At 42.9% G+C, this 71,651-nt stretch overlaps 3 protein-coding genes across 8 annotated transcripts in view; all 3 read left to right on the top strand.

The window, feature by feature from the left end:
- LOC133235978 (tripartite motif-containing protein 26-like) overlaps window positions 1-2,788 on the top strand; it is a 9,735-nt gene extending 6,947 nt beyond the window's left edge. Inside the window, exon 4 of the mRNA XM_061397736.1 lies at window positions 1,840-2,788. Within this exon, the coding sequence (XP_061253720.1) occupies window positions 1,840-2,599 (760 nt within the window). The 3' untranslated portion in view covers window positions 2,600-2,788. The remainder of the gene's footprint in view (window positions 1-1,839) is intronic.
- A 19,760-nt stretch (window positions 2,789-22,548) lies between these two features.
- On the top strand, window positions 22,549-26,432 carry LOC133236935 (BOLA class I histocompatibility antigen, alpha chain BL3-7). Of its 6 annotated transcripts, none has more exons than XM_061399226.1 (8): window positions 22,549-22,742; window positions 23,056-23,325; window positions 23,522-23,797; window positions 24,821-25,096; window positions 25,213-25,317; window positions 25,734-25,766; window positions 25,906-25,953; window positions 26,119-26,432. In XM_061399226.1, the coding sequence occupies exons 1-8, from the start codon at window positions 22,679-22,681 to the stop codon at window positions 26,121-26,123; spliced, it is 1,077 nt and encodes a 358-aa protein (XP_061255210.1). In that variant the 5' UTR covers window positions 22,549-22,678; the 3' UTR covers window positions 26,124-26,432. The 6 variants fall into 6 exon arrangements, with proteins under 6 accessions (XP_061255210.1, XP_061255212.1, XP_061255211.1 ...); XM_061399227.1 differs by having other exon boundaries at window positions 22,633-22,742; window positions 25,734-25,770; window positions 25,910-25,953; XM_061399228.1 differs by lacking the exon at window positions 25,906-25,953 and having other exon boundaries at window positions 22,618-22,742.
- A 32,835-nt stretch (window positions 26,433-59,267) lies between these two features.
- On the top strand, window positions 59,268-70,340 carry LOC133236516 (tripartite motif-containing protein 26-like). The gene is given in 8 exon segments (XM_061398582.1): window positions 59,268-60,190; window positions 62,034-62,129; window positions 62,380-62,610; window positions 64,157-64,179; window positions 66,219-66,256; window positions 66,259-66,333; window positions 67,594-67,626; window positions 68,048-70,340. Coding segments are annotated over 8 exon segments (1,746 nt in total). The 5' UTR covers window positions 59,268-59,632; the 3' UTR covers window positions 68,740-70,340.
- Window positions 70,341-71,651: the final 1,311 nt, after the last annotated feature.

Genomic DNA, 71,651 nt, shown 5'->3' with positions numbered 1-71,651 from the left:
ATTTGCACTCTCATGTTCATGGCAACATTATTCACAATGGACAGGAAGCAGAAGCAACCCATCACTGGATGGAGAAATAGAACGTGGCATATGCAGACAATTGAATACTATCCAGCCTAAAAAGGAAGGAAACTGTGACACATACTCTAACATGGATGAACCTCGAGGACAAATGAAGTGAAATGAGTGAATGAGCTAGTGAAATGAGCTAAGTGAATGAGCTAATGAGCTAAGCTAAGTGAAATGAGCCAGTCACAAAGAGACAAGTACTGTGTGATTCCATGTATATGAGGTCTCTAAGGTAGTCAAATCCATAGGAACAGAAAGTGGATTAGCGGTTACCAGGTTAGAGAGGAGGGGGAAATGAGGAGCTGCTGTTTAACTAGTATAGAGTTTAAGTTTTAAAAAATGCAAAAGTTCTGGAAACTGGTTGCACAACAATTTAGATATACTTAATGTTAGGTAGGTAGAATAGGGAAAAGGAGTCCAAAATGGCGGTGGCTAAAAGACAAGGAAGGTCCAAGGACCAGAGTGAAGACTTCAGGCAGAACAAACAGAACAAACAGCACTCCTGGCTAAGCCCAATTTGCATAGGGCAGGCCCAGGTGGAGGAAAAAAGCATATAAAAGGAGGAGCCAAAGCGCTTTCTCTCAGACTCTCTCTCCGGCGTGCGTGTGCTCTTTTCTCTCTCTCTTTCTCTCTCTCTCTCTCTCACTCTCCTGCTATTTTCTAAATAAAATAGAGCTGTAACACTGATTTGCCTAAGAGCTGTAACACGGTTTGTCCAAGACCCAAGAGCTGTGATGCACCGAGGGCTTTAATGTCCGTTGCTCCAAATCTTTGTTGTGACGAGACAAAGAACCGAGGAACATACACTCGCGTGACATTAACATTAATGAACTATACACTTAAAAGTGGTAAAGACAGTAAATGTTATGTGTTTTAACCACAATTGAAAATAAAATTAAAGAATAGTGAGAGAATGACTCTAAAGAGGTGTCTTTGAGAGTGGAGAGAAATAATGTGGTTTAGGACTAGAAGTTTAGGACTCAGTTTAAAAACAGGTAGTATGCCCAAAGTTACTCTTTAATGAAGCACCAGGTGGATTCAGCATGTGTTGCCATGGATATTCACACGAACCTGTTTAGACTGGACAGCTGTGGGTATCTCCTGAATTAACTCCTTTGTTTCACTTGAACTTTCATGATCCGCTGTTAACTGTTGAAGTTGTATGAGATACCATAAGAGAATTTGACCGAGAAGCTGTGGTGCCAGAGCTGCTTCCTGTCAAGAATTCCTTGGTGGTCCAGTGGGTAGGACTCAGTGCTTTCACTGCCGTCGGCCTGGGTTCAATCCCTGGTCTTCCTGCAAGCCAAGTGGTGTGGCTAAAGAAAAGAAAACAAAAACAAAAAAAAACAAGAAAGAATTGCTCACTGTCCTTTTGTTCTTTTACTCTAGGAAAATTGATGAGGGATCTGGAATATAAGACAAGTGAGTATCTGGAGAGGATAGTGGCTGAAGTTGGCAAATTACCATTTTCCTGTGAAGCTCTTATTACTTATGGGTCAGCCTGTTTGTTTTAAAGAGGAAGGTCTTCATGTGACTAATGTATCCAAATTCTTTATCCTGAGTTCAGAACCATAAACCTTTCTCCAGATTTGCTCAGCTGTAGTGATCCCAGTTCTTATCTTTTTTTCCTCTCCAGTCTCATTGCACTGCCTGAGGCCTTGAATTTTCTGTGTTTACACTTTTTAGATATGGTTGCTAACAGTCTGAACACAAGGTCAAAAGCAGTCTTTGTCCTGGTCCCCTGAAGAGTCTCCCACCATTGTCATGAAGGCCCCAGAACCTATGGGACAAATCTCATTTGCTATCATTTGTGAGGCCACACCTTTGTCTCCTTGTCCCCACAGTGAGGATCATCCTGAATTCCCTGACAGCCAATGGCTACCTCTCAGTGGCTCCAAATGGGAAGAGTATGATGTTCAATGGCTTGTGGCTGAACAAATGCCAGCATGGTCGGCGATTTGATTCAGAGCCTGGGGTGCTGGGCAGTAAGGGCTTCACGTGGGGCAAAGTGTACTGGGAAGTGAAAGTGGACAGGATCTGGTGGGAAGCAGAGGAGGAAGACACAGGGAGATACAGGGCTGGAAGCAGAGGCGTGTTTGGCAGTAGAGATCTTGGATTTACAGGCATCACTGATGGGTATCATTCTCCTGGATATAGAGAGGAGAATGAGGAGTTGGAGGAGGAATGGTCTCAGGAAAATGGAATATGGCCAAAATTCTGCCTGGTGGGGGTGGCAAGAGAATCAGTGGTGAGAAGGGGATTTCTCAGCTTCACCCCTGAGGAAGGGTTCTGGACTCTGCAGCTGTCCTCAGCTGGGGTGTCTATATGCACCAGCCCGGGGCCCTTCCAGATCCTGTCCTACTGCCCCCAGAAGATTGGAGTTGCTCTGGATCATGATGGTGGGAAGGTAATCTTTACCAATGCCAGAACTCAAGAGTTCATCTATGAATTCTCATCTGCCTTCACTGGGAGAATTTTCCCTTTCCTGTGGCTTAACTGCATGAGATCCAGACTTATGCTGAGACCCTGAGAGAAGACCTCCTGGCACAGCCCATGTTTTTTCATTTACCCTTTGTTCCTTTTCATCAGTCCCAGCTCTGCCTCAGCTGGATGGTCCTGCTAGGTTTCTGATTGCACTCAGATGACTGGAGCTTTATGGCAGTCATGAGTCTCTTGTCCTCGCTGCTTTGTCTCTAAAATGGGGGCGGTAATAGTTGATATTTTTCTCGAAGGGGAATGGTTGGAATGTCTTTAATGTACTTATTAAAATGCGTGTTAACTAATTTCTCTCTTCTCTTGCCTTTGATTTAGTTCTTCACCCACCACTGAGACAAATGTATGAGAACGAGTGACTGTGTTACAGAATCTCGGCTCCTGCTACAAATAGTAATTGATGACAACATCCATATTGATTTCTGAAGCACCTTTTCTGTCCCATAATTTCTCTTGCCATCCTTCTAAGCAGTTGTTGTTCTGTTGCTTAGTTGTGTCCAACATTTTGCAACTCCATGGACTGCTGCACGCCGTGCCTCCCTGTCCTTCACCATGTCCCGGAGTTTGCTCAAACTCATATCCATTGAGTCAGTGATGCCATCCAACCATCTCATCCTCTGACACCCCTTTCTCCTTCTGCCCTCAGTCTTTCGCAGCATCAGGGTCTTTTCCAAATCTTCTAAGCAGCTGAGGAAACAGTAAATATTTGGCAGTTCATATCTGTTTAACCTTTGATACACTATGAGATTTGAGATATCTGGCATAAGAATTCGTTTATTTATCTGCCATGTTCTGATAATTTTTGCAATGGGAGGGCGAGAGGGAAAGCCATGTAAGGTTCAGGTGTATATGAGTTTTTGGAACTCACTTGGTTCTGAAGTCATGTCTAATGTCAGCTGTGTTTTGAGATGGTAGAAATAGATATGTAGCTTAATGTTAAATTAGTAATCTTACATATAAGCAACAGAAAACAAATTGGCTAATTGTAGAAAAAGGAAAATTAACTTTTAAAAAAGGGAAATTCATTAAACATCACTGGAGCATGTGAAGTGCAAAGAGGGAGGGATATGTGTGCCTGCCTGCATGCAAATTCTGGAGGCACGTCCACATGACCCCCAGAGAGGTGGGAGCTGCAGTGAGAGGGGGAGGAGGTGGAGGAGTCAGCAGGGCTTGAGAGGATTGTTGAACTGTCAGGATATAAACAGAATACATCATGCATGAGTCCAAGCTATTGGAGAGTGGATATAATCTGGTGGGGAACAGAAGAGGAAGAAGTAAGAACACTTACTTATGGAGCCAGAGGTGTGTTTGGCAGTAGCTATCTTGGTGGATTCATAGACTCAGCTGATGGGTAAAGTTTTCCTGGATACAGAGGTGAGAATGAAGAGTTGAGGAAGGAATGGGCTCAGGAAATTAGTGGATAGAACATGCCCTAGTTCTTCATGTAATTAACCCCTAAATCAAAATCTGCCATAAGCACACCAGAATAGGATGCCTGCCTGTGCCCAGCAACAAAAAGGGAAAGTGTGTTTTTGGCTTCTGTAATAAGACATGGTCTCATCAAGACTCGTGTAGTTCAGCATTCTCAAGACATGGGAGCAGATGCTAGTTACCAAAGAACTTCCCATACTTAAACTCCTGGGTTCAAAATGTGGGGAAATTTGCTCTGATAGCTCAATTGTTTAAAAATGTCTTGCTGGACACGACTGAAGCGACTTAGCAGCAGCAGCAGCAGTATTGCATTGTGTATACATACACATCTTTATCCACTCATCTGCTGATGGACATTTAGGTGGCTTCCAAGATTTGGCTATTGTAAATAGTGCTGCTATGAACAATGAGATACATATATCTTCTCAAATTAGCATTTTCTCCAGATATATGTCCACGAGTAGAATTGCTGGATCATATGGTAACTCTATTTTTACTTTTTTTAAGGAAACTTCATACTGTTCATACTGCATAGTGGCTGCACCAATTTACATTCACACCAACAGTGTAGGAGAGTTCCTTTTCCCCCACATCCTTTCCTGCATTTACTAATTGTATTTCTCTAATAATTAGTAATGTTGAACATTTTCACCTGTGCCTATTGGCCACTTACATTTTTGGAGAAAGGTCTATTTAGGTCTTCTGCCTACATTTTGATTGGATTATTTGTTCTTTAGATATTAAGTTAGGAGAAGACAATGGCAACCCACTCCAGTACTCTTGCCTGGAAAATCCCATGGATGGAGGAGCCTGGTAGGCTGCAGTCCATGGGGTTGCTAAGAGTCGGACATGACTGAGCGACTTCACTTTCACTTTTCACTTTCATGCACTGGAGAAGGAAATGGCAACCCACTCCAGTGTTCTTGCCTGGAGAATCCCAGGGACAGGGGAGCCTGGTGGGCTGCCATCTGTGGGGTCGCACAGAGTCGGACACGACTGAAGTGACTTAGCATAGCATAGCATAGCATAGACAGCAAAAGAGACACAGATGTAAAGAACAGACTTTTGGACTCTGTGGGAGAAGGCGAGAGTGGGATGATTTGAGAGAATAGCATTGAAACATGTATATTATCATATGTGAAATAGATCACCTGTCCAGGTTTGATGCATGAGACAGGGTGCCCAGGGCTGGTGCACTGGGATGACCCTGAGAGATGGGATGGGGAGGGAGGGGGGAGGGAGGGTCTGGATGGGGAACACATGTACACCCATGGCCGATTCATGTCAATGTATGGCAAAAACCACCACAATATTGTAAAGTAATGAGCCTCCAATTAAAAGAAAAAAGAAAAAAAAAAAACAATTTTTTTCTGATTGTAAACTGAATATAAATTCACTATAAAAATGAAGAGATTTTTTTTTAATCCCACAGTCTTTTTGTCAACAAAACATTTTCTCTATTAACATTTTGGCATATTTCTAACCTTTTCTGGTGTAAAAATTTGTATATTTCTTATTTTACAAAACTGAAATTGCATTATATGTAATCTCATAGTGTATACTTTTAACATCATATCTGACCATCTGCCCACATCATTAAATATTTCTGAAGATTAAAAAAAAATGTTTTGCTGAAGGACTTCTCTGGTGGTTCAGTGGGTAAGAATCCTCTTGCATTCAGGTTCAACCCAGGGACACGGGTTCAACCCTGGTTGGGGAAGATTCCAAGTACCTCAGAGCAACTGATCCCATGTGCTATAACTACTGAAGCCTCTAGGCCCAGACCCTGTGCTCTGCAACAAGAGAAACCATGGCAGTGAGAAGGCTGTACGCTGCAGCTAGAAAGGAGCCACCCCCCCCCCCGCCCCCACTCTCTGCAAGTAGAGAAAGCCCATGCGCTGCAGTGAAGACCCAGTGTAATCAAAGATAAAAATTAATAATTAAAAAACAATGACAAAATCTTTCTCACTGAGGAGAGACAGCTTTCCCAGACTACAGCCCAACCAGGTGCAAGCCTCTGATATGCAAAATAACCAATCCAGACCCCAACCCTGCCCAGCCTCCCTAACCCCCCTACCCCCCCCCACCCCCCCATCCCCCGCCCCAGTCCCTGGTCTGGCCTTTGTAGTCTAAGAGGCAATATTCCTCTGCCTTAATAATCCCAGGGCCAGGTACCAGACAACCAAAGACCATTACTATAACCCAAAGCCTACTGATACTTGTTCGTACCAGCCAATCCTAATCTGTTTTCCCTGCCCTACACCTTGACTTTCCCAAGGAGACCTATTAAAGGTCTAGCCTTTATCTTCCTTTCATCTTTGCCAAGTTGACAGATTTTAATTTTTCTTTCCATTTTCCCTTTCACATTCCCATTTTCCCCATTTATTAATAATGAATTTATTTGGTATTTACATTTCTTCTTTTCCAAATTGTTTTCTGCTGCTGCTAAGTCACTTCAGTCGTGTCCAACTCTGTGCGACCCCATAGACGGCAGCCCACCAGGCTCCTCTATCCATGGGATTTTCCAGGCAAGAGTACTGCAGTGGGTGCCATTGCCTTCTCCGCCAAATTGTTTTCTATAGTCTTAATTTTCCAATCTCAATGTAGGAATTTTAAAATATTGAATTTAAGGAAGAAAAATCAGCCTCCTGACCCAGGGAACAGGTGTGACACTCACAGCTAGACCTCAGAGTTACTTGAAGCTGGCCTGGTGCTCAGCAGCTAGGCCATGTTGTTCTTTTTGGAATAAATCATTTATAAAATAGAAACATCAAATAAGGATACACTGAAATCATAATAAAGTGAAACAAAACAAGATAAGACTATACATAATTTCATTTAAGAACAGAGAAACAGGGCACTGTGCAGTTCAGAAAGTACTGAACATCTCCCTATCCTGGGTAACAGGACTGATGGTTGCAAATGCTCCTTTATCCTTGCTCTAGTCTGCCCTCCTTATGGATGTGATTGATTGGAACACCCAATCATGTAATTGACCATGCTTCCTGGCAATACTCAGTTTGGAGTAAACCCCTCTTTTCTCCAACCAAAGCCCAAATCCCACAGTAACACATTCTTTCTTATACCCTCACTCTAAGATGCCCTGTGGTTCCCAACTGTATACATTCTCCCTTGCTGTATCAAGTAGTAAACACAATGAGTTCAACTAGGTGTGTTCCTGGGGGTCTTTAGGTGAAAAATATCGACACATGCTAATATTTTCTCTATCAGATTTTTTCAGTTCAGTTCAGTCGCTCAGTTGTGTCCAACTCTTTGCAACCCCATGAATCTCAGCACGCCAGGCCTCCCTGTCCATCATCAACTCCCGGAGTCCACCCAAACTCATGTCCATCGAGTCGGTGATGCCATCTAGCCATCTCATCCTCTGTCGTCCCCTTCTCCTCCTGCCCCCAATCCTTCCCAGCATCAGGGTCTTTTCCAATGAGTCAGCTCTTTGCATCAGGTGGCCAAAGTATTGGAGTTTCAGCTTCAGCATCAGTCCTTCCAATGAACACCCAGGACTGATCTCCTTTAGGATGGACTGGTTAGATCTCCTTGCAGTCCAAGGGACTCTCAAGAGTCTTCAACACCACAATTCCAAAGCATCAATTCTTTGGTGCTCAGCTTTCTTCACAGTCCAACTCTCAGATCCATACATGACCACTGGAAAAACCATAGCCTTGACTAGACGGACCTTTGTTGGCAAAGTAATGTCTCTGCTTTTTAATATGCTATCTAGGTTGGTCATAACACTCCTTCCAAGGAGTAAGCGTCTTTTAATTTCATGGCTGCAGTCACCATCTGAAGTGATTTTGGAGCCCAGAAAAATAAAGTCTGACACTGTTTCCACTGTTTCCCCATCTATTTGCCATGAAGTGATGGGACCAGATGCCATGATCTTCGTTTTCTGAATGTTGAGCTTTAAGCCAATGTTTTCACTCTCCTCTTTCACTTTTCATCAAGAGGCTTTTTAGTTCCTCTTCACTTTCTGCCATAAGGGTGGTGTCATCTGCATATCTGAGGTTATTAATGTTTCTCCCGAAATCTTGATTCCAGCTTGTGCTTCCTCCAGCCCAGCGTTTCTCATGATGTACTCAGATTTTTTAGGTGTCTTTAAATTTGATTATGGACACGTGTTTGCATGCTTGTGAGTTTGTGGTTGCCATAGAAAAGTTTTATTTCTTCTTTGAGTTTTTTTCTTAAATCTTTGGGTCATGCTTAGAAAATTCTCCTTACAACAATTGTGAAAATTTTATGTATATTTTCATTTAGGTAGAGATTATGAGAATGGGGTCCAAGGGTAAAAGGAAACAAAAAACTGAAACTGGGGGCAAGTATCACTTTACACACACTAGGGGGAGGAATAATAGGTAAAGAATTCAAAGGTGGTGGGAATTCTAAGGTTTTTATCTTCTGTTTGTATTTTTATAATTATGTATGACCAACAGGGTATTTTATAATGGGGTATTCAGTAAATACTTTCTCATGGCTAATGAAGACATAAGTGCTTGCTTATGTTTACCAGGTTAACAGAAATGATATCAAGAGTCTCAATGTAATATAGATAAGAAATAGCTCCAAAGATGAGTGTTTTTGAAAACTAATGACCTTGAGGTGATAAATTATGTTTAGGTTAATGATGTTCAAGAAAGTAAAAGTGGGTCTGACTCTTTGCAACCCCATGGACTATAGCCCACCAGACTCCTCTGTCCATGGAATTTTCCAGGCAAGATTACTGGAGTGGGTGGATAGCCATTCCCTTCACCTGGGGATCTAGAGATCAAACCCAAGTCTCCTGAACTGGAGCCAGATTAAATTTTCTTGGGCCTGCCATATTTTACAGTAATGTCTAAGACCCACATAACCAAATGCATGAAGATAATTTCAATGTACTTCAATCTATGAGTCATACAGTATCTTGGGAGAATGAAAACTAAACCATTTAGATATGCTCTGTCAAATACAGTAGCTACTAGCCACATATGGCTATTTAAATTTAATTGAATAAAAATTCAACTGCTCAGTGATGTTAGCCACATTTCAAGTGCTCAATAGCCACATAGAGCTATTACCTACCACATGAAAAGTGCAGACCTAGAACTCTGAGTAGCACTATTATTGATGATATTAGTGGGCCTCAAGTAAGGTACATTAGACCCATTCAAAACCAAAGGGCCAATATTATTTCTCACACAGATTACATCAGATTTATTTCTGGGATATGGATAAATATTAAGCTGGTACCAACAAATCCAAAATGAGTCAGGAATAAATTTCTCTCTCATGCCTTCTGCTGCTGCTGCTAAGTCACTTCAGTCGTGTCTGACTCTGTGCGACCCCATAGACAGCAGCCCACCAGGCTTCCCCGTCCCTGGGATTCTCCAGGCAAGAACACTGGAGTAGGTTGTCATTTCCTTCTCCAACGCATGAAAGTGAAAAGTGAAAGTGAAGTCGCTCAGTCATGTCCGACTCTGTGCAACCCCATGGACTGCCGCCTACCAGGCTCCTCCGTCCATGGGATTTTCCAGGCAAGAGTACTGGAGTGGGGTGCCACTGCCTTCTCCTTCATGCCTTCAGGCATAAACTATTCCCAGTTCCAAAGGGGAAACACCTGTCTGCCAACTCCCTTCCTAGGTAGAGACACTCTAACATCAAATTTCTAGGGGTAAGTTCACTTTTAGAAGAACCAAGAGGCAGAGCCCTAATAAGTAAAGGTTGGGAAGCACAGAGTCCAGTTCAGGAAGAGGGAGTCTAGAAGTGAAGAGGAGGCAGAGAGGTGGGTGCTAGCCTGTAGTCTCCCTGCTTTACTTAGAACAGTAGTTCTCAAACTGTGGTCTGTGGAACCCTTGAAGTCTCTGAGACCCTACTATGGGATCCATGAGGTGAAAACTATTTTCATGACATTACCAAAAATGTATTTACCTTTTTCTTTTAAATATGTATTTCTTATTTTGGCTGCACTGGGTCTTCACTGAGGCATGAGGGATTTCTCTAGTTGCAGAGCATGGGGTTTAGGCTCAGCAGTTACAACTTGAAGGCTTAGTTGTCCTTTGACACATGGGCTCTCAGTTCCCCTGCAGGGATCAAACCCTTGTCCTCTGCCTTGGAGGGCCATTTCATAACCACTGTTCCACCAGGGAAGCCCCTACCTTTTTCACTGTGTTGACATTTGCACTGAGATAAAACTTAGCAGAAATGAGCCTATTTCAACAAACAGCAGTAGCAGTTATGAACTCTTCACAATTTAATTGTAGAATAAAAAAGCAAGTTAAACTGAAAAATACCCAGGTTGTAGTATTAAAAATTATTGTTTCTACAGTCATCATTCTTGAGTCCACATTTTAGACTCTCTGATAGGATGAAATGGGAAGTACACATAAAATACTTCTGCTCCATTTTAAAGTACTATGTCCCAAGGAAAATAATTTTTCTGAGCTGACTTAGCTTCTTTTTTTATGGATTACTATTTTCACTTTAAGAACGAATAACAGGAAAACTATGACTTTTTAGATTTAGTTATTTGGCATAATGAACATGAGTTTCTCCCTTCCAGGAAATCAACTTACAGTATTTATTGTCAATGATAAAATGCAAGCTCTCATTAGAAAATTAATCTTGACAGCTTCCCAGTACTGATAAACTTTTCGTACTGATAAACTTTTCTAGTGTAAGCTGTGGTGACATTAACAAATGTGATTGTTTGCTAATCTTAAACATCAGCACTCTAAAATCTATACAACTTGGTAAAGCAATGCATTACTTTAAAAAAAATCATGCATTGATATGATATTCATTCAATGTACAAAACAGACCTATGGACTCTTATGCAACAGATTTGGAAATATTCAGTTATAGTTTCAAGTTTCACATTGCAAAATATTATTTATGAAACCTAACACGTGTAGTTTTAGTGTTGTATCAAAGATGAGTAGCCATAATTATCTGAAAATGTTATTCAAAATACTTCCCTTACCTATACTTGTGTGAGGGTGGACTTTTTTCATTTACTTTAATAAAAAAAAATTAAATACAGAAGCAGATATCCAAATACTTCAGTCTTCTAATGAGGCATACAAGAAAAGAATGTAAACTTTTTAAAGAATGTAAAATCTAGAAGTCTCACTTCTCACTATACTATTTCATTTTGAAAATAGAGATTTTTCATAAAAATATTTATTTTAATGTAATGGGTTATTAATATTACAATTGAATCAATCGATTTCTGTTGTTTCCATTTCTAATATGGCCAATGTTCACAGATATAACACACATAAGTGATACTATCTTTGAGGTCCCAAGTCGTATAGTCATACACTGATTCTGAAACCGGAAGTTTGTAAACTTGTGACTTACAGGGTCCTCCAGGCAGTAGGAGAGGGGTCAGGGCAAAGTCCCAGGTCCCCAGGCAAGGCTCTCAGGGTCTGAGGCAAGAAGGTGATGTCTGGGCGGGGGAGTCAAACCTCGTGGGATTCCCCACCTCCCTGGGGTTTCACTTTCTCGCCGCTCAAACTGTGTCGGGTCTTTCTGCTTGGATACTCATGACGAGGTACCAGTTCTCACTCCCATTGCGTATCCGGTTTCTAGAAGCCAATCAACGTCACCATCGTTCCTGGTTTTAGGGTCTTTTATCTCCCCTTGCAAACTGTGTCGGGCCTTTCTGCCTGGATACTCATGACGAGTCCCACTTCTCACTCCCATTGCGTATTCGGTTTCTAGAAGCCAATCAGTGTCCATTCCTGGCTTCAGGGTCCCTACCGACCAGCCCGGACTGATTTTCTCAGGCTCGGATGGTAGGGGCTTTAGAAGTCAAGCCCTCCGCTGCTGTTAGGGTCCCGGGGTCTGACCCAGATCTGGGAGAGGGAGATTCTGCAGGGGGAGGAGCAGGGCGCTGCTTACTGCGGCGCAGGACCTCCAAGCAAGGCAAATTCGCCTCACAGTGGCCCAGACTCCAAACTTACTTGGGCTAAGAAAAGCCTGCAGCGATTTGTTCTTTTTTTTTTTTTTTTTCGGGTTTTGGTCCAGAACCAGCTGAATCTGCGCAGCTGGAGGCCTGGCTCAGCTGTAGCCTGTGGGGCCCTGGGAAGCCTCCCCTCTGGGACCCGTGACCCCAAACCTCGGTTCATCCTTGGGGCCAGAATTTAGATTTGGGTACAGGAGCTCAGAACTTTTTAATTTGAAGGTTTGGAGGTGGAGGGATCAGGCCTGAAGGATCCAGAATGCCAGTCTCTCTCTGTTAGGTCCATGAAGGGGATGAAGAGACAGGAGGCTAGGGTCCTGGGGCTCTTAGGCCTGAGAGGAGAAGGCACCCTGAAGGCTTCATAGGGTAGAGAGGGTGATGCTTGGACAGAAGGGTCCAACCTTGGTGTCCTTGGTATGGTGTTGTAGGTCTGGGGAGGAGGAATGTCTTTTTCATGTCTCAGGAAAATGTTAGGGGGACCCACGGCCCAGACTCATGACTGATCTCCTTGTCACCCTTGTGACCTCCAGGCTCCAGTTCACATCCTGTCCTTTGATCTCCAGGAAGCACCTTCATGGCCAGCAGCTAGACAGGTCCTTTTCCCAGGCTCTTGGGCCAGTGTATTTGGCACAGTGGTCCCTGCCATCTCAGCTCATAAAGAGAGGATGTCTAAGTAGCCCCTGACTGTGAGCTGAGGATGGGCTCTGCCTTCCTTAAGTCTCCCTGTCCCTCCCCCTCCCCCAGCATCATGTGTGTGGGGTGTAGAGTGGGGACTGGGGTGGGGATATTTCTCTGGAAGAGAGCACTTCCTTTAATCACCTCTGTTCTCTCTTTTTCTCTTTTCCATTTTTCCACATGTATTTGAGTCATGTCATATCTGTAATTACAGAAAAATATCAAAAACATAAGTACAATTTCCCAGCAAAATATGAAGCTGACACTGTGTGATTATCATCCATGTGGAAAATAGAGCCTCTACCAGCACCCAGGCCAAAAGCCCCTGTGTCTCTCCCCACACACACCCCACCTCCCTGCACACGTGTCCACAAAGGACCCTCCCTCACACCTCTCCTCTCTGGCTCCTTCCCTCCACTCGTGTGGCCTCCATCCCATAATGTCACTGTTTCCCCCTTCTCCAGGAGCCTCCCCATATTTATAGGGGATCTCCTCTTCCTCCTTCCCACTTCCTCCTCCTCCTCCTCACCCCCCAACTCTTACACCCCATCCTAGCGATAGAGGTTCCAGAGTTCATTCCCTGGAGGAAAAGTCTATAACCTTGTTAGTGGCCGGAAGAAGTGACAAGAACTTGGAATTCAAGGTCTCATCCCTTGATAACTAGAACACTGTGTATGTTTGTGAGCTCCACCCTGGACCTGGAAACCAGGTTTTACAGCCTTGATATCTGATCCTCTCTGAGGCCAAAGTCTTTGGTTGTTTTGTGGAGAGAGAAACATCCATGTCAGCGTGTATTTTGGAAAACAACTCACACTTTGAACTTGACACTGGATGGACACCAGCTTGTGTGCACAGCACTCACCCACTGCTGGGAGCCTAGGAAGAGCCTTGGCAGATCTCTGGTAAGGAGGTCAAAGGGAGCTCAGGTGTCCAGTCATCAGGCCTGTGGCCACACGGGTGCACGACCATTCTTCTCTCTCCATTTCTGCACAGGAAAGGCACAGGATGCATTGTGGTCTGAGTCAGACAGAGAGGATTGCCCTAGTCCAGTGAGTGGGTGAAGGTACTTTCTGAGCAGCTCTGGGGTCACAGGCTCAGGGTTTAGGCAGGGACTGGAGGAGAGGAGAGCCCTGGAGCCCTCCCTGTATCTCAGGTTTCCATTTTTTCTCTCCATGTCTCTTCTCTGCAGCTCATTGATGAAAGACCCTGGAAATCTCAAGGTCAGTAATTGATTCTTCACTCCCTGTTTGTTTCTGGTTGACATTAAAATGTATTTTCATTTTAGTATAGGTTGCAATTTACAAAAAAGTAGCAAAGTTAGTAGAGAGTTACTATATATCCCACACTCAGTGTCTCTATGGAAACATCTTATACCACCATCAAACATTTGTCACAGCTAGTGACCAATATTGATACAGTTTACTGAACTCCAGAATTTATTTGGACTTCATTCAGTTCAGTTCAGTTGCTCAGTCATGTCCAATTCTTAGCGACCTCATGAACTGCAGCACGCCAGGCCTCCCTGTCCATCAACAACTCCCAGAGTTCACCCAAACTCATGTCCATCAAGTCAAGGATGCCATCCAGCCATCTCATCCTTCTCCTCCTGCCCCCAATCCCTCCCAGAGTCAGGGTCTTTGCCAATGAGTCAACTCTTCGCATGAGGTGGCCAAAGTATTGGAGTTTCAGCTTCAACATCAGTCCTTCCAATGAACACCCAGGACTGATCTCTTTTAGGATGGACTGGTTGGATCTCCTTGCAGTCCAACAGACTCTCAAGAGTCTTCTCCAACACCACAGTTCAAAAGCATCAATTCTTCGGCACTCAGCTTTCTTCACAGTCCAACTCTCACATCCATACATGACCACTGGAAAAAACCATAGCCTTGACCAGACGAACCTTTGTTAGCAAAGTAATGTCTCTGCTTTTGAATATGTTATCTAGGTTGGTCATAACTTTCCTTCCAAGGAGTAAGTGTCTTTTAATTTCATGGCTGCAATCGTCATCTCCAGTGATTTTGGAGCCCCAAAAAAATAAAGTCTGACACTGTTTCCACTGTTTCCCCATCTATTTCCCATAAAGTGATGGAACCGGATGCCATGATCTTCGTTTTCTGAATGTTGAGCTTTAAGCCAACTTTTCACTGTCCTCCTTCACTTTCATCAAGAGGCTCTTTAGTTCTTCTTCACTTTCTGCCATAAGCGTGGTATCATCTGCATATCTGAGGTTATTAATATTTCTCCTGGCAATCTTGATTCCACCTTATGCTTCTTCCAGCCCAGCGTTTCTCATGATGCACTCTGCATAGAAGTTAAATAAGTAGGGTGACAATATACAGCCTTGATGTACACCTTTTCCTATTTGGAACTAGTCTGTTGTTCCATATCCAATTCTAAGTGTTGCTTCCTGACCTGCATATAGGTTTCTCAAGAGGCAGGTCAGGTGGTCTGGTATTCCCATCTCTTTTTCCTTTAACCTGATCCAGGATCCTATCAAAGACACATTTTAAGTCTGGGAATCGTGTCTCCTTCAGGCTCCTCTGGCTGTGACAGTCACACAGACTGCTCTTGTTCTTGATGACTTTGATGTTTTGTGGAGTACTGCTCAGAGACATAGTAGAACATCTGTTGATTTGACTGGGACAAAGGGTTTTGGTGAAGAGGACCACAGAGATGAGTGACATTCTCCAGTTCACCGAGGGTACACACTGTCCACTCGAATATCACTAATAAGTTCACCTCATCGCCTAGTTAAGGTAGCATGTCCCAGGTTTCTCCTTGTAAACTCTATTTTTACTTCCCCACTTTCCACACTATAGTCTTTAGAAGGAAGTCACCATGCACACCCCACAGTTAAAGGGTGCTCTTCTGTCAACAAGCGTTGCAAGGGTTTGTGCAAAAATAAGTTTTCAAATGAGTTGAACAAGTACTAGATTGATAAATAGACTGGATGGAGAGTCTCTGTGTAGCTTCATAAGAAACTGCTGACTCGTTTCCAGCAGCTTCGCTGCTTCCTATTCTTGTCCCAGTGAGCGAGGGTCTCTGCAACACCACGTCCTGGTCAGCACTTGGCATCACCTGTTCTTAGATTCTCGATATTCTATTAGGTGTGATGATACATTTTTGTCATTTTTTAATTTACATGTTGTAGAAACATAAGATGTTTAGCATCTTTTCATATGCGTTTCCATTGTTATGTTTTTCTGAAGAGGTGTCTGTTCAGACTTTAGTTTTAAAAGGTTACTAGTTATTGTTTCGGAGAAGGCAATGGCACCCCACTCCAGTACTCTTGCCTGGAGAATCCCATGGACAGAGGAGCCTGGTAGGCTACAGTCCATCGGGTTGCTAAGAGTCAGGCACAACTGAGCGACTTCACTTGCACTTTTCACTTTCATGCATTGGAGAAGGAAATGGCAACCCACTCCAGTGTTCTTGCCTGGAGAATCCCAGGGATGGGCTAGCCTGGTGGGCTGACGTCTATGGGGTCGCACAGAGTCAGACACGACTGAAGTGACTTAGCAGCAGCAGCAGCAGCTGGTAAATAATGCTTTCAAAAATTACAGGGGATTAAAAACCCCTTCAGAGAAGGCAATGGCAACCCACTCCAGTACTCTTGCCTGGAAAATCCCATGGACAGAGGAGCCTGGTAGGCTGCAGTCCATGGGGTCATGAAGAGTCGGACATGACTGAGAGACTTCACTTTCACTTTTCACTTTCATGGATTGGAGAAGGAAATGGCAACCCGCTCCAGTGTTCTTGCCTGGAGAATCCCAGGGACGGGGGAGCCTGGTGGGCTGCCGTCTATGGGGTCGCACAGAACTGGACAGGACTGAAGCTACTTAGCAGCAGCAGCAGCAACAAAAATCTCTTACATTTGTAAACATTAGACAGATCACCTTCAACTCATACTTTAGGATGTACATTCTGATCCTCTAGCTGGGCTGGTGCTCACCACACGGCTGTGTTATTCTCTTGTTGGACATAGGTCATCTCACAGAAGACCAACATCAGACAAGGACATCTGAGTGCATGACACAGTGAGACAAAACAAGACCAAGACATCATTCTAAGCACAGACCAAAGAAGTGGCACTGTGCCCCTCACCATGTACCAAACCTCTCTCTGTGCTAATACCAGTGACCACTGTTTCTTTCCAGTCACATCTGTACCCTTGTTCTAGTCTGCCCTCCCTACAGGGAAGACTCACTGAGATGCCCAGTCATAGAAATACCCCCACTTCCTAACAACACCCAGTCAAAGTGAGCCAGTCTTGCATCTGAAAGTTAAAGTCACTCAGTCAAGTCCAACTCTTTGTGACCCCATGGACTACATGGTCCATGGAATTCTCCATGTAACATTAGAATCCACCACCTTATTACTTTTTACTTACTACTCCTGCTACACTTTCTCTCCGAATTCAATCAGTTTTGTTTCCCTTCACCCTTGGACACCTCTCTCCTGGACAAAAATATACATGAAGTTTTTACTCTTGTGGAATGAAGCATTTTATGACCCAAAGATGAAAAGCCATCAAAACACATAAATCTTTCCTATGTCAAGCAGACACTCACAAGATACAAACATATGCCCCTATTCCGATGGAAAGACACATAAAAATGTTTGGCAAGCAGGTAACATGTCTCAATGTTCTTCAGTCAAAGACCACCAGGAGCAAAGCTGTGGGCCATCAAGTTGGATTTATTCTGGATGCAGCAAGGGAGTCACAGAGCATCAGGGACCATGGCCAGAATACTGGAGTGGGTAGCCTTTTCCTTCTCCAGGGGATCTTCCCAACCCAGGGATCAAACCCATGTCTCCCATATTGCAGGTGGATTCTTTACCAGCTGAGCCACAAGAGAAGCCAAGAATACTGGAATGGGTAGCCTATCCCTTCTACAGTAGATTTTCCCAACCCAAGAATTGAACTGGGTTCTCCCACATTGCAGGTGGATTCTTTACCAACTGAGCTATCAGGGAAGCACAGTCTTGCACAGATGCCCCTCAAACTCACCCAGCCAAAGTCCATATCCTGTATGTCAGCAGTCCTCAGCATTTTTGGCACAGGAATTGATTTCATGAAGACAATTTTTCCACAGACCAGGGGAGGGGGGAGTAGTTTCAGGATGATTCAAGCACGTTACATTTACTGTACACTTTATTTCTAATCTAATGTTGGCTCTGATCTCACAGGAGATACCGGCCCAAGCCCAGAGCTTGGGGACCCCCTGCTCTATATGTTCTAACACATCACAAGAGACGCCATGGTCCCTGATGCTCTGTGACTCCCTTGCTGCATCCAGAATAAATCCAACTTGATGGCCCACAGCTTTGCTCCTGGTGGTCTTTGACTGAAGAACATTGAGACATGTTACCTGCTTGCCAAACATTTTTATGTGTCTTTCCATCGGAATAGGGGCATATGTTTGTATCTTGTGAGTGTCTGCTTGACATAGGAAAGATTTATGTGTTTTGATGGCTTTTCATCTTTGGGTCATAAAATGCTTCATTCCACAAGAGTAAAAACTTCATGTATATTTTTGTCCAGGAGAGAGGTGTCCAAGGGTGAAGGGAAACAAAACTGATTGAATTCGGAGAGAAAGTGTAGCAGGAGTAGTAAGTAAAAAGTAATACGGTGGTGGATTCTAATGTTATATCTTCCGCTTCATAACTTTACAAGTATGTACAAGCTCTACAAAGTATTGACATCTGTTGTGTTCAGTTGATAACTTCTGTGTGTCCTTATGTTTACCAGGTTAAGGAATGCAACAAGAGACCAAGGATTATACCCATTTATCATTATCAGACAACTAGCAGTGATGGGCAGTTTTGAACATTTAAGACCTTAAGGTAATAAACTATGGTTTGGCTAATGTCTGAACACTCTGTTAAAATATACATTAAAGAAACTTTCAGACCATGCTGTATTTTAAAGACATATCTAAGACCTGCACAGACAAATCCATGACTTCAATATTAATATTATTTTAGTATGCATCAACCTATGAATCACACAGTATCTTTTAGGGGAAAGAGATGGAAGATTAATTAACAACATTCTAGATATGCATTGACCAATATGCTACCTAATAGCCACATATTACTATTTAAATTAAAATAAAGTGCTCAGCACAACAGACACTTTAAGGTGCTAAGGAGTCTCATGTAGCTACTAGCTACCTAACTGGACTGCACAGCCATAGAACAGTTCTTTCACCACAGAATGTTCTCTTGGAATGGACTGTTCTTCATGATTTGTGGGCCTCAAGTCAGGTGCATTAGACCACATGAGATGCTGCTGCTGCTGCTAAGTCACTTCAGTCCTGTCCGACTCTGTGCAATTCCATTGATGGCAGCCCACCAGGCTCCCCCATCCCTGGGATTCTCCAGGCAAGAACACTGGAGTGGGTGTCCATTTCCTTCTCCAATGCATGAAAGTGAAAAGTGAAAGGGAAGTCACTCAGTCATGTCCAACTCTTTTCGACTGCATGGACTGCAGCCTACCAGGCTCCTCTGTCCATGGGATTTTCCAGGCAAGAGTACCAGAGTGGGGTGCCATCGCTTCTCTGCCACGTGAGATGAAAGGGTCAATATTATTTTTCATAGACACTATGTCAGATTTCTGTCTGGGATATGAATACATATTAAGCTGGTGTGTAACAAAATCAAAGTAGGTTATGAATGTGTCTGGCACCTTTAGGTACAAACTGTTCCCAGTTCCAAAGGGGAAACACCTGTCCCCCGACCTCCCTTCCCAGATGGAGGACACTCTCTGGCATCACTTTCTAGGGGGTGAGTTCTCTCCTAGAGGAGCCCAGGAGCAGGACCCTGAGTTAAGTTTTGGGAGGCAGGGAGTCCAGCTCAGGAGAAAGGATTTTCCAAAATGAAAAGGAGGCAAAGGCAGGGATCAGTTGAGAGATGCCCTGATTCATTCAGAACAGCAGTTCTCAGAGTGTGGTCTGTGGAATCCTTGATGTCACTGAGACCCTTTCATGAGATCCCAGAGGTGAAAACTACTTTCACAGATATTATTTAACTTCTCACTATGTTGACATTTGCTTTGATGTATAGCTTAGCAGTAATGGAGACTATGGTAGCAAGCTGCACTTGTAATTATTTTCAGCAAAATTTTCTTGTAGAAAAAAAGAAAACTGATAATCAGGTTTGCTGTAAAACATCCAGAATGACACATTAAAAATTCTTATCTGTCCTTAATAAACCAAAATGGAAAAAAATATGAAAAAGAATATATATATATATATATATATACACACGTATAAGTGAATCACTTTGCTGTACAGCAGAAATTAACATTATAAATCAAATACCCTTCAATAAAATATATTATTTAAAATAAAATAAATAATAATGCTTATGTTTCCTAATCATCATTCTTAAATACACATTTTAAAAGTATCTTTTGTGATGACATGGAAAGTACACATAGAGCACTTCTGCTACATTTCAAAGTCCTATGGCCCAAGGGAAAACTCTGTGTGAACTTAACTACCCTCTTTTTCATGGAAAAAGACTTATTGAAAGAAAGAATGATGCAGAAAGATCTGTATAATTTAGTGAAACAATGTATTACTTTATAAAAATCTTACATTACTACATCAGATGTTCAATCAGCAAAATAGGCTTATGGATTTTAAAATAACAGAATATAAAATAGTCAATGATATTGTTTCAGGTCCACTGTGGAAGAAAGCTTTGAGAAACTACAGTTTGTATAGTTTTACTTTTGTATCCAAGATGAACATCCACAATTATCTGAAAACATTATTTAAAAATACTACTCCTACCTGTGTGTGGGCTTTTTCACCACCCCACTCCAGTACTCTTGCCTGGAAAATCCCATGGACGGAGGAGCCTGGTAGGCTGCAGTCCATGGGGTCGCTAAGAGTCAGACACGACTGAGCGACTTCACTTTCACTTTTCACTTTCATGCATTGGAGAAGGAAATGGCAACCCACTCCAGTGTTCTTGCCTGGAGAATCCCAGGGACAGGGGAGCCTGGTGGGCTTCTGTCTATGGGGTCACACAGAGTCGGACAGGACTGAAGCGACTTAGCAGCAGCAGCAGACTTCAATCAAAATAACAGATTCAGTGCAGACGCAAACCTAAAAATCCAGTGGTCTTCTAGTGAAAAAGACAAGAAACATATTGGAAAAAAATGTAGAAAGCCCTATGCTTCTTACTACCCTGTTTATTTGGGGAAATAGTTCTTCATATTAAATGAATGTGTTATTAACATTATTCTAAATAAACTAAAAAAAAATCTTTAAAGTGCATTATTCGTAGTGTGGAAAATATGCATAGAAGTGGTCACAAAATACTATCCTTGGGGTCCTCACTAATTTGTAAGATTGCATAGGTATTTTAATCAAGATTGCAAACAGCCCCAAAGCTGGGAGACAGTGTGACAAAGAGTTCTCCGTGCAGGAGGGGAGTTCACTTCAGTTCAATCATGACTCGTGTCTGACTCTTTGTGACCCCATGGACTGCAGCACGTCAGGCTTCCCTGTCCATCACCATCTCCTGGAGCTTGCTCAGACTCATGTCCATCAAGTCGGTGATGCCATCCAATCATCTTATCCTTTGTCATCCTTTTCTCTTCCTGCCTTCAATCTTGCCCAGCATCAGGGTCTTTTCCAATGAGTCAGTTCTCCACACCAGGTGGCCAAAGTTTTGGAGTTTCAGCTTCAGCATCAATCCTTCCAATGAGTATTCCAGACTAATTTCCTTTCAGATTGACTGGCTGGATCTCCTTGCAGTCCAAGGGACCCTCAAGAGTCTTCTCCAACACCACAGTTCAAAAGCATCAATCCTTTGTTGCTCAGCTTTCTTTATAGTCCAACTCTCACATCCATACATGACTACTGGAAAAACCATAGCCTTGACTAGATGGCCCTTTGTTGGCAAAGTAATGTCTCTGCTTTGGAATATGCTGTCTAGGTTGGTCATAACTTTTCTTCCAAGGAGAAAGTGTCTTTTAATTTCATGGCTGCAATCACCATCTGCAGTGATTTTGGAGCCAAAAAATTAATCTCTCACTGTTTCCATTGTTACCTCATCTATTTGACATGAAGAGATGGAACCAGATGCCATGATCTTAGTTTTCTGAATGTTCAGTTTTAAGCCAACTTTTTAACTCTCTTCTTTCACTTTCATCAAGAGGCTCTTTAGTTCACTTTCTGCCATAAGGGTAGTTGTCCTCTGCATATCTGAGGTTATTGATATTTCTCCCAGCAATCTTGATTCCAGCTTGTGCTTCATCCAGTCCAGCATTTCTCATGAGGTACGCTGCATATAAGTTAAATAATCAGGGTGACAATATACAGCCTTGACATACTCCTTTCCAGATTTGGAACCAGTCTGTTTTTCCATGTCCAGTTCTAACTCTTGCTTCTTGACCTGCATACAGATTTCTCAGGAGGCAGGTCAGATGGTCTGGTATTCCCATATCTTGAAGAATTTTTCACAGTTTGTTATGATCCACACAGACAAAGGCTTTGGCATAGTCAATAAAGCAGAAGTAGATGTTTTCTCTTTTGCTTTTTCGATAATTCAGGGGATGTTGGCACTTTGATCTCTGGCTCCTCTGGTTTTTCTAAATCCGGCTTGAAAGTCTGAAAGTTCACTATTTAAGTACTGTTGAAGCCTGGTTTGGAGAATTTTGAGCATTACTTTGTTAGCACGTGAGATGAGTGCAATCATTCAGTAGTTTGAATATTCTACCTAGCAAGAGGGGAGGGATCAGGGCAAAGTCCCAGGTCCCTGGTGGGCGAGCCGCTCAGGATCTCAAGGTCAAGGGCGGTGTCTGGGGCTGGGATGCTCCATGTTGGGGATTCCCCTTCTCCCCGAGTTTCACTTTCTCTCTCACAACCTGTGTCGAGCTCTCCTGCCTAGACACTCATGATGCGGCCCCAGCTCTCACTGCCACTGGGTGTTCAGTTCCTAGAAAAACCAATCAGCGTCTCCGTGGATCCAGTTATAAAGTCTCCACCGACCCGCCAGGACTCTGCTTCTTCCCAGACCCAGAGGAAGCGAGTTATGAGGCCGCGAACCCTCCTCCTGCTGCTCTCGGGGGTCCTGGTCCTGACCGAGACCCTGGCGGGTGAGTGCGGGGTCGGGAGGGAACGGCCTCTGCGAGGAGGGGCGAGAGGACCCCCCGGGAGTCTGGGGGGCAGGACCCCAGGGAACAAGCGACCCCGACTCCCCTGCCCAGAGCCGCCCCCTCACCCCGGTCCCGTGCTGTCCCTCCCTTGCATCCCGACCCCCCTTTTCAACCCCTCCGGAGTTCGGGCCGGTCTTCGACCTCTTCCATCTCACTGGCCCTCCGCCCCCTCCGCCCTCCCGGCCCTATCACCTCGGACCCGGACCCGCGCCGGGAGGAGGTCCGGCCGGGTCTCACCCCTCCCCGCCCCCAGGCTCCCACTCCCTGAGGTATTTCTACACCGCCGTGTCCCGGCCCGGCCTCGGGGAGCCCCGCTTCATCGCCGTCGGCTACGTGGACGACACGCAGTTCACGCGGTTCGACAGCGACGCCCCGAATCCAAGGGAAGAACCGCGGGTGCCGTGGATGGAGCAGGAGGGGCCGGAGTATTGGGATCGCGAGACGCGAATCTCCAAGGAAACCGCACAGACTTTCCGAGTGGACCTGAACACCCTGCGCGGCTACTACAACCAGAGCGAGGCCGGTGAGCGACGCGGGCCCGGGTCCGGGTCACGACCCCCATCCCCAGGGACCGGCGGGGTCGCCCGAGTCTGCGGGTCCGAGGGTCACCCCAACATTGCGGAACACACCCGACCCCCGCCCGGGAAGAGCTCGCGGGGACTTGACGCGGTTTCATTTCAGTTTGGGTTTAATCACCGCGGGTGGTCGGGGCGGGTCAGGGTCTCACAATATCCAGGCGATGTACGGTTGCGACGTGGGGCCGGACGGGCGTCTCCTCCGCGGGTACAGTCAGGACGCCTACGACGGCAGAGATTACATCGCCCTGAACGAGGACCTGCGCTCCTGGACCGCGGCGGACACGGCGGCTCAGATCACCAAGCGCAAGTGGGAGGCGGCAGGTGAGGCGGAGAGATTCAGGAACTACCTGGAGGGCACGTGCGTGGAGTGGCTCCGCAGATACCTGGAGAACGGGAAGGACACGCTGCTGCGCGCAGGTACGAGGGGCGCGGGGCCGCCCTGATCTCCCCTCGGGCTGGAGCTGGCTTCCCACGAGGAGAGGAAAATGGGGTCCCTGTGGAAACAGCGCCCCAGGTTCTTGTCAGGAGAGGAAGGAAATCCGCCCGGGTTTTCATATTCTGTGCAAGACCAGTTGCCCCACTTGTCTGAAGGACAATTAAGGAATCCAGCGTCTTTGAGGAAGATGCAGGAAACAATCCCTGAAATAGCTGGTCAGCGGTGCCCTGTGACCCTGGCCACCATCTTGTGATCCATGACTTTCTGTCTCAAGGCCTGTTCTCACCCTGAGAGCATCTTAGGAGGCCTGACTCCAGCTTTTCTGAATCATTCAGCCTCCAGCGGAGTCAGGACCTTTAGTCTGTATTCTCCCCCTCACATTTTTAGAGCTCCTATCCTAGTCTCTCATTCTAGAAATTTCCAAGGACTAATATAGATCATCCGTGATCTCTGAGATGATGCTGTTGTGCTGCTTTTTTCAAAACCATGCTCCTGAATATTCTGTAGCTCAGAGGGTAAAAAAGTTGTTAATACATCTGGGGATCTGATGTATAGCCTGGTGACTATAGTTAGTCTTGTATTATATACTTTTAAATTGATCTTAATCATTCTCATCATCCCAGTCGAATAGATGCACACATAAGGTAAGTTGATAAATATATTAATTATCTTCATAGTGTTTCATATATTGTGAGTTTTCTTGTCTCAGTGGGGTTTCAGTCTGAGGTAGACCTTTACCTGCCTGGTTACTGGAAAGTACCCTCCACACACATGGGGAGTCTGGAGCTGATGCTAACATTTTTCTTTTCTAAAGCACTTGTGAATTATGCTTCATATATCAAAGCAACATGTAGTACACTCTAAATGTGTACAATTTTTGTTAAGTATAAATCGGTAAAGCTGGGTAAAAAATCACTGTTCTGTTCCTTCTCAGGGTGGTCACATGATGCTGCTTCAGTGACCCATGGAGGTAACACAAACTGAATTTTCTGATTCTTCCTCAGACCCTCCAAAGGCACACGTGACCCATCACTCCATCTCTGACCGTGAGGTCACCCTGAGGTGCTGGGCCCTGGGCTTCTACCCTGAGGAGATCTCACTGACCTGGCAGCGCGAGGGGGAGGACCAGACCCAGGACATGGAGCTTGTGGAGACCAGGCCTTCAGGGGATGGAACCTTCCAGAAGTGGGCAGCCCTGGTGGTGCCTTCTGGAGAGGAGCAGAGATACACGTGCCGTGTGCAGCATGAGGGGCTTCAGGAGCCCCTCACCCTGAGATGGGGTAAGGAGGGGGTTGGAATGGAGCTTCCTCTCAGATAAAGCAGGAGCCCTTCAGGACTCAGTTCAGCAAGGTCAGGGCTCAAGCTGAGGTCAGGGCCTCTTCCCTTGCCTCCACAGAACCTCCTCAGACCTCCTTCCTCACCATGGGCATCATTGTTGGCCTGGTTCTCCTCGTAGTAGCTGTGGTGGCTGGAGCTGTGATCTGGAGGAAGAAGCGCTCAGGTAGGGAAGGGAGGGAGGGATCTGAGTTTTCTTGTCAGAGTGGGGTTTCAGTCCGAGGTAGACGTTTACCTGCCTGGTTACTGGAAAGTACCACATGTGGACACACATGTGGAGTCTGGAGCTGATGTAACATTTTTCTTTTCTAAAGCACGTGTGAAAATGAAAGACAAATTTTTCGCCTTCCTAATTCCAGTTAGGGACCAGGCTTCTAGCACTTGAAGGTCTTTGATGAGGACAGACCTCCAGGAGGGCAGATGGCCCAGTCTTTCACGTCTTCCTTCTCTATGTTCCTGATCCTAGCATGAGTTTTGACCACAGTTCCAGAAAGTTCTGTGGGGTTTGGGACTAGGGGTTGCTCTAGGATCTCATGACTAAGCCTTCTCCCTGGCCTCTCACGTGATACTTTCTTCTCACAGGTGAAAAAGGACGGATCTACACCCAGGCTGCAAGTAAGTAGGGAGGGGGTGATTCCTGAGACCCTTGTGAGGGTGCAGACAGGAGGCCATGTGGGACTCACCCTCCTCAAAGTGCCTTCTCTAGTTTCTCTCCTGTGGGTTCTGACCACGTCCTGGTCTTGTTCTCCCCCAGGCAGTGACAGTGCCCAGGGCTCTGATGTGTCTCTCACGGTTCCTAAAGGTGAGACCCTGGAGAGTCTAGATTGGAAGGAGCATTGGAGCAGAGGGGACACATTAGGCCTGGCGGGGATCTTTGAGTGGGACATGTGGGCATGTGGGGTGCTGTGAAAAATGTCAGCCCTTACATGACTGACCTGAACTGCTTCCTGATTCTTTTCTCTCACAGTTTGAGACAGCTGCCTTGTGGGGACTGACTGATGCTGCATCCCGCTATGTGACTTCAGATCACCGGACACCTCTTTCTGCAGCTGCATCTGAATGTGTCTGTGCTCCTATTAGCATAACATGAGGAGTTGGGGAGACTGGTCACCCCTGCCCACCGTGCCCCCTCCCCACCCTGACCTGTGTTCTCCTCCCTGATCCACTGTCCTGTTTCAGCAGAGACGGGGCTGGGCCGTCTCCATCGCTGTCTTTGCTTCATATGCACTGAGTAATGATGTCTTATTTCCTCTTTGAAAATAAAATCTGTATATATATGAATCTGTTTTTTCTAATTGGTGCCATGAAGGGGGATTGGATAATAAAGGTGAGGATTCCTAAAGTTTGAAAGAGGAAATAAATTGAAACACTGAGAACCTTCCAGATCCATCCACAGGTTTGCTGTGCTGAGTCAGCTGCAGGAGGGACAGGAGGAGGCTGTGAGGAGCTGAGTGTGGACAGGGCCTGTGCCCAGTCAGTGATCAGTGCCTGGTGGGCATGCATGCACTTCCCATGCACCGCCCATTGTCACTCCTGGGCTGTGTCCTCGTCTCCATTTCATTGTCCTTGTCCCCTCAGTAAATCCTTGTCCCACCAAGGACCTGTGATCATGGACTCAGAAGTCACCTGGGCCTTGTTGTATCTCCAAGACCATGGACAGGGTGCTTTTCTTAAACGGTTAGCCTAGGATCAGGGCTTGGACCAATCCTGAGCTACTGTCATTTTTGAATGTGTTTATATTTTGCTTATTTAGTTATTGCTATTATTGTTGGTGGTGTAATGACTGTTATTTTTCATGTGTAGAGTCCTGGTCTGATTCTTCTCCAGGTGACCCCATCTCTGACAGTAGCAGGGGTCACTTTGCCTGTCACTGTCCCCACAAGTCCAAGGGGACCATGCACACAGGATTCTCAGTGGTTCCAAGAGAGAAATTTCAGAGCCATCCAGCTCTTGCCCTCCTGAGATTTTGCTGGTTTCTTCTTTCCAACTTTTCTCCATCTTTTTAAAGGAACCACGTGATGGAACTTGCAAAGAGGAGGGACCCAATAGTTTCATATCTTGACTTAATTCTTGCTGGGTTTCTCTCTTCTCTGCAGTCTACCCCCTCTTCTGCCCCTATCTTCTAAGGCTATTGTTGGCTCCCATCTCAACTCATGGATTTAGAAAGTAGAGTCTAATAAAATCACAGCAGGTTGAATATAGGAGCCGGAAGCGAAGGATCTTCCTTTCTGAAGAGATAAAGAGCCTTGTGTGTGGTGTGCAGGCTGATTGGTGTGGGAGGGAAGGGAGATCAACCTTTGTGAGTAAAATACAGGCGGCACTGAGGTCAGTGCAAATGGATGTTGTGCTGTAACTGCGAAGAGACAGCCTGTGGCCTGAGGTCACATCAATAAAGACACAATATCTGGAATAGGGAAGTGCTTTACTGACCATTCAGTGAACTGATATTTGTTGTGTGACGGAGACATGACACACTCTTTTGCATCTAGAAGAACCCAGTGAACTAACACCAGACAAACCTTGTCTGCCATGTGCAGTGTTCTAGGGGGAAGGGGCAGAGCATGACTATGAGCCTAGAAAGTGAGGGAGTGTTTCCCTAACAGGTTGGTAAGTGTTCTGAGGAAGGTGACCCAGAGTATGAGTGTGTGGGGACAGGGAAGGTGGCTGTGTTACTAGGGTGGAGAGTGGGCTTCACTGAAAAGGTGACCTTTGAGTAAAGATGTGAAGGACATGAAAGAATGTCCACAAGGAGGCCTAGGGGAGGTTCTCTCCGGGTAGAGGAGCCTCCAGGGCAAATGCACGAGGGCAGGAGAGTGTCTGTGTTCAAGGGAGAGCCAGGAGGCAGCTGGGGCTGAAGGAAAAGGAATTGCGCTCAGATCCCATGTCCGGCCAGATCCTGTGGGCCTCCAAGATGTTAAAGGGGGTTGATTTTATCTCAGTAAGCTGTGGAGTCATAGGATGATACAAACAGAGGAGGACCTGCTGTGACTGCTCTCTGGAAGCATCAGCCAGGCTGCTGTGCAGAGTCAGGAGGTGAAGGGCAAGGGAGGCGCAGAGGAGCCTGAAGGAAACAGCGCAGGGTCCAGGGGAGGCTGCTGCTTGTCTGGGGTGTGAGCAGGGAAGATAGTGGTGAGTGAGTGGATTCTTGATCTATTCTGAAAATGCATTTTACAGCATTTCCTAGAGGATTAAATCTCAGTTACGAGAAAGGGTGAAGAAGGACTGCAAAATTTGAGATTTGCAAGTAAACATGGGGCGCCTACAGTGGGAATGAGGGGACTCTGGAAGGAGCATGTTTCAGGAGGCATCGCCATCAGCATTTGGTTTAGGGACGTGGCAACTGAGTTGTGTTTACTAGTCTAGGGTTTAGGTGAGATGACTTGACTGCAGAAATAGATGGAAGTGGTGACACCATATAAATGATGTTTAGAGCCTTGAGAACAGATGAGGTCACAGATGAGGGGAGAATTGGCTGCAGAAGCAGAGGGACGAGGACTGAATCCTGAATCCCCTGCACTATGGGAACTGATCAGACCACACACCTGAGCAGACAGCACCATTCTGATGTCTAGATGGCACATGGAAAGGGGTCCTGAAAGACATGAAGCAATGTCTTTTACATGCACCCCTCTTAGAGACAGAAGGTCTGGAATAGACTTATAGCATGGTCGGTGCTGATCTTCAGATCGGACGTTTCATAGCAGGAACACAGATCTGGATTCCCACACGGCTGTGCACCAGCCTCAAATGTATGGCTTTTTCATAACAGACTCCCGGACTCTGAGCCCTACACTCTAGATGGTGGATCTGGGAAGAATCCTGAGTACTTTGTAACAATCTCTACAAGCAGTCCTGAGCAGACTGGGATCCACTGACTTTAAAGATCTGAGAATGTTAAGGTGGGGAGGGGTCTTAAACACACATTTAAATGTTTTTTTCCTGAGAGGAAAAAGACAAAACATTTGGTGCGAGATACATGTTATTTCTGCCATGTGCTATCACCAGGCTGAAAATTTAGGAAATGATTATCAGCTCACCATAAAGAGAGTCCCTGAGTTGCTAAGAGAGTAGATCTAAATTTTCTCCACACATGCAGAAAAGGTAATTATGGGACATGATTCAGTTGTCAGATAATGCTATGGTGGTGATTATTTTGCAGTACAGAAGTGTATCAAATCAACAATTGTATACCATAAACTGACTCAGTATTGTATATCAATCATAATAAAGCAGAAGGAAAAGTCTCTGAATCCTTGCTGTCTGAGATTTCCCTACAGGTATTCTTAGGTAGTTCTGGGTGGGGAAAAAAAATTTCAAATTGTTGTGGTTTTGGGTTTATTTCAGGGAAAACCACTGAACAGCCCTGAGGCCACAGCTGGGAACAGAATCCTCAACCCCACCCTGGTCGGGTCCCACACAGGAACCCCTTCCCCTGCAGGTGAGCACAGATACCCCTGTTCACAGCACTGTCAGCCCTGATGTTGGACAGTGGACCCTGTGGTAGACCTGCTCTCTGCTGCTCCTGACAGCTGGCTGATACCCTGCCACCTCTGCCCTGTGTGCCACGTGTGCCTAAGGCATTCAGTGTACTTCCAGTCTCTCTGTGGCACCATGTCCTAAGTAAGAGTCCAGCATGTGGTAACCTGCCTGATGGAGCCTCAGCCTCTTTCTACCTGCAGGAATATTTAGGAAGCAAGGTTTTCTGTCTAATGGAGGAAGCTGTCTGCCTTCTACCAAGATCATCAAGTGTGAAATTCCCCTCATTTGGGAAGAGGGTACAGTTTCTGGGGTTGGAGAAGGAGAGTGAAGGAGGGGAAAAGAATGACAAATTTCAATTTTTTTGAGCAGTGATCTAGATCAGAACTTGGTTTGCTACATTGTAACCAGTCAAGTTGGGTGAATGAATCAACAATGTCTTTCAACTTCTTCTGTGATGTTGCAATATGAGGGCCAGTTTCTGTCTGCTCTAGTTTGTACTCTCAGATAAGCAGAGTGCACTTCTGAATAATGAAATGATTACTCAAAATGTCCTCCAGCTGCCGCTGTCTCTTTCCAGGCTTAAAAAAGATCTGGGACTCCCCGGGTGGTCCAGTGGTTAAGAATCCACCTTGCAGTGCAGAGGAAGTGGGTTCAATCCCTGCTCGGGGAACTAAGATTCCACATGCTGTGGAGCAACTAGGCCAGCATACGGCAATCATGAGGCCTGGCACCACTTAGAAGGTCCTTGTGCCTCAAAGAGCCCTCATGGTGCAACAAAGGTCCTGCATGCAGCAACTTGATATTGTCAAATAAATAAATATTAAGAAAATTATTAAAAAAAAAAAAAGAAGATCTATAGTCTTCATGGGACCCATACAGATATACTGACATTTTATTGCATGTTAACTTTTGTAAGTTAGGCAATGCCAAAGAACGTTCAAACTACTGCACTATAGCTCTCATCTCACATGCCAGCAAAGTAACACTCAAAATTCTCCAAGCTAGGCTTCAACAGTATGCGAACCTAGAACTTCCAGATGTACAAGCTGGATTTAGAAAAGGCAGAGGAACCAGAGATCAAAATCCCAACATCCGTTGGATCATAGAAAAAGCAAGAGAGTTCCAGAAAAACATCTACTTCACCTTTGTTGACTATGCCAAAGCCTTTGACTGGGTGGATCACAACGAACTGTGGAAAATTCTTCGAGAGATGGGAATATTAGAATACCTCACCTGCCTTCTGAGAAACCTCTTTGCAGGTCAAGAGGCAGCAATTAGAACCAGACATGGAACAACATACTGGTTCCAAATTGGGAAAGGAGGACATCCAGGCTATATATTGTCACCCTGCTTATTTAACTTATATGCAGAGTGAAAAGTGAAAGTGAAAGTGGCTCAGTCATGTCTCTTTGTGACCCCATGGACTGTCAGTGGAATTCTCTAGGCCAGAATACTGGGGTGGGTAGCCTTTCCCTTCTCCAGGGGATCTTCCCGACCCAGGAATCGAACCGCAGTCTCCTGCATTGCACGCGGATTCTTTACCAACTGAGCCTCAGGGAAGTCCTATATGCAGAGTATATCATGCAAAATGCTGCACAAGCTGGATGAAGCACAAGCTGGAATGAAGATTGCCAGAAGAAATATCAATAACCACAAATATGCAGATGACACCACGCTTAGGGCAGAAAGCGAAGAGGAACTGAGGAGCTTCTTGATGACAGTGGAGGAGAGTGAAAAAGTAGGCTTAAAACTCAGCATTCAGAAAACTAAGATCATGGCATCCAGTCCCATCATTTCATGGCAAATAAATGAGGAAACAATGGAAACAGTGACAGACTTTATTTTGGGGTGCTCCAAATCACTGCAGATGGTGACTGCAGCCATGAAATTGAAAGATGCTTGAAACTCAAAGAAGAAAAGCTATGGCCAACCTAGACAGCATATTTAAAAGCAGAGACATTATTTTGCCAACAAAGGTCCATCTAGTCAAAGCTATGGTTTTTCCAGTAAAAAAAAAATTCTCACATCATGAAGGGATGTGAGAGTTGGACCATAAAGAAGGCTGAGCACCAGAGAATTGATGCTCTTGGAGTGTGGTGTTGGAGAAGACTCTTGAGAGTTCCTTGGACTGCAAGGAGATCCAACCAGTCCATCCTAAAGGAAATCAGTCCTGAATATTCACTGGAAGGACTGATGCTGAAGCTAAAGCTCCAATACTTTGGCCACATCACGCAAAAAGCTGACTCACTGGAAAAGACCCTGATGCTAGGCAAGATTGAAGGCAGCAGGAGAAGGGGACGACAGAGGATGAGATGGTTGGATGGCATCACCGACTCAATGGACATGAGCTTGAGCAAACTCCGGGAGTTGGTGATGGACAGGGAAGCCTGAAGTGCTGCAGTCCATGGGGTTGCAAAGAGTTGGATGTGACTGAGTGACTGAACTGAACTTTTGCATTTCTTTGTATATGCATTTTTATGGGGAAAGTATCTATAAAATTGATCAACTTACATGTGACCCACACACATGTCTTTTAAAAGTACTAGTTTAGACACCACACTATAATCTCTGCTGCTGCTAAGCTGCGTCAGTCATGTCCGACTCTGTGCAACCCCAGAGACGGCAGCCCACCAGGCTCCCCCGTCCCTGGGATTCTCCAGGCAAGAACACTGGAGTGGGTTGCCATTTCCTCTCCAATGCATGAAAGTGAAAAGTGAAAGTGAAGTCGCTCAGTCGTGTCCAACTCTTAGCGACCCCGTGGACTGCAGCCTACCAGGCTCCTCCATCCATGGGATCCCCCAGGCAAGAGTACTGGAGTGGGGTGCCATTGCCTTCTCCGTATAATCTCTAGTCCATGAGAACTAATAATCGAACAGTCTTAGCAAATCCAATGACATGATAAAAAAGCTCATCTTTTTCTTGGCAGTTGCCAGTCGAGCTCAAGATAAGGTAGTTTACTTGCTTATGGTCACTTTTAATGTCTGTATGTTTCTTATTGTGAGCCGATAACAAGCATGTCACAAACCAGCACTGGCTCACAGAAGAGATAAAGTATCATTGGTTTAGGTGGACTTGTATTCAGGCAACTACGCTGGTGCCAGAAAAATAGCAGGATTGAAAAAATAGGCCTTGGAGATTCCATTTTTAGTAACATGGTTGGCCTGGTTTTGAGGCTTACTTGTCCAGTTAAAGGAAATAAAAATAACAGGTTAAGTATAAAAAGCTTCCATAAGTATTTATTCTCTATTCCAAGAGAATAAATGTTTAGGCCAAAATATAAATGTGGGCAATATTTCAGAGGGAGAAGTTGTTTTTATCCTTAGGGCATTAGCCAAATCTGGAAAAAATCTTCCCTTTGGTTTGCTCAAGCTTATGAGCTGTGATAGGAAATGTAACCCAGAGCTTATTCATGTGGGGAGCATAAGTGACATCCCCTCCTTGAAGATCCAGAAACCAAGATTCATATCCTTGGAGAGATGTGGAGAGTTTGGAACCATGGAACCTGCTAGTGGGAATAAAAATGGTGTTGGAAAACAATCTGCAAGTTCCTCCAAGTTTGAACCTAGTGTTACTCTGTTGCTGCTGCTGCTGCTGCTGCTGCTATTAAGTCGCTTCAGTCGTGTCGGACTCTTAGTGACCCCATGGACTGTAGCCCACCAGGCTCCTCCATCCATGGGATTTTCCAAGCAAGAGTACTGGAGTGGGGTGCCATTGCCTTCTCCAAGTGTTACTCTAGGGCTCATAAATTCCATTCCTAGGTATTTACCTTGGAGAAATGAAAATGGCAGTCCACACTACCATGTTTGTAGCTGACATTCACAGCAGCATTAATCATGATAGCCAAACAGCAGAAATAACTCAAATCTCCATCACTTCATGAATAACTTAGTAAAAGTGATACAAAGCTGCATTGGAAAATTATTTGAAAATGAGAAGAAGGAAGTACAGATGTCTAGTACATGGATTCCCAGCATAGGTGAACTTGAATACATTATGCTCTGCAAAAGAAAACAAGAATAAAAGATGATATTAATTGTTGGATTTTATTTATAGGATTTATAAGCAAATCCCTTAGACAGAAAGTAGCTTAGTGTTTGTCTAGAGATGAGGGAAAAGTTGAAGGGAAATAGGGGCTGACTGCCCAGGAATAAATTGGTACCTCAATGCATGCTCAGTTGCTCGTTCATGTCCAACTCTGGGACCTCTTGGACTGTAGCCTGCTAGGCTCCTCTGTCCATGGAATTTTCCAGGCAAGTATATTGGAATGAGTTGCCATTTGCTTCTTCAAGGGATCTTCCCAACACAGGGATTGAACCCATGTCTCCTGATTCTCTTGCACTGTAGGCAGATTCTTTACCACTGAGCCACCTGGGAAGTTGGTACCTGGATAACAATATTCTAAAAACACTTCTGGGTGTTAAAAACCTTTCAAAATTGATTGTGACAATGCTCAACCTCTCTGTGAATATGCTATAGTTGATTCTTTTCAGTAGGTGAATTATATTTCAATATTGTTGGGAAGATCCCCTGGAGAAAGGAATGGCTACACACTCCTGTATTCTGGCCTGGAGAATTCCATGGGCTGTATAGTCCATGGGGTTGCAGAGTCGGAGACAACTGAGCGACTTTCACCTGAAGTTTTTCTAAAAAATGCTGTGTTGTTGTTGCTCAGTCGCCTAGTCGTGTCTGACTCTTTGAAACCCTGTGGACTGCAGCATGCCAGGCCTCCCTGGCCCTCACCATCTAATAAGGTCTGCCCAAGTTCATGTCCATTGCATCAGTGATTCCATTCTGCCATCTCATCCTCTGAGGCCCTCTTCTTCTTCTGCCCTCAATCTTTCCCAACATCAGGAACTTTTCCAATGAGTCAGTTGTTCACAGAAGGTGACCAAAATACTGAAACGTCAGCTTCAGCATCTGTCCTTCCAATGAGTATTCAGAGTTGACTTCCTTTAAGATTGACTGTTTGATCTCTCTGCTGTTCAAGGGACTCTGAGGAGTCTTCTGCAGCACCACAGTTCAAAAGCATCAATCCTCTGGTGCTCTACTCTCACAACCACACATGACCACTGGGAAGACCATAACTTGACTATACAGACCTTTGTTGGCAGAGTGACGTCTCTGCTTTTCGACACATTGTCATAGCTTTCCTGCCAAGAGGCGATCATACTCTGATTTTATGGATGCAGTCACGATCTGCAGTGATTTTTGAGCCCAAGAAGAGGAAATCTTTCTGTGGAAAGCTCTTAAAGAGATGGGAGTACCAGACCAACTTATCTGTTTCCTTAGAAACCTGTCTGCAGGTCAAGAAGCAACAATTAGAACACTGTGTAGAACAACAGAGTGGCTCAGGTTTGAGAGAGTATGACAAGGTGACAACAGAGCTTTCCACAGTTTGTCATAATCCACACAGTCAAAGGCTTTAGGGTAGTCGATGAAACAGAGGTAGATGTTTTTCTGAAATTCCCTTGTTTTCTCTGTGATCCAGCGAATGTTGGCAATTTGATGTCGGGTTCCTCTGCCTTTTCTAAACCCAGCTTGGACATCTGGAAGTTCTTGGTCCGCATCATTCTGAGGCCCAGTATTCAAGATTTTAAACATGGCCTTACTAGCTTGTGTTCTTGTTCAGTTGCTCAGTCGTGTCTGACTCTTTGCAGCCCCATGGACTGCAGCATGCTAGTGCTGTTCTTCCCTGTCCTTCACCATCTCCCGGAGCTTGCTCAAACTCATATCCATTGAGTCAGTGATGCCATTCAACCGTCTCATCCTCTGTCATCCACTTTTCCTCCTGCCTTCAATCTTGCCCAGCATCAGGGTCTTGTCTAATGAGTTGGCTCTTTGTATCAGGTGGCCAAAGTATTGGAGCTTCGCTTCAGCCATCAGTCCTTCCAATAAATAGTCAGGGTTGATTTCCTTTAGGATTGACTGGTTTGATCTCCTTACAGTCCAAGAGACTCTCAAGAGTCTTCTCCAACACTACAGTTTGAAAGCATCAATTGTTTGGCACTCAGCCTTTTTTATGGTCCAAATTTCACATCCCCACATGATTACTTGAAAAACCATAGCTTTGACTAGACAGACCTTTGTCGGCAAAGTAATGTCTCTGCTTTTCAATATACTGTCTAGGTTGGTCATAGCTTTTCTTCCAAGCAGCAAATATCTTTTAATTTCATGGCTTTTAATTTCATCCATCTTCAGTGATTTTGGAGCCCAAGAAAATAAAGTCTGTCACTGTGTCTATTGTTTCCCCATCTGTTTACCATGAAGTGATGGGACCAGATGCCCTAATCTTAGTTTTTTGAATGTTGAGTTTTAAATCAGCTTTTTAACTCTTCTTTCACCTTCATCACGAGGCTCTTTAGTTTCTCTTCACTTTTTGCCATAAGGATGGTGTCATCTGCATATCCGAGGTTATTGATATTTCTCCCTCAATCTTGATTCCAGCTTGTGCTTCATCTAGCCTGGAATTTTGCATGATGTACTCTACATATAAGTTAAATAAGCAGGGTGACAATGTACAGCTTTGATGTATCTTTCCTGATTTGGCATCAGTCTGTTGTTCCATGTCGAGTTCTAGCTTTTGCTTTTGGCCTCCATACAGGTTTTTCAGGAGGCAAGTAAGGTGGTCTGATATTCCCATGTCTTTGAGAAATTTCCATAGTTTGCTGTGATCCACACAGTCAAAGGCTTTAACATTATCAATGAAGCAGAAATAGATGTTTATCTGAAATTCTCTTGCTTTTTCTATGATCCAATGGATGTTGGCACTTTGACCTCTGGTTCCTCTGCCTTTTCTAAATCCAGCCTGAACACCTGCATGGGAGATGAGTGCAACTGTCCGACGGTTTGAACATTCTTTAGTACTGTCCTTCTTGGGAAGTGGGATGAAAATTGACCTCTTCCAGTCTTGCTGACATATTGAGTGCAACACTTTGAGAGCATCATCTTTTAGGGTTATGAATAGCTCTACTGGAATTCCATTGCATCCACTAGCTTTATTGACAGCAGTGCTTCCTAAGGCCTGCTTGACTTCACACTCCAGAATGTATGGCTCTGGGTGACTGACCACATCATCATGGATATCCAGTTCTTTTTTGTACAGTTCTTCCCTGTATTCTTTCCATCTCTTTTTGGTCTCTTCTGCTTACACTAGGTCTCAGTCCTTTCTCTCTTTTATTGGGCTCATCTTTGGGAAGAATGTTCCCTTGATATTTCCAATTTTTCTGAAGAGATCTCTAGTCTTTCCCCTTCTCTTCTTTTCCTCTATTTTTAAGCATTGATCATTGAAGAAGGCCTACTTGTCTCTCCTTGTTATTCTTTGGAACTCTGCATTTAGTTTTGTGCATCTTTCCCTTTCTCCCTTGCTTTTCACTTCTTTCTTCAACTATTTGTAAAGAATCCTCAGATAACCATTTGCCTTCTTGCTTTTCTTTTTCCTTGAGATGGGTTTGTTCACTGCTCCTGAACAGTATTACAGACCTCTGTCCATAGTTCTTCAGGCACACTGTTTACAGATCTAATCCCTTGAATCTATTCATCACCTCCACTGCATATGTATAGGGGATTTGATTTAAGTCATATCTGACTGTCCTAGTGGTTTTCCCCGCTTTCTGTGGCTTAAGCCTGAATTTTACTATAAGAAGCTGATTATCTGAGCCACAGTCAACTCCAGGTCTTGTTTTTGCTGACTGTATACAGTTTCTCCATCTTCAACTAGAAGGAATATAATCTGATTTCAGTTTAACCATTTGGTGATGTCCATGTGTAAAGTCGTCTCTTGTGTGGTGAAGGAAAGGTATTTGCTATGATCAGTGCATTCTCTTGGTATAATTCAGTTAGCCTTTGCCCTGGGTCATTTTATACTCCAAGGCCAAACCTGCCTGTTACTCCAGGTGACCCTTGACTTCCTACTTTTGCATTCGAATCCCCAATGATGAATACATTTTTTTTCGGTGTTAGTTCTAGGAGGTTTTCTAAGTCTTTATAGAACTGATCAACGTCAGGTTCTTCAGCATCAACAGTAGGGGCATAGACTTGGATTACCATGATGTTGAATGGCTTGCCTTGGAAACGAACCAAGATCATTCTGTCATTTTTGAGGTTGCTCCCAATTACTGCATTTCAGACTCTTTTGTTGATAATGAGAGCTACTTCATTACTTCTATGGGATTCTTTAGTGGATATAATGGTCATTTGAATTAAATTTGCCCATTCCCGTCCATTTAAGTTCACTGATTCCTAAGATGTTGATGTTTATTCTTACCATCTCCTGCTTGACCATGTCCAATTTACCTTGGTTCATAGACCTGATATTCCAGGTTCCTATGCAATATTTAAGAAGAGATGGCAAGAATACACAGAAGAACTGTACAAAAAAGATCTTCACGACCCAGATAATCACGATGGTGTGATGACTGACCTAGAGCCAGACATCCTGGAGTGTGAAGTCAAGTGGGCCTTAGAAAGCATCACTACGAACAAAGCTAGTGGAGGTGATGGAATTCCAGTTGAGCTATTCCAAATTCTGAAAGATGATGCTGTGAAAGTGCTGCACTCAATATGCCAGCAAATGTGGAAAACTCAGCAGTGGCCACAGGACTGGAAAAGGGCAGTTTTCATTCCAATCCCAAAGAAAGGCAATGCCAAAGAATGCTCAAACTACCACACAATTGCACTCATCTCACACGCTAGTAAAGTAATGCTCAAAATTCTCCAAGCCAGGCTTCAGCAATATGTGAACCGTGAACTTCCATTTGTTCAAGCTGGTTTTAGAAAAGGCAGAGGAACCAGAGATCAAATTGCTAACATCCACTGGATCATGGAAAAAGCAAGAGAGTTCCAGAAAAACATCTATTTCTGCTTTATTGACTGTGCCAAAGCCTTTGACTGTGTGGATCACAATAAACTGTGGAAAATTCTTCAAGAGATGGGAATACCAGACCACCTGATCTGCCTCTTGAGAAATTTGTATGCAGGTCAGGAAGCAACAGTTAGAACTGGACATGGAAAAACAGACTGGTTCCAAATAGGAAAAGGAGTACGTCAAGGCTGTATATTGTCACCCTGTTTATTTAACTTATATGCAGAGTACATCAAGAGAAATGCGGGGCTGGAAGAAACACAAGCTGGAATCAAGATTGCCTGGAGAAATATCAATAACCTCAGATATGCAGATGACACCACCCTTATGGCAGAAAGTGAAGAGGAACTCAAAAGCCTCTTGATGAAGGTGAAAGTGGAGAGTGAAAAAGTTGGCTTAAAGCTCAACATTCAGAAAACGAAGATCATGGCGTCCGGTCCCATCACTTCATGGGAAATAGATGGGGAAACAGTGTCAGACTTTATTTTTCTGGGCTCCAAAATCACTACAGATGGTAACTGCAGCCATGAAATTAAAAGACGCTTACTCCTTGGAAGAAAAGTTATGACCAACCTAGATAGCATATTCAAAAGCAGAGACATTACTTTGCCAACAAAGGTTCGTCTAGTCAAGGCTGTGGTTTTTCCTGTGGTCATGTATGGATGTGAGAGTTGGACTGTGAAGAAGGCTGAGCACAGAAGAATTGATGCTTTTGAAATGTGGTGTTGGAGAAGACTCTTGAGAGTTCCTTGGACTGCAAGGAGATCCAACCAGTCCATTCTGAAGGAGATCAGCCCTGGGATTTCTTTGGAAGGAATGATGCTAAATCTGAAACTCCAGTACTTTGGCCACCTCATGCGAAGAGTTGACTCATTGGAAAAGACTCTGATGCTGGGAAGGATTGGGGGCAAGAGGAGAAGGGGATGACAGAGGATGAGATGGCTGGATGGCATCACTGACTTGATGGACGTGAGTCTGAGTGAACTCCGGGAGTTGGTGATGGACAGGGAGGCCTGGCGTGCTGCGATTCATGGGGTCACAAAGAGTCAGACACGACTGAGCAACTGATCTGATCTGATCTGATGCAATACTGTTCTTTGCAGCATCAGATTTTATTTTTATCCCCTGACACATCCACAACTGAGCATCACTTCCACTTTGGCCCAGCCGCTTCATTCTTTCTGGGGCTCTTAGTAGGTCTCTGCTCTTCCCCTGTAGTATATTGGACACCTTCCAACCTAGGGGACTCATCTTTCATTGTCATACCTTTTTGTCTTTTAATACAGTTCATGAGGTTCTCATGGCAGTACACTGGGGTGGTTTGCCATTTCCTCCTCCAGTGGATCACATTTTGTCAGAACTCTCCACAGTGACCCATCCATCTTGGGTGGCCCTACACAGCATGGTTCATAGCTTCACTTCAAGTCCCTGTGCCAGAACAAGTGCTATGGCTCACATTAAATGAAGCACTGATGCCTGGACCACCATGGCAACTGTACAGAAAATCATGAAAAAACTCAGAGAAGTAGGCATGCTGGTATAAACACAAAACTGGAAAAAAAAAAAAAAAACTCAGGCAAATATTTGCAAAAGGAAAGTGTTTATCAGGCAATAACAAGTGAGCAGTGTTAACCTCGCTGTCCTGTGTAGGCAGAGCTGATCTAGGAGATAGGACTACAGCAGCAGCGGGGATAATAGGATCCCAGAAAGCAGGGGAAGAGTTGACAGCAAGGCAGGAACAAGGACCAAATTTATGAACTAACCAACAATGTCAGGATAGAAGCAGGATATTCTAACTGTAAGGGGTTTATGGAAATGGTTAATAGATTGTGATGTTTCTAGAGGCAAGGAAGATGGACAGGCAACAACAGTGTTTCTTAGTATTATATTAATAGATCAAAATGAATGAGTTGAAGGCTGAGGTTAGCTGCCTAGTAGAGAGTTACCATCCTTTATCTAATTTCCAGACCTGAGACAATTCCTACACCCAGAACTCAGTTCCTGAACCTAAGCGAACCTAAGTACCTTGAGGACATACCCTGCAATACATAGCAGTTGTGTTCAACAGTAATTCCCCACATCATTCCATGTGGGAACCAATGGCCATTGTTCTTATTTCACTCACTGATGAAAGGGAACATCTAGATCCTTCTAGGTCTATGGATACATGTCAGATTTGACCCTTATACCTGCCTGCAATCATGAATCCCCAGTATAAGTGAGGCATATGGGGAACAGAAAATAACGTGCATCCTGTCTTAGGGCCATATATATCTCACGGCTTCTCTGTATCTACACATTCTCTTGGTGGCAATTTCTTCACCTAGAGTCATGGCTATAGACATATTTAGAGTTGGCAAGAACCCGCATGTTGATTTTTGTGTGGTTGTGTGTGTGGAGTAAAAGTAAGAAAGGTTTAGTGGAAGACCCTGGAAAAGCCTTCAAAGCTCAGCCAAGACAGAGTATTAAAAGCAATATTGTGTCCTGGGGATAATGAAAGAAGTTCATGTCATCCTCAAAGACTTACAGGATGCAAGCGTGGTGATCACATCATATCCAGTTAATTCACCACTGTGGTTCTTGCGGAACCATAGTCGCCAGTGATAATGAGACAACTCTAACTCTCAGCCTGGCTTCTTACTGTCTTTTCATTTCCTACCTTTATGTTTCTACCTACAAAGTTCTCTCATTTAATTCCAAAAACCTGGACGATTGCACTAATATTTTTGGAACATAATTTTCATCTGGATACCTGTGGAGTGAGTTCCAAATCCTTGGACTTGAACTCTCTACTTATTTAAGTTTCTGCATTCCTATCCTCAGTTCTGTGAGAAGCCAGATGATCCCAAAGTCATCCTGTGGTTGGCAGATCTAAGGTGCTCCCAGTGTTCCCTCCTCTGGTAGACATGCCCCTGAATAATACTCACTTTTGGAACATCAGCTGGACTAGTGACTCTCTGGTAACAATTAGGAGATTAATAAATGTACATTTTGGGATTACAGGGAAAAAGATATGAGGGACCCATGGATGCACATTATTTTATTTTCCCCATATGCCTCACTTATACTGGGGATTCAGCTGTCTCAAGACTGTCTGTCCAGGCCAGGCTGGGGAAGCAGAGATTCCAGAAGGAGCATAAGTGACCTGCATTCCTTTCCCACCTGAGAAGTTCCTCCTCTAGGTCTCAGCCTCCGCAGACCCTGCCCTCAGACAGGAGGACAAGGAGGAAGAGACCACCAGCAGAGATTCTCATCCTGTCTGGAATGTGAAGGAAACTGTCTGTAAAGAGGACAGGAAGGAAAGTGAAGAGACAAACACCCCCACACGGATACCTGGTGACCAAACCCTCCCCTGTCAGACCCCACAGCTGGGAAGATGAGGAAGGTAACATCTCCAGGCTCCCTGTACTGCCCCCCACCCTCAGCCCAGCTTTCCCTTCCTCCAGCTCACAGTAATGTCCCGGGAGCCAGGGGTGACACTGTAAATACATCTCTGCTCATCTCACAACAGACCATCATGAACACACACTCCTGGGAGTCCTGTTCTCCCGATATGTATTAATTCACTGTGTGCAGCAGAACCCAAGTAACACTGGTCTCACAGGAAGGAAGCTGGTGTGTGTCTCCAGAATACTTAAAAATATGAAGCTCCCATTGGTAAAGAGGCAAAGAATTTGAGTCTTTTGTATGAAGGATACCTTCTTATCAGGGCCATGACATATCATGAATAAATGACATCTAAAGGAAAAGCTAAAAGTTGTGTCAACTGCAAAGGTTTAACGAATAAAGAAATAAATGTGTGCTAACAACTGACTGCTTTTGTACTAAGACCTGGCTACAGGCTAAAAAACCACAGGCTTCACTGTCGCTTTTCAAAAGAAAAAAAGGCATTTTGAATGCTAACAGCATTAACTGCTGGGTTTTGAACAGAAAGAAGGTGTAGACTGAGCCAATCTAGTATTTGACTTGCTGCTGCTGCTGAGTCACTTCAGTCGTGTCCGACTCTGTGCAACCCCATAGACAGCAGCCCACCAGGCTCCCTTGTGCCTGGGATTCTCCAGGCAAAAACACTGGAGTGGGTTGCCATTTCCTTCTCCAATGCATGAAAGTGAGAAGTGAAAGTGAAGTCGCTCAGTCATGTCAGACTCTTAGCGACCCCATGGACTGCAGCCTACCAGGCTCCTCTGTCCATGGGGTTTTCCAGGCAAGAGTACTGGAGTGGGGTGCCATTGCCTTCTCCCTGTTTGACTTGAGTAGTTCTTTAAAATACTTTATATTCCATTTATATTATATTTATATTTTAGGTATGTTTATATAAACATCTTTTTGTTCAAAAGTTAGTAAAAATATGCTGTTTAGTAAACAATGAGAAATTCAATTTTTAACTTTATAATTAAGAATTCTAAACCTTATGTGGTGAGGGTGCAGTTACCGCACGGTGTGAAGTAGAATACTATCATGACATATTTTTTGAAAGTATTATGGAATTTTTCAAACCTACATAAAAATAGAGGCAATATCATGAACCACTTGGCTTCAACAATTATCAACATGTTAGTTTATTTTATCTATTCCTTCCCCCGTACTTTCTTTTTTAACTCAAATATTTTAAAGCAAATTGCAGACATGTTTTACTTTACTTGACCATATTGAAGCTCCTTGATTTTCTCAAAGGTGTTTTTTGGCAGTTGAGTTGTAGGAATCTAGATGCAAACAAAGTCCATACTATTAAGGAAAAAAAAATCCCAAACTTGGACATAGGCAAACTGATGACTGTGTGTCCTTTCTGTGTAACACTGGAGTGTTTGCCAACAGGCCCGTGGAAGGATTATCTCATTCTCTAGTGTAGCTTTACTGTGACTTGTTATTTTAGAGTATTTGGTGTACTCTTTTGGAGAAGGCAATGGCACCCCACTCCAGTACTCTTGCCTGGAAAATCCCATGGACAGAGGAGCCTGGTAGGCTGCAGTCCATGGGATCGCTAAGAGTCGGACACGACTGAGCGACTTCACTTTCACTTTTCACTTGCATGCACTGGAGAAGGAAATGGCAACCCACTCCAGTGTTTTTGCCTGGAGAATCCCAGGGACGAGGGAGCCTGGTGGGCTGCCGTCTATGGGGTTGCACAGAGTCGGACACGACTGAAGTGACTTAGCAGCAGTGTACTCTTTAAGGGTAGATGTGAATTTATAGAAAAATGACATAGATGCAAATGCTTCTTGGTAAATAGCAATGTAAATGAATATTGGTCAGTAGAGATATAAAAGATGTATGTCCAGTACCCACTTATTGAATCTTTTGAATTATTTTTGCTGTAATTCTTTTTTTACTGGTTCCCTTTATCCTTCCTTGATAAATACTCACTTGATATGTATATAGGACCATTATTTTTAAGTTTCTAAAAATTATACTTTGACAATACATTGTGTTTTATTATTATGTCTTTTAATCCTCCTCTTATTTATAGCAATCCACCCTCCCTTTAGCTTCATACTATTAATTTGCTGAAGAAACCAGTTCATTTATCCTGTAAAATGTTCCAGTCTGGATTTATCTGGACTCCTCATAATGTCCATTAACTTGTATCTCTATCTTTTGTATTTCTTGTAGTTCATTCTTAGATCTAGAGGCTCTATCAGATCTGGGTCCCATTTATTAAGGCAAGAAATATTTCATAAGTGCTCCTGTAACTACTGCCACACACAAAGAGGTATATGACCTCCACCCCACTTTGAATGATGGAAAGTTTGATGAAAGGTTCAGGTATTGTCATGCTCATCACTCCTTCCCCATGGGATTTGTTATGAATTTATTGTTTCTCAGCTCCAAAAATGCACCTGAGCCCTTTAAATATTTTTCCTTTGCCAGCAGGCAGAGAGCTTTGGCACTAGAGGGCAGTAGAGAGTCATTGCAGGAAAACGATTTTGGCTTCCTGTTTTTTCTTCTTGTTTTTTTTTTTTTAACTTTACAATATTGTATTGGTTTTGCCATATATCAACATGAATCCGCCACAGGTATACACGTGTTCCCCATCCTGAACCCTCCTCCCTCCTCCCTCCACGTACCAACCCTCTGGGTCGTCCCGGAGCACCAGCCCCAAGCATCCAGTATCGTGCATCTAACCTGGACTGGCTTCCTGTGTTACACGTACCTTCTCAGAGTTTCTGGCTTGTCTTGATTTTTTTTGATTAAGAGAAGCTCTTCATTCTAAAGTAGCCAAATTTATTGGTCTTTATGTTGTGGACTTTGTGTCTAGTTTAATAAATTCTTTCCTATCCTGAGATCACAAAAATAATCTCCAATATTTTAAAAGTTTTGTCTTCCAAATTTAAGCATTTAGTATGTCTGGATTAATTCATTTTTATGTTTGGAGCAAGATATGGATTTGTTTCTCTCTTTCCTTGATGGTTATCTGATTATCCCAGGACCATCTATTGCATAGCTCTTCCTTGCTCCACTGCCAGCTCTAATCGTATGCTATTTATCCATTTAGTTATTCTCCATTACTTATTGACCACCTACTTTGTGCTAAGTCCTTTCATAGATGCTGGGGCTCCAGCAGAACAAGACAGACAAAAATTTCATGGGAACTAGCATTCAATTGGGGGAAGACAAACAATGGACGAAATATAAATTAAATATTTGTTATGTTACATGTTGATAAAAGAGCTCTATGGACAGTTCACACAGCAAGGGAAAACAAAATAGACTGAAAGATGAAAAAAATGCTCAACCTAACTCATAATAAAGAAGAAGCAAATCAAATAACTAGACAAGGAATTTTTTTTTTTTTTTTTTTTTTTTTTGCTGTCAGAATGGCAAAAATTGAAAAGTTTGGCGTGTACTTGATTGGCAAGGCTGTGGAGAAACAAGCCCTCCTTTCATTTATTGCTTGTAGAATCCAACTTAGGACAAACATTTAGAAAAACAATTGGCAGTGCATGTCAAAATTGTAGATGTATATACCCTTTAAACCCTGTAATTCCACAGTTCTACTTCTTGGAATTCTTTCTACAGATATGCTTGTATACATGCAAAACATAATAAAATTTGTTCATTGCAGTTTGTCTTAAAGATTGGGAATAATCCATGCATCCATCAGTTTTAGACTGGCTAAAATTTTATGCACACACGCACACACACAGGAATACTATGCAATGAAAAACTAATCACAATGCAGGAGTTCTCTGGGTACTTTGGTAAGGTCTCAAAGATATATTGCAAGTGGAAAGAGAAAGGTGAAAAACTGTAGAATAGGTTATCTTTGTGTTTAAAAAAAAAAAAAACAAAAAACAGAGAGATGAGAACCAAGAATCTCCTGATATTTTCATAGCTGGAAAGTACACAAGAAACCAAAGAAGGTGGTTCCCTATTTGGGATTGAGGCTTGAACTGGACAGATGGTGGGCGGGATTGTAAGCAAGACCCTTCAGTGTCTCTACTGTGGCAAAGAGTGCTTCTTACGGCAAATAAACAAGGGAATGGTGTCAGCATAATGTGGAATCTGCATTGTGTCGCGTGTATCTGTCCCAGTACGTGAATGTTTTGCGATGAGTAGCAGCAGCTGAATGCAAAGTTCCAAATGCAATAGAGCCAAACAAGCTGAGGGAATATGATGCTTAGACGATGCCGTTCATCATGGCGTCTCCTTCCTCTCCACTTAGTTGGACTCACTGTCTTGAAGGGCTTATGAAATAATTATCCTGATCTTCAAGAATTTTTTGAGGACAAGACTAGTAAGGTGCTGCTGCAGTCTGATTCTACACAGGAGCGGCAACAACTTTTTTTGCTGATGTGCTCCTCAAAAGCACAGGAGAAAAATGTCATCAGGCTGCCTTACAAGAGCTTTCCTAGGTGTCTTCTGCTGAGATGCATTTGCAGCGATAGAAAAAGATGATTGTGGTGTAGTCTGTGCTTTGTGGGAGAAGATTGTAACTCTGTAAGCGGATTCTAAATGAAAGAAGGTAGTAAGACAGCCCAGAAATACTAGTGCAAAAGAAACAACCACAAACAATGAGCCAAAGCCACCAGCATCGCACCTACTTTTTATGCAAAGTCTCAGCTGCTTATCCTGCGGCTTCTGTTGGTGATGACCCCCTGCTTTGTTTCCATAAACCACCAGCTTCCATCTTTCCTCACCTAGTCGAAGTAGCTTTACCCCTTTTTGTTTTCAATAATGGTAAAGTCCTTTACCTCATATTATAACCTTTGTCTATTAGCTGTTTAACGAGTTTTTTTAAAAAACGATGCTAGTGTTTTTATTTGGATTGTTATGGATTGTTTTGTTACTGTTATGGTTACCAAAATGTGGAGATTCTGAGCTGTTTGGCAAAACCCTATTTTCCTCATAAACCTTGTTATTTCTGTGGTTTTATATGTGTACCATCAGATTTTAGAATCATGTGAGTCCCTTGCTATTCAAAATTTTTAAACAAAGAAAATGAATAAACTATAGGAAGATTTAAAAATTAAAAAGTCTATACTCCCACCACAGTAGAACTAACACATGGCAGGATGAGAACGCCAAGTTGGAGAAGGACACTTTCCCTTTGACCAGGGGATCAGCCTTTCTTGTGGCCCATGGACAGCTGGCAGCTGCTGTGCAAAGGCCTGTCCTGCTCCACAGGGAGAAAGTTCATGAGGTCCAAAGGCTGGGCACTGGCAGGTGCTGGAAGAATCTCACTGCCAGAGACTCTGGGGAGGTTGATTACAGATGCCCAACGTTCTGTGAGGCCCAAACAGGACAGGGAGACCAATGGCAGGACTTTTTTTTTTTTTTTTAATATATATTTATTTATTTGGCTACCCTGGGTCTTAGAAGCAGAACGCAGGATCTTCGATCTTTATTGTAGCACACAGGATCTTTAGTAACAGCATAAGGGATCTATAGTTCCCAGACCAGGGATCAAACCTGGGCCCTCTGCACTGGGAGTGCAGAGTCTTAGCCACTGGACCGCCAGGGAAGTTCCAGCACTTCTTTATTGTTGCTTTTGCAACTTCTTGTTATTAATACCAGAGTCCCCTTCAAATTTTGTTATTTATCTGGGAATTTGGTAGAAATGTGCTGCCCCCTGTATCCAAACAGATTAATCAGATACTGGCAGGAGGGTGAGGGCACTGTTTTTTTTAGTTGGAGGCTGTAGGGCTAACAGTTTATCCTCTGGGTTGTGGAATGTCTCTTCGGGCTCTACCTAAATGACTCCTAAGGAAGACACAGAACCCCGGGTTTTATCTTCACTCGAGGCCCACCCAGCCTTAACCAGAGGCTCTAGGAGAGAGTCTGTTCCTTGTCTATTCCAGCTTCTATTGATTCTAGTGTTTCTTGAATAGTGACTGTGTGACTTGAAGCTCTGCCTCTGTCTTCACATTGCCTCTTCCTTTTCTCCATGTTTCTCTTATAAGGACATTTGGATTGGATTTAGGGTCTACCCTGGTAGTCCAGGATGGCCTCATCTCAAGGTGTTTTTTCCAAATAAGTTAAACTTCACAGGTTCTGGGGATTCAAATGTAGGCATGTCTTTTTTTCGGGTGGTGGCCACCATTCAACCCACCACTGGGGAGGACAGCCCATAACAGGAAAGAGTGGGCCATTTCTCTAATCAAGAAAATGCAGAGGAATCTGAGTAGTCAAGTCTTTATCTGGCTTTGGTGGCAGGATAATGCTGGCTTCACTGATTAGGCTGTCTGGTCTAGAAGTAGTAGAGATGTAAGTTTCATGCAAAAATGTTTTTTCATGACTACTCTGATCTTTTTTATCTTTTGTGCCCCTTTTTGGTTTTGGGATATATATTTGTCCTCACAAATCTGAATTCAATTAGGGAGGTTATATGTGACAAGACAGGATTAGCTGGTTATACGTGACACTGCACTTGCCAACATGTATGCTTCAGATCAGATCAGATCAGTCACTCAGTCGTGTCTGACTCTTTGTGACCCCATAAATCGCAGCACACCAGGCCTCCCTGTCCATCACCAACTTCCGGAGTTCACTGAGACTCACGTCCATCCAGTCAGTGATGCCATCCAGCCATCTCATCCTCTGTCTTCCCCTTCTCCTCCTGCCCCCAATCCCTCCCAGCATCAGAGTCTTTTCCAATGAGTCAACTCTTCGCATGAGGTGGCCAGAGTACTGGAGTTTCAGCTTTAGCATCATTCCTTCCAAAGAAATCCCAGGGCTGATCTCCTTCAGAATGGACTGATTGGATCTCCTTGAAGTCCAAAGGACTCTCAAGAGTCTTCTCCAACACCACAATTCAAAAGCATCAATTCTTCGGTGCTCAGCCTTCTTCACAGTCCAACTCTCGCATACATACATGACCACAGGAAAAACCATAGCCTTGACTAAACGAACCTTTGTTGGCAAAGTAATGTCTCTGCTTTTAAATATGCTATCTAGGTTGGTCATAACTTTTCTTCCAAGGAGTAAGCGTCTTTTAATTTCATGGCTGCAGTCACCATCTGTAGTGATTTTGGAGCCCCAAAAAATAAAGTCTGACACTGTTTCCACTGTTTCCCCATCTATTTCCCATGAAGTGGTGGGACCGGATGCCACGATCTTCGTTTTTTGAATGTTGAGCTTTAAGCCAACTTTTTCACTCTCCACTTTCACTTTCATCAAGAGGCTTTTGAGTTCCTCTTCACTTTCTGCCATAAGGGTGGTGTCATCTGCATATCTGAGGTTATTGATATTTCTCCCGGAAATCTTGATTCTAGCTTGTGTTTCTTCCAGTCCAGCGTTTCTCATGATGTACTCTGCATATAAGTTAAATAAACAAGGTGACAATATACAGCCTTGACGAACTCCTTTTCCTATTTGGAACCAGTCTGTTGTTCCATGTCCAGTTCTAACTGTTGCTTCCTGACCTGCATACAGATTTCTCAAGAGGCAGATAAGGTGGTCTGGTATTCCCATCTCTTGAAGAATTTTCCACAGTTTATTGTGATCCACACAGTCAAAGGCTTTGTCATAGTCAATAAAGCAGAAATAGATGTTTTTCTGGAACTCTCTTGCTTTTTCCATGATCCAGTGGATGTTGGCAATTTGATCTCTGGTTCCTCTGCTTTTTCTAAAACCAGCTTGAACAAATGGAAGTTCATGGTTCACATATTGCTGAAGCCTGGCTTGGAGAATTTTGAGCATTACTTTACTAGCGTGTGAGATGAATGCAATTGTGTGGTAGTTTGAGCATTCTTTGGCATTGCCTTTCTTTGGGATTGGAATGAAAACTGACCTTTTCCAGTCCTGTGGCCACTGCTGAGTTTTCCACATTTGCTGGCATATTGAGTGCAGTACTTTCACAGCATCATCTTTCAGGATTTGGAATAGCTCAACTAGAATTCCATCACCTCCACTAGCTTTGTTCGTAGTGATGCTTTCTAAGGCCCACTTGACTTCACATTCCAGGATGTCTAGCTCTAGGTCAGTGATCACACCATGGTGATTATCTGGGTCATGAAGATCTTTTTGTACAGTTCTTCTGTGTATTCTTGCCACCTCTTCTTCATATCTTCTGCTTCTGTTAGGTCCATACCATTTCTGTCCTTTATCGAGCTCATCTTTGCATGAAATGTTCCTTTGGTATCTCTGGGGTTCCTATATGAAGGCACTAAGACTTCAGGGGAAAATATCAAAGAATTCTGAGATATCACTGGGTATGGCTGTCCAGATTGGTGGGACTCCAGTGCTCCATGAGCTCTCCAAAATGCTGGGATTTTGAGAGGGGTGGAGCACTCGGGATTTTCAAAGGGGCAAAGGCAAATGAATGGTGAAAACCAAGAAGCACCTGCCTCTGGATGGATGAACCCCGCCTCGGGCTGCCCCCGGCACCTACCGCCGCAGTACAAAGGGTAAGGTCTTCACTTTTAGGTCCAGGAAACCAGAGGCCTGCCTGGGAGCAAGAGGGTCCCATGTTGCCAGGCGACCATAGGGTTCACCTGAGGTAGCCCACAGGGACTTGGTAGACGTGAGGTCCGTCATCTTGGCCAGTTGTTCTGCACTGCACTATTTTCATTCTTCTGACTGATTTGTAAAATAGGCCTATCAGTGTCTTTGAGCCCTGCCTCACAAGACTGTTGAGGATCACAACACGGTACAAACAACACTTATTTTAAAAGCATTCGTAGCCCCTGGTGAATCCCCCTGGTGTCTCTGGGTTTTCCTTGCCCCAGCTGACCTGGGTGCGAGGGGCAAGTCTGCGGACACAGGGGTCCCTGAGGAACCCTTACACCTTGTGGTCTGCCCGGTGGAGGCCTTTCCAGACGGTCCGAGAGGCAAGACTGAGGGGCTGGGGTCCTGGAGGCGCTGGCAGGGATGGGGTTGCCCGGAAGGGCCTGGCAATGGTCGCAGAGGCTCCAGCAGAGCCCAGTTACTGAGGTCTTGTCCACGATTGCCGAGTGGCAGGCGGCCCAAGTGAGTGCGGGGTGGGCCAGGTGCTGTGCTGGTAGGTGCACTGCAGAGGAGAAAGAACCAGCATTCTGTAGGGTATTTTGCTTTCCAGAGTGATTTTCATTTATTTACCTGCCCTTGTTGCATCCTTTCTGCAGTCCTCTGGGATGTACGGGTTATTATTATCCCCCAGTATGGGAATGATGGTGGTGCTGGTGGAGAGCTTCATGGCTGGGTTAAGGCCAACTGATGCCCTAAGAACAGCTTTACAGTGATGCCCCCTTGGCTTTTCCATGGTTTAACGTGGCATCTTAAGAATACTGAGCCTTTCTATCCTATTAATATAGTGTATTTCACCATTTACCTAGATTTCTTTCATGTTTTTTGTAATGTATTAGCTTATGCCATAAAGATCTTACACATATTTTGTAAGATTTGTATTTATTTCATGTTTTACGGTATTGTTGTAAATATACTTTTAAAAAATTGTCAATCTTCACTAGTCCATTTATTTGTATATGTTAACAATTTTTAAAATAGTGACTTTGTAAAACTCATTTATTCTGCTTTGTTTTTGTAGAATCTTTGGCAGTTTCTTCCCCCCGCCCCAGACTTTATTGAGCTATAATTGATATATAAATTTAAAGTGGTTTCCTGGGCAGCACAGTGGGAAAGAATCTGCCTGCCAATGCAAGAGACACAGGTTAGATCCCTGGGTTGGGAAGATCCCCTGGAGTAGGAAAAGGCAACCCACTCCAGTATCATTGCCTGGAAAATTCTATAGACAGAGGAGCCTGGTGGGCTACAGTCCATGGGGTCACAAAGATTTGCACACAACTGAGGGACTGAGCACAAGTTTAAAGTGTGCAGTGTGCTGATTTGAAACAAATATATTACAGTATGATTACCGTCATTGTGTTAGCTAGCACCGCCACTGCATCACATAATTACCGTTTATTTTTTGTGGTGAGATTTAAGATCTACTCTCTTAGCAGTTTTCAATTATACAGTACAGTACTGTTACCTGTGATCACAATGCAGCGCATTAGGCTCCCAGAATTTGTTCATCTTCTAACTGGAAGTTTGTACCCTTTGACCAACATCTTCCTGATTCCCCCACTCTCCTGGCCCCTAGTAACCTCAATTCTATACTCTATTTCTGTGAGTTGTGTTTTTTAGATTCCACATAAGTGATATAATATAGTATTTGCCATTCTATGTCTGAATTATTTCACTTAACATAGTGCCCTCAAGGTCTATCCAAGTTGTCACAAATGGCAGGATTTCCTTCTTTCTCATGGCTGAATAATATCCCATTAGATATATTATACTGCATATTCAGGCTTCACTGGTGACTCAATGATAAACAAACTCACCTGTAATGCAAGGGATGCAGGTTTGATTCCTGGATGGGAAAGATTCCCTGGAGAAGGGAGAGGCAACCCACTGCAGTATTCTTGCCTGGGAAAATCCCATGGACAGAGGAGCCTGGTGGGCTATAGTCCATGGGGGTCACAATAGTGTCAGACATGACTCAGCTACTAAACAACAACAAAATTTTATATTTTATTAATATATGGAGGGCTTCTCAGATGGCTCAGTGGTAAAGAATCTGCCTGCCCATGCAGGAGACACAGAGTGGGTTTGATCCCTGGGTTGGGAAGATCCTGTAAAGGAGGAAATGACAACCCACTCCAGTATTCTTGCCTAGGAAATTCCATGGACAGAGGAGCCTGGCGGGTTACAGTCCATGGGTCACCAAGAGTCGGATATGACTGAGCAACTGAGCACACATGCCCATTAATATATATATCACACCTCCTCTATCCATTCATTCATAGATGGACGCTTAGGTTGTTTCCATCTCTTGCCTATCATGAATAATACTGCAAAAACATGGGAATGCGGCTAGCTCTTCAATATCCTCTTTTTATTTCCCTTGAATATGTACCTAGAAGTTGGAGTGCTGGATCTATTGGTAGTTCTATTTTTGCTTTTTTGAGAAATCTAATAAACCAAACTCATAGACACAGAGAACAGATTGGTGGTTGTCAGAGGTGGGAGTAGGGTGGGCAAAATGCATGAAGGTAGTCAAAAGGTGCAAACTTCCGGTTATAAGATATGTACATTCTTGGGATGTATTATACAGCATGGCAACAACAACAAAAGTATATTCTGCTGCTATTGCATGTCTATTAGGTCCGTTTAGACTAAAGTATGGTTGAAGTCCAATGTTTCTGATTTTCTGTCTGGATGATCTGTTCATTGCTTGGAATATTGAAGTCCCTTGCTACTATTTTATTGTTGTCTATTTCTCCCTCAGACCTGTTAGTATTTGCTTAACACATTTAGGTGCTCTGATGTTGGGTGCATATATATTTGTGATTGCTGTATTCTCTTGATGAATTGGGCTTCCCTGATAGCTCATTTTGTAAAGAATCCACCTGCAATGCAGGAGACCCTGGTTTGATTCCTGCATTGGGAAGATCCTCTGGAGAAGGGACAGGCTACTCACTCCAGTATTCTTGGGCTTCCCTTGTGGCTCAGCTGGTAAAGAATCTACCTGCAATATGGGAGACCCAGGTTTGATCCCTGGGTTGGGAAGATCCCCTGGAGAAGGAAAAGCTACCCACTCCAGAATTCTGGCCTGGAGAATTCCTTGGACTGTATAATCCATGGGGTTGCAAAGAGTTGGACACGACTGAGCAACTTTCACTCACTTGATGAATTGACCCCTTTATTATTATATAATAACCTTTTTATCTATTACTGTTTTCAGCTTAAAGTCTATTTTCTCAGATACAAGTAAAGCTACCTTCACTCTCTTGTTTTCTATCTGCATGGACTATTTTTTCTCCACCCCTTTACTTTAAGCCTATGAGTGAGCTTATAGCTGAAAGTGAGTATCTTGCAGGCAGCTTATAGTTGAATTTTTAAAATCCATCCAGTACGTTCTGACTGAAGAATTCTATATGTTTACCTTTAGGATAATTATTGATATGTAAGGACTTACTGATACCATCTTATTGATTGCTTTCTGGCTGTTTTGCAGTTCCTTTTTTTCTCGCTGCCTCCCTTTGTGAATTGGTTATTTTCTGTGGTGCTATGCTCTGATTTTCTTCTCTTTATCTTTTGTGAATCTACAAATCATTTTGTAAAAGTTTGTGCTTTATGGTTACCTCAAGGCTTACATAAAACCTCTTGTAGATGTTATCAGTCTATTTTATACTGAGAACAACTTAATTTCACTAACACGCAAAAACTCTACCCTTTTACTTCTCACCCATTTACACTTTTAATGTCAAATTTTACCTCTTTTGATATTGTGTATTTATTAAGGAATTATAGTAACTGTGTAGCAATTTTTAATGTTCTTGTCATTTAACGTTTCTACTATAGTTAAGAGGCCAACACACTCTCATATTACAGTATGAGAGTTTTCTGAATTTGACTATTTATTCACTCTTTACCTGTATGGTCTATGTATCTGTATGTTTTCATATTACTAACTAGCATCTTTTCATTTCAGTTTGAAGAACTTCTAGCATTTCTCGTAAGGAAGGTCTATCAGTGATAAACTCCCTCATTTTTTGTCTGGTGAAGTCTCTCTTTTATAAATGGTGTTTTGTAAACATTTTGTGTGATTATATTATTTATTTATTGGGCTGCACTGGGTCTTTGTTGCTGTGTGTGGGCTTTCTCTAGTTGCAGCCACTTCTGTTGAAGCGTGCAGGCTTCTCATTGCAGTGGTTTCTCTTGCTGTGGCACTCGGGCTCAGCAGTTGTGGCACACGGGCTTAGTTGCTCCACAGCATGAGGGATCTTCCTGGACCAGGGATTGAACCCATGTTCCCTGCATTGGCAGGTGAATTCTTCACCACTGGACCACCAGAGAAATCCCATCTGGTAAAGCCTTTTTTTTTTTTTTTCCTTTTTGTTGTAAATTATGTTTTTACTTATTTTTTTTTAATTTATATTTTTTATTGACAGATAATTGCTTTACAGAATTTTTGTTGTTTTCTGTCAAACTATCTGGTAAAGTTTTTGTTGTTGTTTAGTTGCTAAGTCATGTCCAACTCTTTGCAGCCCCAACTCTTTGTAGCCTGCCAGGCTCTTCTGTCCGTGGGATTTTCTGGGCAAGAATATTGGAATGGAGTACCATTTTCTTCTCCAGAGGATCTTTCTGACCCAGGTATCAAACCCACATCTGCATTGCAGACAGATTCTTTACTGCTACACTACCAGGGAAGCCCAAAGTCTTTGTTTCTCCTTAGTAAAGGACAACTTTGTCAGACAGAGAATTCTCAATACGTAACTGACATCTAATTCTTGACTATATCATCCAACTCTTTCCTGGCTACCAGGGTCCAGCCCTGGTTGGATCCAGGGATTCCCTCAGGAGGATGGCGTTGGCGATTAGAATAGCAAAGGCTGAGAGATATTAGAGGCTCATTATAACTGGTTTACGCGAAAAATCAATATAACCTGTGACACCAGGTTAGCTCTGACTATGGAGGCCACAGGCGCCCTCTCGAATAGGGGAAGGTGCCCCACCTTGGGTGCCTTCTCGAGTGGGTCTTAGAAGTCCAGGCAAATAAGTAGTCCCAGAGGACCCCCACGCTCCAATTAAATGTCCTGAAGGAAGAACAGAAAAGAAACGGAGGAAAAGGAAACAAGAAAGAATGACACGACACGGGGAGATCAAGCTTTGAGCAGGCCCGTAGCTTTATTTTCAAAGGGAGCTTATATACCTTAAGTTGTGCATAGAGGATAATACGGGGTGTGAAATCATGCAAAGTCAGCAGTCTTTGATCCTTATCGAGACCAGGCTTTCTTTTCTGCAAACTTATCATCATATACAGATGGTTTAGGTGATTTACATCATCTTCAGGCCAGAAGGCCTGTTAACATTTTATGACTCTGATAAAGATTTGTCAACCATAAGACTTATTTTCTCTAAGAGTAATTATTTTAAAGTTTGGCGCCATCCTCCAAAGGTGTTAGATAAAGTTGCATTCCTATAGGGCAGAGGTGCAGTGGGTTTACAACAAGGAAAGAATTTATTACCTTAAGGGTCTAAAGTTGTTAACACCAAGGCCACTACTTATTTTTTCTACATACCAACTATATTAATTAATACACTTCCAAGGATACAATACAGGGGATGTGGAAACTTGGCAGCAAGCATTGGCTCAACAATGAAATCTTCTACTAGTTCTAACAAATTCTAACTCTCCAAGAGGCTCTATACTATTTGAATATCTTAAGCTTCCGGTGCCTCTTCCTGTAAACAATTGTATGCGTAGCTGTAGAAGTCCGGGTAAACCTGTCAGGCAAGTTAGAGAGCCGTCTGAGGGGTTTGGATTGAAACACTCTTATTATGCCCAGGAGGCTAATTAGCTAGAACTCTAAGTTGATTTCCTTCAGAGAAAAGTGGTCGGGGATAGCACCACCCCCCCCCCCCGCCCCCGTTAATGTCAGAGGAGTTGGTGAAAGTCGTAAAATAGTAAAACAGATTCTGATTTGGGGGTAGATGCTCAGGCAGAACCAGGGGGGCCCCTCGAGCCTTGACTCACATTTGCATATCAGGCCTCTCCACAAGACCTTTGTCATGGGTGGGAACTCCCGTGCTGGCTCCCGGCACCTGGCCTACAGGATTTCTGCTAAGAAATCCATTGCTAGCCTAATAGGAGCAGCTTTGTAGTTTACAGTCTTCTTTTTTCTTGCTGATTTTAGGATTCTGTCCTTGTCTTATATTTTTGGCAGTTTTATTATAATGTGTCTTGGAGAAGATCATTTCAGACTGAAGTAATAGGGTGATCTAATAGCTTTGTGAACTTGAATGCATAAATTTTTTCTCCCAGGTTTAGGAAAGTTTTAGCCATTGTTTCTTCAAATAGTTTTTCTGTCTCTGTCTCCCTCTCTTCTCCTTCTGGAACTCCAATGATTCAGATTTTGTTTCTTTTGATGGTGCTCTGTTGTTGGACACACATTTGTGATTAGCATATTTTCTTGGAAAAATAACTCCTTTATCATTATGTAATAGCCCTATTTATCCCTTGTAACATAGCTTGTCTACTTTATCTAATATTAACATAGCTACTCCAGCTTTATTTTGATTAGAGTTTGCTAGATGGTACACTTTTTTCAATTCTTTTACTTTTAGAGATCTATATTATTATATTTAATATCTAACAATAATATAGATATTTAGAGATCTATATTACTACATTTAACATTCTATTTGGAGATAGAACATAGTTTTGTCTTTCTTATAAACCAATTTGACAAATCTTTTAGTAGGTGTGTCTAAACTATTCACATTTAATGTAACTATTAACATTATTGAACTTGGGTCCACTATTTTATTATTTCTATTTGTACCTTATTTTTTTTTTTTACTCTTCTATTTCATTTTTATTGCCTTCTCTTATTTCTAATATTTTTAAATATTCCAAGTTAATTACCTGTTAGCTTTTGCCTATATCTCTTCATAGTATTTTTGGGTGTTGGTCTCTGGGTTACAGTATACAGACCTTAGAGTTAAAAAGCTAAGCAGAGTTAAAAGTTTGCAACTTCAAGTAAAATGTAGAAGCCTTACAACCATATAGATCACTTTCCCTGTAATTGTCTAATGTATTACATCTACATAATCTCTCTAACTATGTTATAATTTTTGCCTCCAACTGTCCTACATATCTTAAAGAACTTGTGAGGTGTAAAATAAGCTACTGTATTTATCCAAATGTTTACCATTTCTGTTGCCATTTCTTCTGTTCTCTTGTTATTCCTGAAGTTCCAAATGTCCCTGTGGAATTTCACATTAGCCTGAAGAACTTCCATTAGCAGTTCTTTTAGGGCAGGTTTACTGGTGATAACATTTTCTCAGTTTTCTTTCATCTGAAAATATTTATATTTTGCTTTCATTTCTGAAGGGTATTTTACTGCTGTTGAACCCTGGATTGACAGGACTTTTCACAGCACTTTCCAGATGCTTCTCCCACTGTCTGTTGACCTTTATGGCTTCTAACAAGAAATGTGCCAACATCTGAATCATCATCCTTCCCCTCATTGTGATGTTATTTTTTTCTGATTGCTTTCAAGATTTTTTTCTTCATCTTTGCTTTACAGCAGTTTGGTGATGGTGTATTTGGGGTGGTTTTTCTTTAAGTTATTCTCTTTGGCATTTGCTGAGCTTCTTGAATCTGTAAATCTGTGTCTTTTGCCATACATACTTGAGAAGTTTTCAGCTATTTTTTTTTTTTTCTGTTTTTTCCTTTACCAATTTCTTTTCCTTCTCTGGTACACTAATGACATGAATATTAGACCTTTTGATATTTCATAAGTTACTGAGTGTCTGCTTTTTAGAAAAAATTCTACTATTAAGATTCAGTAATTTTTATTGCACCTTCTTCAAGTTCATTGAGTTTTTTTTTTTTCTGTCATCTGCATGCTGCTGTTAATTTCATGCAGTGAAATTTTTATTTCAGATATTCTATTATTTAATTCAGTGACCAGATATGGGAGGTGGTAATGAGGTGTGATTTTTCACACCTAGGTTTTAGCTTGGGTAATGGGGTAGTTGTTGGTAGCTCTTACCAAGGAATAAGAACAATGAGGAAAATAATGCAATTGGAGATGTGAATTTAAGCTGAAAGCTGCTGCTGCTGCTAAGTCGCTTCAGTCGTGTCCGACTCTGTGCGACCCCATAGATGGCAGCCCACCAGGCTCCCCCATCCCTGGGATTCTCCAGGCAAGAATACTGGAGTGGGTTGCCATTTCCTTCTCCAGTGCATGAAAGTGAAACGTGAAAGTGAAGTCGCTCAGTTGTGTCTGACTCTTCGAGACCCCGTGGACTGCAGGCTACCAGGCTCCCCATCCATGGGATTTGCCAGGCAAGAGTACTGGAGTGGGGTGCCATCGCCTTCTCCAAATGATAAAGTTAATGTGGTTTAAATCAGTGATTTTCAAATTATCAATTGCAATAGCTTATATCATGGCATCAATTTTGTGGGTTATAACCAGCATTTTAAAAATGGACTGCAGTTTTAAAAGTCAGTAAATGATATTGAACAAAACTTGTGTTTTAGTATGTGTGTGCATATGCATGTGCATGTGTTAATTTATTAGACGTGAATACGTTTCTAACTGTGATGTTTCCAAAAATGTTTGAAAACCATTAGTTTAAATCCATTAGTTTAAACATAATGATGTTTACAAGGCAGCATATGAATAAAAGACCTATGATTGAACCTAATGATTTCTAATAATCTAACTCTCATGTTCTCAGATGAGTTTTAAAATATAGACCTAAAGTTTTTATAATTATAATTTTTTTGGCCACACCGTGTAGGATGTGGGACCTTAATTCCCCAATCAGGGAACAAACCCATGCCCTCTGCAGTTGGAGTGAAAATTCTTAACCACTGGACCTAAGCCCTAAATTTTTGTAATTCCTATTCTTTACTATTGAATCATTTACAGCAAATATTTTCACTAAAGCTGATCTACTTAGAGTGAGGGAAATTCCTTAGACTTTATTGGGTATTTACTTTCCCAATATTATAATCTTCTAGAATACTCACCACTTAATTACACGTATTAGTACCCTTTAAAATGTTTACAGAAAAGCTGACTACCTGAAACTAACACCAGGTTAGCTTTGCAGGCTGGAATCTGTTCTGAATAGTGGTCTGAAAGGAACTTTGGATTTTGAGGGAAATGGTTGGGAACAGTTTGAACATAAAAACTATTTTCTCATGAGTTCCATTTTAATGTTGAATAAATTCACAATTTCTGTTTTTACTTCGTGTCCTCTTAGAAAGTCATTCTTCATTTTGAGAAGGAACGTTCTGCAGGGTTTCAGCATTGCTGTCATGGCCACTGCCTCTCCTCTGAGGAAACTGGAGGACAAGGTGATGTGCTCTATCTGTCTTGACTACTTGAAAGACCCTGTTACCATCGACTGTAGTCACATCTTCTGCTATCACTGCATCATTAAGGTCTGTGAATCTGCTCAGCAGCCATTATATTATTCTCTCTGCAAGACAGCCTTTAAGAAAGAGAATATCCTCCATGTGTGGCAGATGGCCAGCATAGTGAAGAATATCTGGAGGATGAAAGTAGATGAGGAGAGACAACCCAGAGAGGACCGACCACTCGCGCAGAGAGCAGAGCAGCTGTGCGGGCAGCATTTGGAGAAGCTGCATTACTACTGCAAGGATGACCAGCAGATACTGTGTGTCGTGTGTCAGGAGTCCCGGGAGCACAGGCACCACGCTGCTGTTCTGCTGGAGAAGGCTGCGCAGCCTTATCAGGTAAGAAGCTTGCTGGACCCCAACTCTGTTCTTGGAGCCAGAAAAGTTCTATTGTACCTTCAGGATAAGGTCCAGAATTTTTTTAATAAACACTTTATTGAGGTATAATTGACACATAAAAAGCTGTCCATATATTTACTGTATGCAATTTAAGTTTGGGGATAAGTATGTCGCTACCATCAAGGCAAGAGACATATTTATCACCTCCCAAAGTTTCCTCCCACCCGATTTATTATTATTATTGTCTTACTGTGTGTGTGAGAGAGAGAACACTTAGCAAGATCTATCCTGTTAGCAAATTTTAATTGTACAACACAGCATTGTTATCTGTAAGCACTATGGTATAGAGTAGATCTTCAGAACTTACTTATCTTGCATAACTGAAACTTTTACCCTTTGACCCTCACCTCCCTTTTACACTTCCCTCCAGCTGCTGGCCACCACCATCCTACTCTGCTTCTGTCCGAGTTTTAGATTCCTCATACAAGTGAGATGATTTGGTGTTTGTCTTTTGTGCCTGGCTTATTTCACTTTACATAATGTCCTCCAGGTCCATCTGTGTTGTTGCAAATGGCAGGATTTTCTTCTTTTTTAAGGCTGAGTAAGATGCCATTGTATGTATATACCACACTGTCTTTATCCATTCATCCATTGGACATTAGGTTGTTTCCATAGCTTGGCTGTTGAGGATAATGCTGCAATAAACATGGGAGTGGAAATGTCTCTTCGAGATCCTGATCTCAATTTCTTTAGATAAATACCTAGAAACAGGATTGCTGGGTCATATGGTAGTTCTATTTTTAGTTTTTTGAGAAGCATCTATCGTGTTTTCCATGGCTGTGCCAGTTTCCATTCTCGTTAGTAGTGTACCAGGGTTTCCTTTTCTTCACATCTTCACCAATACTTGTTATCTTTCATTTTTTAAAATAATAGCCATTCTAATAATTGTTAAGGGGAAGGTTCAAATTCTGTAGCACGGTAAGTTCTTGGCAACATGTATTCTTCTAATTTGAATAATAAACTGGTTTGTTTTCATATCTCTTTTATAATAGCAAGTCTGTCCCACTACCTTGATGTTTTAGTTTCTGAAGCATCTGATCAAGCCTCAACCAGCAGTATGGAATACCAGCGCTCTTGATAGCCATCTTGATACTTAGCTTCAAAGTGTGTGCTTCATCTCTATTATAAAAATATTTTTGAGAATATTGCATCTTGTATGAATTTCCTTTCAGAATTTAATCTCAGGGAAAATATTATTTTTTTCTGATGTACCAGTAGTTTTCCTCCTGTCTGCTAAAGGATTACATGAATCACTATTTCCCTTTTGTCCTTGGTTAACAGGACTCTTAAAATCAATTTAGTCATTCACTCAGTGATGTGGAGTTAGTATATATATTTTCCTTCATTATTTTGTGTTGATTTTCTTTTTTATTTCTATGTTATCAATTAATTTTAATATAAATTATCTATATTTTGGTGGAAAGAAACAGTGTAAATATAAAAACCACACTATAAGTCTTAGTAGTTGTAATGATAATAAATTTAATTTTATCTCACTTATTTTTCTCCCAGTTTTATTGAGATGTAATTGACATACAGTACAGTATAAGTTTAACATGCATTTTATCTCACTTCTGAGAAGCTACTCTAAGCCAACATAGCACTCACTCTGTTTCTTCTTCATTAACTAGGATGAAAACTATTCCAACCTAGTCATCTTATAATACTACATAAGATCAAAGACTATCTGATTTCACTCTGAAATCATTTTGCAGGTGTCTTTTCTTATTGAGGGCATTTTCATCTTCATCTTGAGATTATTCATGTTTTTTCCCCCCCATAGGGTAAAATTCTAAACCATCTGAAGATTCTGAAGGGAGACAGGGACAGAATTCAGAATTCTCAGTCTACAGGAGAAGATGAGATTCAGGCCCTGCTGGTATGAGAAGTTTCGAGTGAATGTTCTTTGTACCTGTGTTGGGTGGGAGAGAGAGAGAGAGAAGTGTGTGTGTGTTTGTGTGTGTGTGTATATATATATATATATGTTGAGGGGAGGGGGATAATGAGGGGTGAGGAGAATGTGGGTGTGATAGAAGGGATTCTAGTTCTGAACTTATCCTCAGACAAACATTCTGGTGTTTTCCAGCCTCTCAGGAGAAATCCTCTTTGTGTTTCTGCCTTTACTGTAGGCAAAATTCCAGAACCACAAACAAGACATAGCATCAGTGTTTGAGCAGGGCCATCAGTTCCTGAGAGAAAGGGAGCAGTACCTGTTGGAGTGGCTGGAGGGAACGGAGCAACAGCTCACTGAAGGGAGGAACAGCCATGTCACCAAGGGCTCTGAGGAGGTCATCCGGCTGGAGACCCTGATTTCTGAGTTAGAGAAGAAGGCTCGGCAGCAAGCACTTGAACTTTTGCAGGTGAGGGACCAGTTAAATTGGACCTCTTGCTCCAGGCTGCAGTCTGGCCCCTCCATTAGCATGAGATTTGGACCAGGAGTCAGGAGAGACAAGGTTTTGTTCTCATTTATTGAGTTCTTGACAGGTTAACTAGCAAACCAATAGGTTGTAAGTCCCAAATCACAGTGGGCAGGAGACAGCAATATGCACAGATGTTACACTGAGATAGTGAGATCTGTCAGTCAATTCAGTGCAGTCTCTTAGTCTTGTCGGACTCTTTGCAACCCCATGGACTGCAGCACACCAGGCTTCCCTGTCCATCACCAACTCCTGGAGCTTGTTCAAATTCATGTCCATTGAGTTGGTCATGCCATCCAATCATCTCCTCCTCTGTCGTCCCCTTCTCCTCCTGCCCTCATTCTTTCCCAGCTTCAGGGTTTTTTCCAATGAGTTGGTTTTTCGCATCAGGTGCCCAGAGTATTAGAGCTTCAGCTTCAGCATCAATCCTTCCAAGGAATATTCAGGACTGATTTCCTTTAGGATTAACTGGTTTGATCTCCTTGCAGTCCAAGGGACTCTCAAGAGTCTTCTCTAACATCACAGTTCAAAGCATCAATTCTTCGATGCTCTGCTTTCTTTATGGTCCAACTCTCACATCCATACATGTACATTTATAATTATAAGAAATAATTGAGTGTTAAATCTTATGATCAGACTGGAAGCCACAGGAATTCTGGAAAACGCTAGTCAGGGAAGGCTTCATGGACGAAGCAGCTCTTAATGGTAGCCTTGAGGAAAATGTAAAGATTTGTGTTAGCAGAAAAGAGGAGTTGAACATTCCATTTGTGGAGGTGCATTGGTTAAAATGAAACACATGAATGTGATGATAAACTTAATGAGTGTGATAATAAAAAGGTGGGTGTAGGTGCAGCATGCATGTCAGTCCTGTCCAACTCTTTGCAACCCCATGGACTGTAGCCCACAGGCTCCTCTGTCCATGGGATTTTCCAGGCAGGAATACTGGAGTGGGTTAGCCATTTCCTCCTCCAGGGGATCTTCTTGACCCAGGGATTGAACCTGAGTCTCCTGTGGCTCTTGAACTGACAGGAGGATTCTTTACCACTGAGCCACTTGGGAAGCCCGCGGGTGCTGAGGAAGAGCGTTTGGAAGATAGGAAGGTACATCGAGTGAAAGGGGCTACCTTTCTGGAGGAGTCAGCTTAAGTGAGGAAGAAGTTAAAGGGAAGGTGGGCTAGGTAAGATGGGGCCAGCTGAGTAGAGGCCTTCGAAGGCATTCTGAGATTTCAGTCTTAATCTGATAGACAGTAAGAGTCTTAACAGATTAAGGGAGTTTTCCTGGAGATGATATTCTAGACTCAAATGGAGGAAAGGAAGGGGAAACGTGTGTCCCCATAAACCACAGTGGAGAATAGCACAGGTCAAAGCCCACCAGAAAATTCTCTGTACAGTCCTATCCTGTACCCATTCCCGGCGAGCTCATCGTAAGGAACGGAGGCAGCTCCTGGGAACCTTATTTCCATGACAGTCTGTCTTCTCTTCCTTTCTAGGACCCAAGTGACATAACAAGCAGGTAAGTTCTGTTGCTTTATATTTTTAGCCACTTAGGTGTTCCTTTGTTTTTTCTGTCACCATAACTTATAGAAATTTGGCAAGGGCTGAAAGGGGTTATTTGGAAGAAGAGAGGTTCTTCTAGAAAGTTTAATATGAAAAATATTCCATAGAACGTCCTAGAAAAATTATTGTCTTGGAACTTAGGATGGTAAGAGGATAGGGAGAGTTGAAATGGGAGGAGATTGTGACAGAGTATTTGAAAAAATTTAAAATACACATTTGTTTCTAAGACCCGGTGTCCTTTCATTCTTTTTATTCCTATTTGGTTCCCAGCCGCCTTTCCTCCTGCACTCCCTCACATTTTGTAGAGCACATTTCTTCATCAGATTACCCTCCATGCTTGTTAGTGATGGTTTCCTGCTCTCTGCTGGATCATAAGAAGAAGACATTTATATGCGTCACAGGGATAATGGTTTCTTTGGCGGTGGTTCTCAGCCAGTGTGTTAGGCATTAAACACTGACAGTTTTCAACAACCATACCCATAACGATATGCAGAAGCTTTGAACAGAGATAAAAGCCAAGTATTTTGAGAATACACAGTTCATCCCAGAGACACCAGGACTGTTGGCATAATCTGAGCATTTACCATGGACCAGTTACCAGGTGGGGAAAGGAGACAGGATGCCAGATTCTGGCTGGGGAGACCAGACAGAGACTGTCGGAGATGAGTGATTATATAAGAAATGAGGGTGATACAGAATGTGTAAGACTTCTTGCTCTAGAGTATTTTGTCTGATATCAGTAGTTATTCTAGTTTTCTTTTGATTAGTGTTTTCATACTATTAAACTTTTTATTCTTTAACTCTCAACCTCTCTGGGCTGTTATTTTTATGTATCTCTTATAAGCAACATAAAATTTTTTGTTTTCTTTTAAAATAAATTCATCTGACACATTTTAATTGGAATATTTAGTATTTATAGCTCCTGGAAAACCACCACTTTCATTTATAATTTAAAAAGTATTTGGAGTGTTTGACAAATAATATCCTTACATTTTATTGTTTATATCTGAATATGTTTTGTTTATATCTGTTTTTGCCTTCTCTACTTGCCTTTCTCTTTTTTCTCTTTTTAATATTTTATATTTTTGTGTGTATATATTTATGAGCCTTGTTTTTGAAATATGCTATAATTACTAGTCCATAGTATTTTTTGTTGTTTTCTAGATATTTTAAATTTTTAAATTTCATTTGCTATTTAATATAAGATTTGTTTAAAAAAGAGGACGTCTGTCACTGGTGCTGTTTGTTTTTTTTTTTTCCTAACAGCCTTATGTTTCATAGATTTTATATTTTGTGATCAGACAAGTGTGTTGCCATCTCTACATTTTGGACTTTATCAAGGCTTTCCCTATTGTGTGTTTTAAATTTTTGGACAGTTCTATGCACTTGAAAATAAGATACATTTTTTGTGTCCTTGGAATAGGATTAATATATCTCCATGAGGTTTTCCTTAGTAATTTTGTTATTTTGTTTTGGTACTTAAGAGGGCCCAGATAGCTCAGTCCGTAGATCAAACATCAGACTTTTAATCTGTTTAAGTCCCTGTTCAGGCATTGCTCTAGGTTTTTGGGCTTCCCTGGTAGCTTGGTGGTAAAAAAAAAAAAAAAAAATCTCCTGCAGGTTGATCCCTGGGTTGGGAAGATGCCCTGGAAAAGGGAATGGCAACCCATTCCAGTATTCTTGCCTGGAGAATCCCATGGACAGATGAGCCTGGCAGGTTGCACTCCATGGGGTCTCGATAGTCAGACATGACTTAGCAACTAAACCACCATAAATGACATGTTGGTGGATCGAGAATCCTTGGATCATGGCTCTTTCTTCAGATCTCTATATTCTTCTCTCTGATTCTGATGTCGAAACCAGCCACTTGGAAAAGCAGCTTTTACTATCTGCCTCTTTGGTCCATTATTGGTATTTGTTCGCATGCATATACTCTGACAGTGGGAAACCATGCCTTTCTCTCAGGAGTAATTACTGTGACTTCATTATCTCTAGATACCCCTGGAAGAAGTTCTGGATTGAAAAGCCTATCAGTCTGCAATCAGAAAACAGACGGAAGAATTTTCAGATAAACTTCTTTGTTTAGAGAAAGGACTCAGAGGATTCCATGGTAAAGGAAGGAGTTCTGAGCCTAGAAAACCTTCTTTCTTTCTCTGTAATGTTTCTTTAAGTTTTGATCATGGCTGCACCTTTTCAGAGTTCCTGCATGTCATTCACACCAGGCAGGGACACTGGGGAGGAAATCTAAGTCCAAACCGTGGAGGCTTCCATGTGATAGTCTAAGACTGTTCCATAATATAGAATCATAGTTAATAGTTCTCGGAGTTGGTAGAAATATATTTCACATCTAACATTAGGAGGCTATGAAAAACAGTATGGCATTTCCACAAAATTTTAAACACATAATTACCATATGATCTAGCATTCCCACTTCCCAAAGAATTAAAAGCAGGCCCTCAAAGAGATATTTGCACTCTCGTGTTCATAGCAACATTATTCACAAGGGACAGGAAGCAGAAGCAACCCAAATGTTCATCACTGGATGAATGGAGAAATGGAATGTGGCATATGCAGACAATTGAATACTATCCAGCCTAAAAAGGAAGGAAACTGTGACACATACTCTAACATGAATGAACCTCGAGGACAAAATGCTAAGTGAAATGAGCCAGTCACAAAGAGACAAGTACTGTGTGCTTCCATGTATATGAGGTCTCTGAAGTAGTCAAATCCATAGGAACATAAAGTAGATTTACGAGTATAGAGTTTAAATTTTAAAAAATGCAAAAGTTCTGGAAACTGGTTGCACAACAATTTAGATATACTTAACATTAATGAACTATACACTTAAAAATTGGTAAAGACAGTAAATGTTATGTGTTTTAACCACAATTGAAAATAAAGAATAGCGAGAAAATTACTCTAAAGACGTGGCTTTGAGAGTGGAGAGAAATGTGGTTTAGGACTAGAAGTTTAGGACTCAGTTTAAAAACAGGTAGTATGCCCAAAGGTGCTCTTTAATGAAGCACCAGGTGGGTTCAGCACGTGTTGCCATAGATATTCACATGAACCTGTTTAGACTAGACAGCTGTGGGTGTCTCCTGAATTAATTCCTCTGTTTCACTTGAACTTTCATGATCCCCTGTTAACTGCTGAAGTTATATGAGATACCATAAAAGAGTTTGACGGAGAAGCTGTGGTGCCAGAGCCGCTTCCTGTCAAGAATTCCCTGGTGGGCCAGTGGGTAGGCCTCAGTGCTTTCACTGCCGTCGGCCTGGGTTCAATCCCTGGCCTTCCCGAAAGCCAAGCAGTGTGGCTAAAGAAAAAAAAAAAAAACAAGAAAGAATTGCTCACTGTCCTTTTACTCTAGGAAAATTGATGAGGGATCTGGAATATAAGACAAGTGAGTATCTGGAGAGGATAGTGGCTGAAGTTTGCAAATTACCATTTTCCTGTGAAGCTCTTATTACTTATGGGTCAGCCTGTTTGTTTTAAAGAGGAAGGTCTTCATGTGACTAATGTATCCAAATTCTTTATCCTGAGTTCAGAACCATAAACCTTTCCCCAGATTTGCTCAGCTGTAGTGATCCCAGTTCTTATCTTTTTTTCCTCTCCAGTCTCATCACACTGTCTGAGGCCTTGAATTTTCTGTGTTTACACTTTCTAGATATGGCTGTTAACAGTCTGAACACAAGGTCAAAAGAAGTCTTTGTTCTGGTCCCCTGAGGAGTCTCCCACCATTGTCATGAAGGCTCCAGAACCTATGGGACAAATCTCATTTTTGTCTTTTGTGAGGCCACACCTTTGTCTCCTTGTCCCCACAGCGAGGATCATCCTGAATTCCCAAACAGCCAATGGCTACCTCTCAGTGGCTCCAAATGGGAAGAGTATGATGTTCACTGGCTTGTGGCTGAACAAATGCCAGCGTGGTCAGTGATTTGATCCGGAGCCCGGGGTGCTGGGCAGTAAGGGCTTCATGTGGGGCAAAGTGTACTGGGAAGTGAAAGTGGACAGGATCTGGTGGGAAGCAGAGGAGGAAGAAGATGCAGTGAGAGACAGGGCTGGAAGCAGAAGCGTGTTTGGCAGTAACGATCTTGGTGGATTTACAGGCATCACTGATGGGTATCTTTCTCCTGGATATAGAGAGGAGAATGAGGAGTTGGAGGAGGAATGGTCTCAGGAAAATGGAATATGGCCAAAATTCTGCCTGGTGGGGGTGGAAAGAGGGTCAGTGGTGAGAAGGGGATTTCTCAACTTCACCCCCAAGGAGGGGTTTTGGACTCTGCAGCTGTCCTCAGCTGGGGTGTCTATATGCACCAGCCTGGGGCCCTTCCAGATCCTGTCCTACTGCCCCCAGAAGATTGGAGTTGCTCTGGATCATGATGGTGGGACGGTAACCTTTACCAATGCCAGAACTCAAGAGTTCATCTGTGAATTCTCATCTGCCTTCACTGGGAGAATTTTCCCTTTCCTGTGGCTTAACTGCATGAGATCCAGACTTACGCTGAGACCCTGAGAGAAGACCTCCTGGCACGGCCCCAGGTTTTGTCATTTACCCTTTGTTCCTTTTCATCAGTCCCAGCTCTGCCTCAGCTGGATGGTCCTGCTGGGTTTCTGATTGCACTCAGATGACTGGAGCATTAGGGCAGTCATGAGTGTCTTGTCCTCGCAGCTTTCTCTCTAAAATGGGGACAGTAATAATTGATCTTTTTTCTCTAAGGAGAATGGTTGGAATGTCTTTAATGTACTTATTAAAATGTGTGTTAACTAATTTATCTCTTCTGTTGCCTTTGATCTGGTTCTTCACCCGCCACTGAGACAAATGTATGAGAACGAGTGACTGTATTACAGAATCTCGGCTCCTGCTACAAATAGTAATTGATGACAACATCCATATTGGTTTCTGAAGCACCTTTTCTGTCCCATAATTTCTCCTGCCATCCTTCTAAGCAGTTGTTGTTGTTCTGTCGCTCAGTCATGTCCGACACTTTGCAACTCCGTGGACTGCAGCATGCCATGCCTCCCTGTCCTTCACCATGTCCCGGAGTTTGCTCAAACTCATATCCATTGAGTCAGTGATGCCATCCAACCATCTCATCCTCTGTCACCCCTTTCTCCATCTGCCCTCAATCTTTCACAGCATCAGGGTCTTTTCCAAATCGTCTAAGTAGCTGAGGAAACAGTAAATATTTGGCAGTTCATATCTGTTTAACCTTTGATACACTATGAGATTTGAGATATCTGATATAAGAATTCCTTTACTTATCTGCCATGTTCTGATAATTTTGCAATGGGAGGGCGAGAGGGGAAGCCATGTAAGATTCAGGTATATATGAGTTTTTGGAAGTCACTTGGTTCTGAAGTCATGTCTTATGTCATATGTGTTTTGAGATGGTAGTAATAGATATGTAGCTTAATGTTAAATTAGTAATCTTACATATAAGCAGCAGAAAACAAATTGGCTAATTTTAGAAAAAGGAAAATTAACTTTTAAAAAAGGGAAATTAATTAAACATCACAAGCATGTGGAGTGCAAAGAGGGAGGGATATGTGTGCCTGCCTGCATGCAAATTCTGGAGGCACGTCCACATGACCCCCAGAGAGGTGGGAGCTGCAGTGAGAGAGGGAGGAGATGGAGGAGTCAGCAGGGCTTGAGGGGATTGTTGAATTGTTAGGATATAAACAGAATACATCAGGCATGAGTCCAAGCTATTGGAGAGTGGATATAATCTGGTTGGGAACAGAAGAGGAAGAAGTAAGAACACTTACTTATGGAGCCAGAGGCGTGTTTGGCAGTAGCTATCTTGGTGGATTCATAGACTCAACTGATGGGTAAAGTTTTCCTGGATACAGAGGTGAGAATGAAGAGTTGAGGAAGGAATGGGTTCAGAAAATTAGTGGATAGAACAGGCCCTAGTTCTTCATGTAATCAACCCCTAAATCAAAATCTGCCATAAGCACACCAGAATAGGATGCCTGCCTGTGCCCAGTAACAAAAAAGCAAAGTGTGTTTTTGGCTTCTGTAATAAGACATGGTCTCATCAAGACTCGTGTAGTTCAGCATTCTCAAGACATGGGAGCAGATGCTAGTTGCCAAAGAACTTCCCATACTTAAACTCCTGGGTTCAAAATGTGGGGAAATTTGCTCTGATAGCTCAGTTGTTTAAAAATGTTTCGCTAGACAGCAAAAGAGACACAGATGTAAAGAACAGACTGTTGGACTCTGTGGGAGAAGGTGAGGGTGGGATAATTTGAGAGAATAGCATTGAAACATGTATATTATTATATGTGAAATAGATCACCAGTCCAGGTTTGATGAATGAGGCAGGGTTCTCAGGGCTGGTGCACTGGGATGACCCTGAGAGATGGGATGGGGAGTGAGGTGGGAGGGAGGGTCTTGATGGGGAACACATGTACACCCATGGCTGATTCATGTCAATGTATGGCAAACCATCACAATATTGTAAAGTAATTAGCCTCCAATTAAAAGAAAAAAAAAAACAATTTTTTTCTGATTGTAAACTGAATATAAATTCACTATAAAAATGAAGAGATTTTTTGTTTTTAATCCCATAGTCTTTTTGTCAACACAACATTTTCTCTATTACCATTTTGGTATATTTCTAACCTTTTCTGCTGTAAAAATTTGCATATTTCTTATTTTACAAAACTGAAATTGCTACACATGTAATCTCATAGTGTATACTTTTAACGTCATATCTGATCATCTGCCCACGTCATTAAATATTTCTGAAGATAAAAAAAAGAAAATGTTTCGCTGAAGGACTTCTCCGGTGGTACAGTGGATAAGAATCCCCTTGTATTCAGGTTCAACCCAGGGACACGAGTTCAACCCTGGTTGGGGAAGATTCCAAGTACCTCAGAGCAACTGATCCCATGTGCTGCAACTACTGAAGCCCCTGGGCCCAGAGCCTGTGCTCTGCAACAGGAGAAGCCATGGCGGTGAGAAGGCTGTACACTGCAGCTAGAAAGGAGCCAGCCCACTCCCCGCCCCCACTCTCTGCAAGTAGAGAAAGCCCATCCGCTGCAGCGAAGACCCAGTGCAATCAAAGATAAAAATTAATAATTAAAAAACAATGACAAAATCTTTCTCACAGAAGCAAGCCTCTGATATGCAAACTAACCAATCCAGACCCCACCCCGCCCTCCCTACTCCCCCCAACCTCCCCACACCTCCTACCCCGGCTTCCCCCTCTCCCTGGTTTAGCCTTTGTACCCTAAGAGGCAATATTCCTCTGCCTTAATAATCCCAAGGCCAGGTACCAACCAAAGACCATTACTATAACCCAAAGCCTGCTGATAATTGTTCATACCAGCCAATCCTAATTTGTTTTCCCTGCCCTACACCTTGACTTTCCCAAGGAGACCTATTAAAGGTCTAGCCTTTATTTTCCTTTCATCTTTGCC

This window comes from Bos javanicus, chromosome 23, assembly GCF_032452875.1.
Source record: "Bos javanicus breed banteng chromosome 23, ARS-OSU_banteng_1.0, whole genome shotgun sequence".
Classification (NCBI taxonomy): Eukaryota; Metazoa; Chordata; class Mammalia; order Artiodactyla; family Bovidae; genus Bos; species Bos javanicus.
This window is presented reverse-complemented; position numbering and strand designations above follow the sequence as displayed.

Bases quoted from the DNA above. Each gene is read 5' to 3' on its own strand.
- LOC133236935 (XM_061399226.1), top strand. From the start codon at position 22,679: ATGAGGCCGCGAACCCTCCTCCTGCTGCTCTCGGGGGTCCTGGTCCTG. The intron at 22,743-23,055 runs GTGAGTGCGGGG...CCCCGCCCCCAG, and splicing joins CCTGACCGAGACCCTGGCGG to GCTCCCACTCCCTGAGGTAT. The intron at 25,097-25,212 runs GTAAGGAGGGGG...TTGCCTCCACAG, and splicing joins GCCCCTCACCCTGAGATGGG to AACCTCCTCAGACCTCCTTC.